This window comes from Miniopterus schreibersii (assembly GCF_964146895.1).
Source record: "Miniopterus schreibersii genome assembly, chromosome: 6".
Taxonomy (NCBI): Eukaryota; Metazoa; Chordata; class Mammalia; order Chiroptera; family Miniopteridae; genus Miniopterus; species Miniopterus schreibersii.
In genome coordinates, this window is record NC_138107.1 from 81,441,076 (window position 1) to 81,511,212 (window position 70,137).

Genomic DNA, 70,137 nt, shown 5'->3' on the forward strand with positions numbered 1-70,137 from the left:
ACACGTATGTGAAAGGAGTGATTCAACTATAGTCCTACTACCAATGTGAGAGAACGCCTGGCCTTCCATTTCCTGCCCATCATTTCTTACAGAGATACTGAAATTCTGTCAGTGTCACAGGTATGTCAGGGTATCCCATTGTTCATGTTCTTAATGATTTGGGTGCATGTTCAATCTTTTTTTTGTAATTCTTTTTTTAAAATATGTCTTTATTGATTTCAGAGAGAGGAAGGGAGAGGGACAGAGAAAGAGAAAACATCAATGATGAGAGTCACTGATCTGCTGCCTTCCACACTCCCCTCAATGGGGATTGAGCCTGCAACCCAGGCATGTGCCCTGACCGGGAATCGAACTGCGATCTTTGGATCATAGGTTAATCCCATGCAAGCTGGGCAATCCTTTTTTTTTTAAATCCTCACCTGAGAACATGCTATTCTTAGAGAGTTGGGGGGGGGGGGGGGCGGAGAGAAAGAGAAACATTGACGTGAGAGAATTGTGGATCAGTTACCTCCTACATGCACTGAACACACAGTTCAACACCCTAGGCGGCCCCCGGGAGTGAACCCACAACCCAGGCATGGTCCCTGACCGGGAATCAAACCCATGACCTCTTGACCCACGGTACGGCGCCACATCAACGAGGGCACGTACAATCTTCTCACAGGCTTATTCTACCATCTGCAAACGGCGCAAAGCACTTGCCCAAATTTAGGTAAATGAGACTTACCCTGATTCTTTGCAGGAGTCATTATATACTCTGAATACTGATCTTTTGTCCGTGGGGACATACAACAACTTTGAGAAGTAGACACGTTTCTGCTGTGAAGACTTACTTCTCACTGAAGGAGGTCAGTCAGGAGGGATCACAGGAAAGTCATTGTGGTGGGTGGGGCAATGTGGAGAAACCAGAAGATTCTCATTGCTTAGATCCCAGAACATTTGTTTGCATCCAGAGCATCGGGATAATGTTTGAGACCAACACAAGAAGCCTGTTAACTTAAGTGCAACCCTTAAATTCTCCGTTTCCACAAGAAATTCTAGCAGAATCACTGGTAATATTTCCTCACAACATGGAGGAACAGTGCAATGCTATGAACACTCTAACAAATCTCCATACCTCAAACTATTAAAAATGGAACTGCCTTATGACCCAGCAATTGCACTTGTGGGAATACATCCAAAGAAACCTGAAACACTGATTAGAAAGAATATATGCACCCCCATGTTCACTGCAGTGCTACTTACAATAGCCAAGATTTGGAAGCAGCCCAAGTGCCCATTAGTAGATGAGTAGATAAAAATGTTGTACATTCACACAATGGAATACTACTTGGCCATAAAGAAGAAGGAAAATTTGCACTGGCCAGTGTGGCTCAGTGGTAGAGTGTGTCAGCCTATGCACCAAAGAGTCATGGGTTTGATTCCTGGTCAAGGGCCCATACCTGGATTGCAGGTTGGTTCCCCAGCCCTGGTCAGGGGCTTGTGCAGGAGTCAATCAATCGATGTGTCTCTCTCACATCCATGTTTCTCTCTCTCTCTCTCTCTCTCCCTCCCTCTCTCTCTCTCCTCCCATGGGCCTCTCCCCCTCCCCCCTTTCCAGTCTCTCTAAAAATCTATAGAAAATATATCCTTGGGTAAGGATCAACAACAAAAGAAGGTAATCTTCCCTTTGGTGAAGCATGGAGGGACCTGGAGAGTATATGCTGAGTGAAATAAGCCAGGCAGATAAAGACAAGTACTACATGATCTCACTCATATGTGGAATCTAATGAACAAAATAAACTAACAAAGTGAAGACAGATTCATGGATACAGAAAATAGACTCACAGCTGTCAGAGGGAAGGGTGTTGTGGGGCAGGGTGAAAAAGGTGACAGGATTAAGCAAAAAAACACAAACAAAAACCTCATAGACAGAAAAAAACTTGTTATTCTCGGGAGCATTTCAGATCTTACTGTTGGTTTATGTCATGTTTGGCTCAAATAAACTGAAAAACTATCTAAAAAAAAAGAATGAAATAAAACTCCAAAGCAATTAAGTTTTTTAGAATACTGAGTTATTTAAATATCATTATAAGCCAATACTGCAAACAGTGATAAATATACTTTTCTTTTCAAATACATGATTGTTGCCGGGCCGGGCATGGCTCAGCGGATGAGCACTGACCTAGGATCCAGGAGATCGCGGTTCGATTCCCAGTCAGGGCACTTGCCCGGATTGTGGGCTCAGTCCCCAGTTGGGGGCCTGCAGGAAGCAGCAGATCAATGACTCTCTCATCATTGATGTTTCTATCTCTCTCTCCCTCTCCCTTCCTCTCTCTAAGACCAATAAAGATATATTTAAATAAATAAACTACATGATTGCTTTTAAGGACACAGAACAAAGCCCTGAGGTTTGGTACTTTTTGGCAGTAATGTTTGCATGTAACAAGTCATGGTGCAGAGATGTATCTGATCTTTTACAAAGAAGACAGAAGATGTTCTCCTTGTTGAGATTTCTTACTGAAGCTATTCAAGTTTAAACACAGGAATTACATCTTTAGCACCAGAGAGAGTGACATGATATGTTAAAAAAGCACCAAAGATGATGACCAGCACATGCGACAACGGACATGAGGTGCTGCCTCTGCTGCTTCATCCTGACCTAGGGCAGTCTCTGGACTTAGAAGGTTTGAGGTCCAGGTGATCGGAAAATGAACAGCCCCTCCCTTCCCATTCAATCCTGCCCTCAGTACCTGTTATCGTAAGGCCCTACCTGGGATGCCAACTAGGATGAAGAAGCTGAGGATCACAGGGAGGATCAAAATGATGTGAGTGTTGGTTGTGGCCTCAGATGGGGTTGGGGCTGTGGCTGTGGCTGGTGCAGCTGTAATGGAAACACAAGAGTGACACTCTGTGCAGAACCCAAATCTGAGGAGACACCTCACCACCTGCTGCCCCAGGTAATTCTACGATGCAAGCAGTTCCTACCCCTCTAAGTGTGGCAGGCACTGTGACAGGTCCTGGGGTTGGAACAAAGAGAGGAGATGGGCCCTGTCCCCTTGGGGTTCGTACAGCTAATGGGGGAAGCAAGGGCTACAATATACCCAGTCACTCCTGCTGCGACAGAAGAGGAGACATGAGTAAGGAGGCTGAGCAGTCCTCTCAGGAGCTGGCTTGAGGTGGACTTGAAGCATTTCCAGAAAAAGACCAGGTGAGACGAAAAGAAAAATGATGCTGAGAAGAGAGAACAGCACAAGGAACAGGTCTGAAAACAGAGAGATGCCCTCATGTTTGGGCAGGAGGAAATCCACAGAGCGTGGCCCAAGTTATTTGCAGTGGGACCTGAGGAAGTGAGAAGCAATAGGAGGGATTTCAGAACATACCCATAGCCGTTGTTCTCAAACAACAAAAAAACAACAAAACCCACCCCACTGTGGATGGATCACTTTCCCAAACCACCCACAACACACTCTCAGTGTCACACTCAGTGTCAATGTTATTTTCTAGGGCCCTATGACTTCATTACCCCTGCAGAGTTACCTTTTGTGCTCAGAAGTTCATCCTGGGGACACGAAACTTGTTGAAGCCACTTCCCACAGTCTCCAACTGAGGTCCGAACAAGGAGATCGGTCATGGGTCTGACACTTGCCAATGTCTTGTTTAAGAGTCTGCCTTCACCATGCAACACTGTCCAGCTTCTCCTCTTGGAGTCCAAGTGGAGAGATATCTGAGGAGACACCTCACCACCTGCTGCCCCAGGTAATTCTACGAAGTCAAACTCCCAGGAAGCGCTGGTGCCTCCACTGGATTCCTGCTTACACATCATGCTGCCCTGTAGGGAGAGAGGGCCTGTCCCCACCCACCACGGGAATAAGTTCAGCCTTGGGTCTTGACAGCTCCTTTGTCCCCACCTGGCATCCAGGCCTCTGCTCCCCTCCTATCTCCTGGTCCTGCTCTGTCCTCTGTGCCCTACGCTGGCTGCTGGGCTTCTTGGGTAGGACCAACTTCCAGTATTTACATAATCACATAGCTCCCTGACCCTACGACACTGTTCTACTTCTACCCTGGGTCTTGCAAACTTACCACTGGTATTAATATTCCATTTAATGTAATGCAGTATCATTCTGAGGTCTTCCATCACATCTTTCAGAGTGTCTCTCTGTTGATTCCAGGCCTGTGTTTCATTCACCTCCATCCCCTGACCACCCATGAATTTAATCTCCTGGTGGTTACAGGTATAATTAAAAAAGTTCTTTCCATTGACCTGGCCTTGAATTACACACCATGGTTGTCCGCTAAGAGTGATGGTGAATTTATAACCAAGAGAGCTAGCACCTGTGAAGGACAAATGCAGGGAAGGTTGGGGTTTGAAGTGCCCATAAGCACCTCTCCCCCATCTCTGTGACAGCACGTTAATCCCCCTGGTGGCTGGGCTGGCAGAGCAAGGACTGACTCTGGCAGGCCCCTCTCATCACCAGGTGAAGGCGAGAGCCCCCCTCCCTTGTTTGAGGGGGACTAGGAGGCCTCTGCCTGGCAGGAAACTAATACCCAGCATCAGTCAGTCCATAACCAGCCCAGGGTTGTGCCAGGCTGGCTAGGGGAAAAAGGTCTTGATGCCAGAGGACTGTCAGCAACCAGCCCTGTGCCCTGTGGGGAGATAGTAGAGTGGGTAGGGGGCCACTCCTGAGGAAGTTGGATGATGGTGAGGGTGGGGTGAGAAGGGAACCCAGTGTTGGAGAAAGACGAGTTGACAACTGTAGGTCAGCAGTTGAGCATCGACCTATGGTCCAGGAGATCGAGGTTTGATTCCCAGTCAGGGCACATGCCCCTGGGTTTGCAGGATCGATGCCCAGCAGGGCATGTGCAGGAGGCAGCCGATCAATGACTCTCATCATGGATGTTTCTCTCTCTCTCTACCTCTCCCTTCCACTCTCTGAAATCAATAATATATATGTGTGTGAGTGTGTGTGTGTGTGTGTATATATATATATTGTGGTACGTATATACAATGAAATATTACTGGCCCATAAAAAAGTATCCAAAATCTTACCATTTGTGACAGCATGCATGGACCAAGAGGGTATTATGCTAAGTGAAATGAGTCAGTCAGAGAAAGACAAATACCATGTGATTTCACTTACATTTGGAATCTAAAGAAAAATATAAACGAACAAACAAAACAGAAACAGGCTCATAGATACAGGGAACAAACTGATGGTTGCCAGGCGGGAGGCAGTTGGGGGACTGGGTGGAAAAGGTGAAGGGACTGAGAAGTACAGATTGATAGTTATAAAACAATCACAGGGATGTAAAGCACAGCATAGCAAATAGAGTCAACAATATTATAATAACCATGTATGGTTCCAGGTGGGTACTTGAAATACTGGGGGGAACACTTTGTAAAGTATGTGATTGCCTAACCACTATGCTGTACACCTAAAAAGTAGTTCAAAATACTGAATGTAAACCTTAATAAAACAAAATGAAAACCACCACCAAAGAAACACAATTACAATGAATGCCTGTATAACTCAATATAAAATGAAGATTTTCAAATATAAAAAAAAAAGAAACGAAAAAAGTTTGCGGGCTCCTGCCTACATGCATGAGCTTTATCTACTGTTGCCTTCGCAGTCGGTGGAAAGTGTGGGTTTGGGACCAGGGGCTACTCTGCTCTAGGATGTGTGCGCCCGGGGCAGAGGCTTCTGCTGGGAGGCGCCACCAGGCAAGGGCGGTAAAGTAACCCTGGTGGAGAAATTAGGGTCACTTTAAAACGGGAAGGTGTTGGAGGCACTGGTGCTCTTAGGATGCCAAAGAATTGCGTCAAAAAAGGGCGTGAGCTGGGCCTGGGAGCAGTGACTCATGGGCACAGGTGAGCGATGTAGCTAGTGCCTGGAGCTCCTCCTTAGGGCCCAGGCGCCTGAGGGCGCCGTGAAGTTCAAGGGAGGAAGCGAGGCCTTTGCAGGATGGAAGGTTCGCGAGGGGAAGTCATGGTGAGCAGAGCAGGGACGCGCAGCCGTCCCCGGGTGGCTACCCTGAGGGAGGCCCCTTGTTCCGCCCACGTCCGGACGCCAGGGGCTCAGGCTCTCAGGTTCCCGCTTCCCAGGAAGCCTCCAGAGCGGCGGGTGGGGAGGGGGAGGGGCGGCGGGGAGGGGAGGGAAGGGGGAGGGGCGGGGGTAGGGGAGGGAAGGGAGAGGGGTGGCGGGGAGGGGAGGGGGAGGGGCGGGGGGAGGGGAGGGAAGGGGGAGGGGCGGGGGTAGGGGAGGGAAGGGAGAGGGGTGGCGGGTAGAGGAGGGAAGGGAGAGGGGTGGCGGGTAGGGTGGGGGAGGGGCGGGGATAGGGGAGGGAAGGGAGAGGGGCGGCGGGTAGGGTGGGGGAGGGGCGGGGATAGGGGAGGGAAGGGAGAGGGGCGGCGGGTAGGGTGGGGGAGGGGCGGGGGTAGGGGAGGGAAGGGAGAGGGGCGGCGGGTAGGGTGGGGGAGGGGCGGGGGTAGGGGAGGGAAGGGAGAGGGGCGGCGGGTAGAGGGGGGGCGGCGGGTAGGGTGGGGGAAGGGCGGCGGGAGCGGCGCGGGGCGAGGCCGGGTGGGGGCTTCCTCGGTAACCCCCGCGCGTCCCCGTCTCTCCTGGCCCCTTCCCCCTCCGTCCATTTGGCCAAGTGCCCGGCTCGTTTCAGCCCCTCTGTCCTGGAAAGGGGCAAGCAGCTCTGCGGACGGAAGAGACGCCTGCCGCAGGGTCGGCGGGGCCTGAGCCGCACCCGGAGGGAAGGGTCCCGAACCCCAGCGCCCGCGCCCCTCGGGTTACCCCCCACCCCCCGCGCACTCACAGCCCGACGCAGCAGGTTTCGGGAGCAGAAGTAAGAGCAAGAAGACCGGCATGAGTCTCCCAGGCAGCTCCATCGCGACGCACCGGGACACCCGCGGAGGATCCGGAGAGGGCTGGGGACTGGCGCCCGAGGGAACCCTGCAGGAAGCGGGGGAGTAACCTCGGATTCCGACGGCTGCCGAGGTTTTAAGCACCCCGGCGCCCGGGGTGTGGGCGGGCGTGGCCGTCATTACGTAGGTCTCTTCCTTTCACTCGCCCCGGGTGGTGCGCTCCCGGGAAGGAAGTTTCCGCGAGCCCGTCTGGAGAGAACTGAGCTGCTGACCTTGTCGCTGCCCGGGAGAGGCCGGGCTGGCCACCCCCTTCCGCTGCTTGGAGTGTTTTTGTAAAACTCATTTCAGAGAGAGGAAGGTCTTCAGCGGGGGAGAGAGAGAGAAACATCAATGATGAGAGAGAGTCATTGATCCGCTGCGTCCTGCACGCCCCCGACTGGGATCGAGCCCGCTACCAGGGCACGTATCCTGACCGCGATCTCCTGGACCTCCTGATCGCGGAGCCACGCTCTGCAGGGCACATAGCTTGGAGCCTAGACTGGGCAATCCCCGTCCTGGCGACCCCTCTCTGCCTCGAGGGCCACAGCGCCCAAGGATGCAGTTGTGCTAAGTTTAGGGCTTTGTTGAGACAGTCTGCGCATCGCGCCTCACGCCCGCGCTCCGACTGCCGCTTGCCATGCCCAGGACCCCCGGCTCCCAGTTCACTGTAGTCCTGACTGTCTCTGGGTGCACGGAGGTGAGAGCAGGATGCAACCTTCAGTGGGCTGCAGGGAGGGGACGGGCTTGGGCACGTTAAGCAGCCACGCGGGACGGAGGACCCAAGGCAGTTCCAGAACTTTCTACCGGTAGCACCGCGCCCTCCCCCACGGGCCGTCCTCGCCGATCCCCACCGCCGGCATTTTCCGTTTTGGCGTCCGTGACAGGTTTCGGCGTCCTGGCAAGAAGGATCACGAGAGGTGCTAGAAGTGACAGGGCCAGCTCGCCTGCGGAAGCGACCAGGGAGGGAGAGGGCGCGGCGAGAACCTGCTGCCACGGGCGCGTGACATCCCCAGGCCGCCCTCCTGCCCCGGGTGCAAGTCCTGCTTCTGCGGAACTGGGAGCCCCTGTCCCAGGGCCCGGGCGTCTCCTCAGGGTCGCCACCCACAGGCAGACACCCGTGCGCCCCTCCCCTTCTCACAGGACGTTCCCCAGCAAGCCCCCGTCTGCACCGCCCGCCCCCTTTCAACCCCGCGCTGCGGGCAGGTCGTGGCACCTGCGGCCGGCTGAGCTGACTGCACCGGCGCCTCCCCTAATGAGCCGCTGCTCTCCAGCCCTGACCTTCCCAGCCGCTCTGCCAGCAGCCAAGCCCAGTCCCATTCAGTACTACTCTTCCACCGCAGCCGCTGCTCCCCTCCCCGGCTCACCCCGTTTTGCTACCCAATTCTTTGGGGTCCCAGGACCACCAGTACCTCCAGTACCTTCTCATCTGTGAAGTGGCCCTAATCATTTCCTCTACCAGGTGGCATATCTGTGCCCTGGCCTGAGGGCACACCCTGCAAAAGCCTGTGCACCTGGCCCAGGGAACCTAGGGCAGGAGGGACAGGCATGACCTGGGAATGACGGTGAGGAAGGGCACCCTCTCTCACCCTTTCATCCCAAACCCACATTTTCCACCCACGGAGGAGGCAGCATCATATGAAGGCCGTAGATTAAGGCAGAAGTGCGCAGACTTTTTCTATAAAGGGCAAGTAGTAAATATTTTTATCTTTGCAGACCTCTTGGTATCTCTGTATGCACTAGGCACCTCCACGTTTGTGGTGCCAAAGCAGCCAAAGGCAAGATGCAAACAATTGGGGGGCCAGATGTGGCCACTCTGCTAGTTTCCTGACCCCAGATTTAGGGTATACAGGGAGTCCCCTATATGGGTGACCCCGCCCCTAGGGAATCATCTCCCAGGGTGCCTCTGCTGAGTGTTGAAGAACCTGTGGCTTCTGGGTGGAGTGAATGTGAGAGGATGTGGGTCCCACAGACAGGGGTCAGTGCTCCCCTCCTCTCTGTAGACTGGATTCCTTGGTGGACGGGGGCCATTAGAGACACTCCATGAAGCCACAGGTGTGAGCATAGGGTGGTGCTGGTACATTTTGGTGTCAAGATTGGGGCCTCTGCTTCTGTATCTCATTTGTTGCCTGTGACCCTGCTCATTTCAGTGCCAGAAAAGTCACAGTGTCTCATGAGCACTCGGCCTGCCTTAGCTAATGACGCTCATGATGGGCGACTGTGATATCCCATAGCCAGGGGCCTCATCTCTACCAGACCTCTTTAAATGCTGTGGAATTCCCTGTTGCAAGGGGTATGGCCTTTCGTCAGCCCTATGGATCTGCAATATGATTCTCCCATTAGGATGCCTTCAAGTCCAGATAGCAACTTTCCCTCGCACTGATGCCTCCAGTATCCCAGATTCTGTGGATCTTAGGGCCCGAGGGGCAGGTCCAGCCACACTCAATGATTCATGTATTGTCTGTGGCTTCTTTCCTGCTACAACAGCAGAGGTGAGTAGTGGCAAAGAGACCTGTGGTCTGCACAGGCTAAACTCTTTGGCAGCTAGATAATTAGAGAAAGTCTCCAGACCAGATTGTTACTAAATGGCTGTAGGATAGGGATCATGTCCTGCATCCTTAAGGGTTTAAGGTTGGTCCTCCTCTCATTCATATTATCCAGGATAAAATACTGGTTTAGCATTCTATTCAGAGCAAAGGGAAGACAGTTTGCCAATATTGTACTTAAATTTCCCTGCTTGGCAGTAGCCCTGAGCCCACAAGTAATTCAATAACTACAAAGATTTTCTATTCCTATTACACATCTGGGAAATATGATAAGGACCACAGTGTGGATATGGACCAATAACACGCCTGGGAGCAGGACCTGGGACAGGTTTGTGTTCATTCCCTGGCCCCATGCATCACTTTAGATCCCTGTGGATGATGTCAACTCATACACGGGATCAAATATGAGAGCGTAAGTCGTTTCTGCTACCCAGTGCACACTAACCTGAGTCAATGGCCACATGGGTCTTTGGGGAAGGCCTGTGGGACTTCTGCGCTTGGTGCGGTGTTGAGAGGCCCCTCCTCATTGCAGCCTTGCCCCTCCTTCTGGTAGTGAGTTCTGAGCCTGAGAAGTGGCTCAGTTCTGGGAACTGGGCAAAGGATTCAGTCTTCTGCTGGGAGGCTGCTTTCAGCCTCCTGATCACCCATCCTTGTGTTTGTCTCTGTTTGTTTTAATTATTTAAATCCAGCAGTAAGTACCCAGGTTGAATGTCCATCCATTTTGCCTCTAGGATCCCCCTGTTCTGTGAGCCATAGTCATAGCTCTCTGTGGTTGAGGCCCTGGCTGCATTTGCCACCTTCCTAGTCATTGTGATGCTCATAACTCCTTTGCTCCTGACACAAGCACCTGTACCTGTGACTTATCATTTCAACGTGTTCCATCCCCATTACTACTGGCAGACTTTTTGGGGAACACCAACTCCCACCACCATTCCTGACCTTGAGCAAAGTCATCAGCGAGCTTTTGGAGAGTTCTGGTGCTCTTCTCCTCCATGCTTTCCCCATTGGCTTGATCAACCCGAGTCTAGCTTCAGGCTTCCCCATGGAGCATGGTTGACTGGACACTTTCTGCCTTTGCATGTTATGTCCCCCCTGGCATATCCACTTCTCTGAGCCCTCTGATCCCTTCCTCTTCCACCTGCCTCAGAAGTTCCGGCTTTTCTGTGCCATGCACTGTAGCCATGCCTTCCTCCAAGCTTGCAAGGTCCATCCTAGCAGCAGGTTAGCACCATCTCCCAGGGCTGTGCTACTTCATGACCCACAGTTGCAAACTGTTCCTTTAACCTGGAGATCTGTCTACATACCCCACCCTACTGTCACGGCTTCCTCAGGAGCGGCCCCTACATGCTCTCCATGTTCTTGCAGGCACTGGTCTCGTTTCTGATAGTCCTTTGGCATCGAGACCTTTCCTCCATAGCCACTTGGCATGTCCCTGCATTGGTTATGGGCTGATGATGGGTATTGATTGTCCTAGTGAACAGAGGGGACATATCTGGAGATGTGTGGTTTCTTGCCAGGCAGAGGCTTGCTGGTCCTCCTCAAGCAATGGAGGGGCACTAGCCTTCACCTGGTGAAGGGAGAAGCCTGGCAGGGTCAGTCCTTGCTCTGCCAGCCCAGCCATCGGGGGCAGGGGCTGAGGTGTTGCTGTCACAGAGATGGGGGAGGTAGTGCCTTGGGTCCTCTTCTGCCAACCCCAGCTGTCACCTGCATTTTTTCTTTCCAGATGATCACCGTCTTCACTATGATTTCAGCATTGCTTTCAATACACAGCCACGGTGTATGGTTCACGGCCTGCTGGATGGAAAGAATTATCTCTTCTATGACTGTGAAAATGATAAGGTCATATCTATGGATTTCCTGAGGGAGGAGGTAATGGGCACACATGCCTGGAAAGATCAGACTAAGACGCTGAGGGACATGGGGGACTTGATCAGACAGCACCTGTCTGACATAGAACCGGAGAAATATGCAGACGGAGGTAAGTTAGAAAATGCAGCTGCAGAAGTGAGTAGATTGTGGGGTTAGCTATATTGGTTGTAGTCACGTGAAAAATAAAATTGGATGTTGGGCCTTCTCGGGTGGCCCAGCAGAAAGGTCGGGGAGAACAGGGCAGGAGTGGAAGGGTTCAGGGGGGTGGACCCCAGGTGGGGACAAAGGACTTGTCAAGAGCAGAGGTTGACGTCTCTCTTGCGGGGCAGCTCCCTTCGCCCTGCAGGTCAGTCTGATTTGTCAGTGCACAGCCGGTGGACGCACCAAGGGATCCTGGGAGTTTTTCTCGGACGGACAGAGGCTCCTTGTCTTTGACGCTGAGAGGGGAGAGTATAGAGCCAATAATTCCCGAGGTGAACAGATGAAAGACGAGTGGGAGAGGGACGATGATTTGACCAAGGCCTTCAATATCTACTCAACGAGAGACTGCCAGGGCTGGCTGCAGTTCCTGGTGCCCCGGAAGAAAGAGCTGGAGACAACAGGTAAGGGGACACAGGGACGGAGGGGCCATTCTCTCGAGGACAGACTGACCTGCCGCAGTGGGTGTGTGCATGAGTGTATGAGTGTGTGTGTGTGTGCATGAGTGTATGAGTGTGTGTGATTGTGTGTGTGTGCATGAGTGTATGTGAGTTTGTGTCTGTGAGCATGTATGAGTGTGCGTGTGTCTGTGAGAGTGTCTGAGTGTGAACATGTGTGTGTGTGAGCATGTCTGTGTGTTTCTGAGTGTGAGCATGTGTGTCAGTGTCTGTGTGAGAGTGTGTGTGTGTGAATGTGTGTGTGTTTGAAAGTGTGACTCGTCCGTGGTCAGTTCTTGGGGAATAACGGCCGTGGGTGTGTTCAACAAGCCCCCTTTCCCTCCTCACGTCTCTCCCTCACTGCAAATAACTTGGGCCACGCTCTGTGGATTTCCTCCTGCCCAAACATGAGGGCATCTCTCTGTTTTCAGACCTGTTCCTTGTGCTGTTCTGTCTTCTCAGCATCACTTTCCTTTGCGTCTCACCTGGTCTTTTTCTGGAAATGCTTCAAGTCCACCTCAAGCCAGCTCCTGAGAGGACTGCGCAGCCTCCTTACTCATGTCTCCTCTTCTGTCGCAGCAGGAGTGACTGGGTATATTGCAGCCCTTGCTTCCCCCATTAATGTATGAACCCCAAGGGGACAGGGCCCATCTCCTCTCTTTGTTCCGCCCCAGGGTCTGTCACAGTGCCTGCCACACTTAGAGGGGTAGGAACTGTGTGCATTGTGGGATTACCGGGGGCAGCAGGCGAGAGGAGGCATCTTCTGAGATTTGGGTTCTGCACAGAGTGTCATTCTTTTGTTTCCATTTCAGCTGCACCAACTACAGCCACCGCCACAGCCACAGCCCCAGCCCCAGCCCCATCCAAAGCCACAACCAACACTCACATCACCTTGATTGTCTCTGTGATCCTCACCTGCTTGGTCATAGTTGGCTGGTAACAGGTACTAAGAGCAGAATGAAGTGGGAAGTGAGGGGCGGATGGCCTGAGTGAGGACAGGGAAAGGTGAATTCCCAGCCTGTCCCCTGCCCTCTCACTGAAATTTCTCCTCCTGGAAATGAGACCAGGAGAGTAACACATATTGCTTGGTAGCAATAACTTGGACAAGTTCAGCCCTGAGATCTGCTGTCTCCTTACTGTTAATGCCAGTGGGAAAAAGAGGGGCCCACGCCAAGGCTTAAGGCCTATTGATGCTAAAGGGGTTTAGTGATTGCAGTCCTGGCTCACGTTCTGTTTGGGAGAGTGTATTTGGGCCCAGTGTGGGTGGTGTGGGGACAGCAGGCACACAGGACGTGGGCAATACTCACATTCAGGTGAGAGCAGCATGGTGGCTCCATGTGATGTGTCCAGGGGAAGGGAGTGTCCAGGAAGCTAAGAGGAGAGGGGCCTGGGTGTAATCCCAGGAAGAGGGGTGGAAGGCCTTGCAGACCCAACTCGAAAGGCTGGAGCTCATGGCTGAGTTCCCAGAAAACGTTGCTTCAAGCACGTCAGGTAAGGCAGCAGGCTAACCTTAGGGACTGTGCAGGACAAGGTTAGAAGGAGGTGAGATCTCAGTGAACCCCTGGGATTCCTGGCTGAGCCCTGGTGCAGTCCCCTGGCAGCCAGCCTCCCCCACACTCCAGATTCTGAGGCAAAGAGGGGCCCCAGCCTTGAGCAGAGGTGACTCGGGAGCTAAGTGTGGCTGAGTTGTTAGTGGAGTTGGATGCTGACGCTGACAAGCAAGGATGGATGGGCAGGGCAGGGCCAGTCACTCCCAGAGTCCTGTGCTGGTACTAGGGCGAGGAGAGAGGAGGGGAATGACGGATGTTTGTCTGCAACCCTCCCCAGTGCTAGAGGAACCAGGATGCAGGCCCCTCTGTTTGGACAGGGCGCCCATGGGTGCTTTAGAATCAGGACTTTAGTAGAGGGAGCAGAGCAATTCATTTGCACCTTAAGTCCTGAGCCCCACCTGTCATTAACAGGACTTGGGTCTGACTGTCATGTGGTAAAGGAGGGCAGGACCCAGGCTGGTGGTGAGAATTGAGGGGAAATACATGCATCTCAGTGAGGGTGGGGCTGTGAGATGGAAGCGAATGGGGTCGGTAGCCCAGGGGAACTGACCCAGGATTTCCAGAGCTGGTGGGACAAACACGTGTTTCTTTTCTGATGACAGAAGATGCTGCTGCTCAGAAGCTCCTGAGGGTGTGATCTAGTTCAACATCTGTCCCTTCTGGTTGGCTGCCTTTCCAGCTCCAGCTCTTTACGTGTTGACCTCCAGGAGCTGCAGTCCTCGCAGCAAATGCAGAGACCTCCAGAGGATTGTGAGGATGCAGCAGATGCAATATCCCTGTCCTCTATTCAACGGGGGATATGTCAACTCTGCACTTTTTCCCACATTTGGTTCCATTTTTTCTTGGTGGAATTGTTGGGCTCTTGCACTTAGTCTTCTCACTGCTTGCACAAGAAGTCTCACCAAAGAGATGATTTTCCGTGTTCCCTTTGGTTGTGGAAAGTGGGTGGATCTGCATCGGGACCTTGTTCTTGCAAATGGTGCTGATAGTGAAACACCCGTGAAAACTCAGAACCTCAGGGATTCTTTGTATGTCCTGGTCGAACCTCACCAGGTTTTACAAGGAAAAATGATATTTATGATAGTTACTTTTAGGAACTTTCCCCTATGTAATGCTATTTAACTGTATATCTCTCTATAAAATATTACTATAAAATATACTTACTTAGGAATTGTGTTTGATACACACAGAATTTTAGGTGATTATTGTTTCTTTGTCTACGCCATAGAGTAAATAAAACCAGGGATTCTGCTAGATTGGTATGGAACCAGAATTTACCATCTGAGTCTCATCATGAGAAGTGGAATAAAATCCTCATATGGACCTTAAGAAATGAGGATTTTTCTGATTTATCCCAGCACACTCCACCCAGGCAGTGACTTCCCTGTGATCGCCATCCCTCCACTCCCCTCCTTCAGTGAGAAGTAAGTCCTTATGGCTGAAACATCTCTACTTCTCAAAGTTGTTTAATCCCCTTATGACAAAGGATCAGTGTCCAGGATATGTAAGGAGCTCCTAGAAGTAAATTGGATCCTGTAAATTCTCCAAAGATGTAGGAGCAAGGTTTGAGGAGTTCATGGATGGAAAATACACTTTGAAATGATTGAAAATCTCACAAAGAATCAAGGTAACACAAATGAAAAGTCCAATAGATACCCTTACACACCCACAAAATCGTCAAATAATTTCAAATTTGCCAACCCTAACCACTGGATGGGAAATAGAACAGCAGGAGTTACCTTGCATGGTCGTATGGGTATGGATGGGATGAATCAGCTCTGAAATACCATCTGACAGTGTCTAGGGCAGTGGACAGTATGCGCATCCCCCCTGGGACTCTGAGAGTCAGTTCCAGTCTTACAAACATGGGCCAAAATGTATGTAGATATTTGCTGCTGCTGTTGTTGCAGCATTTTTTTGTCATAGCAAAAAATTAGCAACACATTAAATACCCAGCAAAAGGAAAATCTATGGAAAATGTTGGTAAAACATTTCTATTTCTTTCTACCTGGATGACTAAATAATCTAAACCACTGTCAAACAGGAAACAACCAAATTGCTGGATGAAAACTTTTAGATCTGGGAGATGTATTAATGTTGATTTCTCATTGTCCCGTAAGAACAGTGGCCATCTGAATACAAATCTCTCCAGATATTTTAAAAAGTATACAAAGCACAGAAGGGGCAAATAAAACACTCCTAAACCACAACTTTGGCATGAGAAGGAGATGGGAAATGTCTCAATCCATCAGAGCCTTTTGCTGGACGTCATGGCGAATAGAGGACACTCCTGGTGAACCTGGGTGGGACTAGGGATGTGATGGCCCCAGCGTACTGACGTGAAATCTATGTGATGATTGTATTGGGGGTGGTATAAGTGCCCAGGTTTCTAGGAAATGCGCTGTGTACAGTGTAGCAGTGATGGGATATTAGCAGCTCACTGCCCATAGCTGAGGAATAGACTTTCTCTAGCTGCACCTGTAAGATTTTTCTTGTTTGAAAAAATTTGGAAAAGTTTTTAAAAGTGAGAATTTAGGAAACACTCAATTTTCAGGATTTGAAGTATGAAGGGAAATACCTCAATAAATGCAATTCAGATGTGGAAAACTTGGGTCTCCCCTGTTTCCACCTCAGACCCTGCTCTTGCATAAAGACAGGCCTTGCCCCTTTGTTTCCTACTGACCCTTCTGTGCTCCAGAGGAACCGGCTTCTCCCTCCTGCACCTCAGCAGCATGGTCAGCCAGGCCTGCAATGGGAGGTGTGCAAATGCACTTTTACAGGCCTGACCCCTCGCTGTGATGCAGGGGCCTCCATGCAACCCGGTCAGAGAGAAGGGCTTTGCAGCTCTTCTGAGATGGATCAACCCTCTAAGCGGTGTGCGTGTGTGTGTATTACTGGTATATTTTGCTTCTGGAACTCATGATTTCTGTTGGGGTTTCCCACACCTCCACCCTGTCCCATGCCCCCACCTGTCATCTCCTGTTCTCCTCTGCCCTGTGGTATGGCCGCCTTGGCCTACCCGCTGGTCCCAGCATCATGCCTCCAAGCTTCTGTTCTGGCTCCTACCTCTGGCTGGCACGTCCTGTCCCATCACCAAGAGTTGGTTCTGCTTTAAAGCTGAAAGTCTTCCTGAACCTCCTCAGGCTAAATTATCTCCTCCTGTGCTTCCTAACACCCGAGTCCACAGTGAGACTGTTGCACTTGGTGAGGGTGTTTGTGTATTGTGTGCTCCACACTGCATGGGGTCACTGGGGGTACAAAGTGTCCCTTTATCACTTTTATCCTGCAAGATGTAATTCCTTCTGCTGCTCCATCCTCTGTGATCACTTGAATTCCCCTGGGGAGCAGGAGAATAGGGAGGGTTCTTCTGAAGTTTGGGGTTGGTTCCCCACAGATGGTTATATGCATAGTGAGACCCACACATGAGGAGAACCGCCCTCAGCTCCTGTTCCCCAAGGTAATTCAATTTAGCACAGAATGACTGAGCGTCAGCATGCATTGCCGTCTGTTTCACAAAAGGGACACATTGTGTTTCCAATGACCACGTGAAGTATGCAGCGCAAAATATAGATGCCCCTCCTGCAGCTGTGATGTTCTGCCTGTGGACTAGGGTGCTAGGACACAGGGAGGGGAGAGGAGATGCTAATTTAGCCTGCAGACGTGTAAGAAGTTGGTGGACTTTGAGTTCAGGGGTTGCCCTCCACATGTTGGTGGGCCTTGAGAAATCAGTTGAAGGCCTGAGCAGAGCAGTAAACTGACCACCGCCCCCTCCCAGGAAGAGGGACTTCTCCAGGCGACTGACTTCAGTCTTCATGTGCCCCACGGGCTCACCCGGCTCCAGACTGCCGGGCTACCCTACAGGTGTTGGACGTGGCAGCCACCATAATCACACGACCTATACTCTATTATTTATCTGTCTCTCTGTCTATCTTTCTGTCTGTTTGTCTGTCTATCTATCCATATCACTGTAGTCTGCTTCTCTGGAGAATCCAGACTGAAACAGGAGGGAAATGCAGAATTAACGGGGGGTGATATTTGTGCCCAGCTTTGAAGGTACAGCCCAGTGGGAAGCAGAATACCTCTGCTCCCGACTTATCCTCAGGTCCTGCTGTGTCCTCTGTGCCCTGTCCCCACTGCTGGTCTGCTCATTGGGACCAACTTCTGATATTTACATAAATGCAGAGCTTCCTAGGCCCACAAGGTCTGTTCCATTTTGGTCCTGGGCTTTGCAGTCATTCCTGTGGCTTGAAAGGCTGTGGTTTAATATCAAGAAATTTGTTTTTAAGCTTTTCCTTTAGGTCTTTCACAGTTTCCTTCTGCCTTTTCCAGGCCTTTCTGGCATGCACCTTCATTCCCAGAGGTCTGACGGATTTGACCTTCCCGCTACTACTGGTATAATTAAGAAATGTGTTTCCATGCCCTGGCCTTGAACCTCACACTATGGTTGTCCATTGGTAGGAATGTTGAAGTTTCAGCAACGAGAGGGATCATCAGTAAAGGAAAACTCCAAGTAACAGTTGGGGTTGAAGGAAAGGGAGCCATAGGTACCTTTGCTCCATCTCTGAGACAGCAAGAGAACCCCTCTGACGGCCAGGCTGGCAGAGGAAGAACTAACCCTTCTGTTGGGAGCCGATGACGGGTCTGGACATGGTCCATGTCACCTGAGGGTCTGGAGTCAAGGACTCGACCCTCCCCACAAGTTCCCATGAGGAGCCAAAATAAAGAAATGACCAAGGTCTGGGCCCACGTGTGCAGGAGGCAGGGTGTTTACTCTGAAGGTGGATTCATGCGGCCTTGAGGGAACTACTTTGGATCACCCTCACCGCATTACCAGTTGTTTGTTACTCACTGTGTCATGAAGGCGTTGAAGCCATTTGGGGTGCTCATTGGAGGGCAGGCCTCCGGATCCCACAACTTTGTCTCTCTCATTCCCACCGCTCGAGCTCAGGTTTGTTCGTCTCTCAGGCTGGTTCCTGACAAGTGGCGCCCGAACAGGGACCCGAGTGCTCGAGATGCAGCTTAAGGGAGTGTGGGGCACTCCTCTCTCTGTGAGCTGTGAGCCAGAAAAGGAATTGGGGTAAGAGCAGCATTTGGATTTATAGTCAGGAGTAAAATAAGATGGGGCAGTCCAGTTCAACACAGAGGCCTTTTGCTCAAATGTTACCTTTATGTTAAGAACAAGAGGGGCGGTGTCCCTGACGCCAGCGATCACGCACTGCGCTCGGACTTTTGTCCAGCATGGACAAACACGACTAAACACGGAGAAAATAATTCGAGGGCAAGGTTACATGAGCCTCTTTCAGAAACTAGATTTAAGCAAATAGCTGCTGCAGGTGTATTTCTTAATAATGCCAAGTTTACTCATGTGTTCTCCAGTGATCTCATTCGGACAAAGCAGACCATGTGTGGGAATCTGGAGAAGAGAAATGTTGCCAAAACATGACAGTGAAGTAGGATTCAAGACTTCGAGAAAGAAAATACAGGGTTGCAGAAGGCAAGGGCCTGAGGGAGCTCAAGGCAACGGCCAAAGCAGCTGGGGAAGAATGCCCCGGGTGCACACCGCCCGGAGACCTTGGACCAGGTGAAGATGCGTGCAATAGACTTTTCTGAATTTCTTTGTCAACTCATCCTAAAGGAAGCAGGTCAAAACGAACCGTGTTCCTCAGGAGCTCCAAGCAGCTGTCTGGAAACTTCTTTGACAGAGAGATTCCCTTTGGAAAAAAACTGTGCCTCCAAATTTAATTCAGACAGCGGTGCTCCAGACTTAGCAGCCGGTGTCTTAGTTGTGAGTCATGGTGCTTACATGAAAGGGCTGTTCAATTATTTCCTGAGTGACCTCGAGGTTTTCTTACCAGCAACCCTGAGCAAATCCGAATTTGTATCAGTCAGTCCCAATACCGGGATTAGTCTCTTTATCATAAACTTTGAGAACGGAAGAGAAGTTAAACCAGCAGTTCAGTGTGTTTGTGGAACCTGCAGGATCATCTAAATGGAGTGACCGAAACTTGCGGAATTTAAATCTACATCAGAATCTAACAATTTTGAGCCTCTGAGGGAGGGAGTACCTTTGATTTTATTCCATCTTCTGCTATCACTGAATTGGAAACGGTTAAGAAGCTGTCTTTTACAGCAGATTTTAAAGCTCAAATGGAATCAAAGCCACATAAAACACTAATGGGAAACCATTTAGAATCGACTTTCGTCTGAGTACACTTAGCATTTTCCAGAGCATTTTACCACCCTGCTTAGTTATGTCTCTGGCTTGTAAATGGATGAAGGAACTCAGTATTGCAAATTGGGGGATTATTAACCTGGTTACTCTGTCCCCTCCCCCCTCTTTAATGTTAATATTTTTCTTTAATGTCTGAGAAATCTAGCTTGTTTTATTGACTCTTGGCAAGATACTGTATGTTTTGTACTGTCTCCATCCAGTACTTGGAAGAAGGAATTATTTATCATTCCCACTGCATATTTATAGTGCCAATGTTACATTTTAAAAGTCCTTTAAACAAAAAGGCTTACCATCGTAAGTTTGTATAAAGCAAAGGGACACTAATTTTTAACACAGAAATCAACAGTTGGACTCGTATCCTCTAGAAGCTTTGAAAAGTGGATGGATGCAGATTAGGATTGGTGAGGAGGCAGGTAAAGCATCCCTTGCTTTAAGAACATTAAGGTATCTGAGCAAGAGAAGATAAAGTTCTTCTCTCATCTGTAGGCTGAAGAGTTTGGTTTGAGGAAGGCTCTGCAGAGAGTAAATGGTTGCTAGCGTGCTGCACAGTAACCTCAGAGTAAAAGTGGGTGCTTTGTTGGAAAAAAAAAAAGGTACTGGGGTAACTGCAACTGTGCCGTTTTTGTGGATGGTACAGTGAGTTACATGTCCACCTCATTAGATGGCACTGCAGGACAGGGAGACTCTGTTGGTTCACTTAATTTTGTGTGTATGGATTGGACTCTCAAAAACCCTTCTCTGCCCCAGCCTTCAGATGTTGGGTGGAGCCGGACAAAATGGGGTTCCCCTGTATTACTATCAACAATAAAATTAAGTAAACAACAACAACAACAAAGAACAAGAGGAGCAAAGGTTTCTGAAGAACAGATTTTAAAGTTTTTAAAATTCATAGGGATAGCCTGTCCTTGGTTTCCTGAAGAAGGTACAGTTAATATAAAAATGTGGGGAAAGATAGGGGGAAAAGTAGGAGACTGGTATGATGCACATGGGCCAGAAGGGGTGCCCGTGGGTACATTCTCTCTCTGGGGTCTCGTCCGTGATTCCCTTGATCCTACTCATGAGTTTGAACATAAAACCGAGTATAGAACAAAAAGAGGAGGCTCCTATATTAGAGGAAAAATTAGCAGGAGGAGAGAATGTACGAAGGGAGGGGGTGAGGGTTCCGAATGGGATGCCCAGGAGCTCCGCCCTGGAGGAGCAGGCCGAACTAGACGATGCGGCTGCTCCTTCCAACCCTGATGATCGTCTCTAGCCAGCTATGACTAATACAGCTAAGAGACTGTCAGGCAGTTGGCTCGGTTGGTGCAATCTTTACAAACTTCTGAACAAAAACCAACTTTCCCTTCTGCTCCACCTGCCTCTCCATGGAAAAGAGATGATCAGGATAATTCTAAATTGAACAATTGTAACAGGGAAAGTAATCTAAATTATCCACGTGTAGAAAAAGAGATCAAGGATACCCTATCTCCACTGCAAAGAACGCTCTTGAAAGCGCACGAGAGTGGAGAGGAGGTGTGGAATTCTGGGCTTGCCGTCTTTCCAGTCTCTGAGCAGGCAAACCCTGATAATCGTAATCAGGTGCAAAGATGTTACACCCCTTTGTCATTCAAAATGTTAAAGGAGCTAAAACAGGCTACAGCTCAATATGGGCCCACTGCTCTGTATACTTTGACCATCCTAGAAAACATTGCTACTGACGCTTTAACTCCTAATGATTGGGGATCTATAGCTAAAGCATGTTTAACAGGAGGAGAATATTTATTATGGAAATGCTTGCAAGATGTAAAATTTAATTTGTACACAGGTTCTAAATACATTGTATCTGCCATTCAAGGTTTGGAGACGGCTACCCTGACTGGCAGTGATCCCGCTTCAGTAATAACCACTCTCTTGTTTGTACAGCAACTGATTCAGCAACGAACCTCACCCTGTTTTGTGGGACATAGCAGAGCTCACTCAATTCCCCCTGGACCTTTCTCAGAAGGAAATGCACCAGCACATGTGTGGACTCATGGCACTTTCTTAGTTATTTCCTCTGTTGACCAAGCACGAGCCTCACATGCTCTGCAGCATCAAAATGCTTTGGGTTTAAGAAAACAATTTAACATTACTCGTGAAGCCATCTGACAAATAGTAAAGGAGTGTCAAAAACTGTCCTGAGCATGTGCCCCTTGTACTGCAATATGGTGTGAATCCACGGGGATTGCTCCCAGGACATATTTGGCAAATGGATGTTACGCCTATAGCTGAATTTGGTCACCAATCATTTGTGCGTGTCACAGTGGACACTTATTCTGGATTTTTAGTGGCATCCTCACACACTGGGGAAAATACAAAACAGGTTATTTATCATGTATTATCATGTTTTGCCATTTTGGGCATTCCAAAAATTATAAAAACTGATAATGGGCCTGCATATGCTAGCAAAACTTTTACAGAGTTTTGTGCAACTTTCCAAATTACTCACATCACAGGCAATCCTTATAATCCTCAGGGCCAGGGAATAACCGAGCGGCGAGCTCACAGGACCTTAAAGGCTCAAATTGCAAAAGTAAAGAAGGGGGAATATACCTGCCATTCTCCTAGTAATATACTTAATCTCTCTTTACACATTGTTTGCGGGTAGTTTTTATCGCGCTCTACTATCAGTCAACGTAAAACGTATAAATACGTTTCCCTCATACAATGTGTTTATTTACCCTTAATTTTAAAAATTCGGATGCAGAAGGTTTCTCAGCAGCTGAGCGGCATTGGAGACCCCCCAGTGGAAAATAGGCTGAGGTTAAGTGGAGAGATCCGATCACCAACGCCTGGAGCAGACCGGATCCCGTGCTTGCCTGGGGGCGGGGTCATGTTTGTGTGTTTCCCAGGAATCAGAACCGACCTAGATGGTTACCGGAGCGGCTGGTAAAACATCACGGAGCCGATCGATCTCACTGGCAGAATGAAGAAGCTGACCATTCACGACCCTCGCCCGCACCCCCGGAGAAGACCCCGGAGAACAAGAGGGACTCAAGAGGCAGCTGTGCCGACATGGGGCCAGACTAAGAAACCATATAATCTCTCTGAATGGGGGTGGGATAGGATTAAAAACCATCTTATGGGGATATGGCATCAAAATAATGTATCTATTGATGTTGCCACTTACATGCTGATATAAATGCTATGGAATCTGCTCCTCCTCTGGATACCTCACCCGCAGGTTTAGCAAAAGACCCGTTGGACAAGTTTTCTAATATTCTCTCTGGGCATAGTTTATCTTCATTATTCTACTCTGGTATTATGTTGTTGGCTGTAGTGTTAATATTCCTATGTTTATTCCCAGTCTGTGTCCAAGCAGGAATGCAGAGCAGCTCAGAGCTGCATACAGGACTCCACTGGCTCAAATTAAAAAGTAAAGAAAGGGGAGATGTTCGGAGCCGATGACGTGTCTGGACATGATCCACGTCACCTGAGGGTCTGGAGTCAAAGACTCGACCCTCCCCACAAGTTCCCATGAGGAGCCAAAATAAAGAAATGACCAAGGTCTGGGCCCACGTGTGCAGGAGGCAGGGTGTTTACTCTGAAGGTGGGTTCATGCGGCCTTGAGGGAACTACTTTGGATCACCCTCACCGCATTACCAGTTGTTTGCTACTCACTGTGTCATGAAGGCGTTGAAGCCATTTGGGGTGCTCATTGGAGGGCAGGCCTCCTGATCCCACAACTTTGTCTGTCTGTTTCATTCCCACTGCTCGAGCTCAGGTTTGTTCGTCTCTCAGGCTGGTTCCTGACACCCTTCCCAACTCCTTCCTCCAGCAGGTGAAGGCGAGTGCCCCTGTCTTGTTTGAGGAGGACCATGCAGCCTCTGCTTGGCAGGAACCCGCACGTCTCCAGATATGTCCTGTCTGTGTCCTTCAGCTCAACACCCAGCATCAGAAAGTGCATAACAGATACGGGGGTGTGCCAGGCCGGCTGGGGGAAGAAAAAGGCCTCGATGCCAGAGGATTGTCAGAAGCTACCCTGTGCCCCGTGGGGGGCTGTTGCCGAATAGGCGGGATGGTGGTGGTGGCGGAGAGAGGCGAGAAGCCAGTGTTGGAGAAGGGTAGAGGTGGCAGCTATGTGTCAAGGGGTTTAGCACAGCCCTGGGGGATGGAGCCTGTCTGCTACTAGGACAGGTCTTGGGAGCTTTGTAAAAGGAATGGCTACACTGCATGGAACAGAATATGAGGAACTTCAAAGGTAGATAGTGTAGGATGGGCTCAAAAGGCTCCAAGAAATCCACATGTCAGAATGGATACAGCATGAAAAGCCAGAACAACCAGAAAATGTCTGCCGACTGTGCTCCATGGGAGGTCTGAAGGACTTTGTTTATCAAACTAATAAAGAATGCATAGTGATGGTGGGGTTCTAGGTAAGCCACCCCCAAATGTGTCACTTTGGCAATTGATCACTTTGAATGAAAGTTACTTAAGGACAGCTGGTGCAAGGACACTCTGACCCTGCTTTGTCCTAAAAGCAGGAGGGAGAGACATCCTTAGCACCACACATAGAGCAATTAGAGCCAAGAAGGCTGAGCAAGCAAACCTCCTTACTTCAGTACTACTTTACTACTCCAGGTCCAAACTCCTTTGTCTTGTCAATTCTTCATGAATTTATTGTTTTTGTTTTGGCTTGTTTTGTGAAAAGGTATAAAAGTTGCCTACTTTGGTCACCTCAGAGTCCTATTTCTCTGACCTCCCCTATGTACAAAGATAAAATTTGCTTTTCTCATTGGATCTGTTTCATGTTAATTTCATTATTAGACCAGTCAGAGGAACCTAGAAGGGTAGAGAAAGATTCTTCTTCCCCGACGGTGGGATGGGCACCGCCACTGCCACGAAGCTCAGTGATGGCTGTCTGTGATGGCTGGTCTTCACAGGTGGAGGTGGTGTTCAGGGGGAGGTGGTTTTCCAGAAATGGGCTCCCTGTCGTAATGGGGCTAAAAAAATATCCTGAAATAATACATTTGAGATATAGGTGCTCAGCTGTCACAAGCAGGCAGAGTGCCAGTATTGAAGTGATCAGAAAGGTTAGAATGCCAACCAAGGGCCTGGCCCAGGAATGCTGTCCCTTTGGCTCATAGAACACAGTGATCCTGGGGGCAAAGTGGACGTACAGCCAACCCAGAGAGTGCTGGATTTAAGTAATAAAACCAAAGACAAAACAAGGATAAATAATTAGGAGGCTAAAAGCACCCTCTCTAGACAGAGGCTTTATCCCTTGCCAATTTAGAGAAAGGAGCCACTTCTGAGACCTGTAACCCATTACCAGCAGGAGAGGCCAGATTCCAATGAGAAAGGATCCTTCGGGTTGACAGCAAGTGCCATATGGCCATTGACTCAGGTAAGTTACACTGGGAAGCACAAACTACCCAGACACCCACATTGCACCTAGTGTGTGAGTTGGCATCATCCCCGGAGACGAGAGGTATCATCATGCGCCCTGTTATGAAAGTGGTGCATGGGGGTGGGGCCCAGGTAATGAACAGACAGCTGTCCCTGGCCCTGCTCTCAGTGGTGTCATTTGGTTCAGCAACCACACAGTGGTCATTTCACATTCCCCGGATTTGTAACAGGAATAGAAAACCTTTTTGATAGCCAGTTACTTGTGGTTTCAGGGCTACACAGTAGTGAAATTCAGTTACAACCTTCTTATGTTTTCTCCTCTTTCCTCCAAGTAGGTGGTTGAAACAGTATCTTACTCTCTATGAAATAACAGAGGAGTGTCCACCGTTAAACCCTCTCTAAGGATGCGGGGGTGTGATCCTTTTCCTAGCTCTATCCCTTTGCCAGCCTGGAGAAGACTTTCTATAGATGGGTATGTATTAAATAGTTTAGGCTTTGAAGACAGAAGCCTGCTGCAACTACTCAGGCTTGCTGCAGGGAGACCCACACCAGTTGAAGAGGCTCCTGGTAAAATACTAGGACCTGGTAGAGATGAGGCCTCTGGATGTGGGCTATCAGAGTTGCCCATCATGACTGACATGAGGTCAGATAGGCCCAGCAGTCATAAGAGAGAAGTAATTCTTTGGGCTTTGAAAGGAGCAGGGTCACAGGGAACATACAAGATGTAGAGACAAGTGTCCCTGATCTCAACGCCAGAAATGTTGCATGGGCACTACCCTTGGGCTGCCCCTGTGACTGCCTGCAGTGTCTCAAAGACCCTCTTGGACCAAGGAATCCAGCCTAGGGAACAAAGTGGAGCAGTGTCCTGTTCCTGTGGGACCCACATCCTCTCACAACGACTACCCAGTAGCCACAGGCAGGATGGTGACAACTTCTGGCTCTTCAGCACACAGCCATCTGGTTGGTCAGGACCCCCAAACCTGGGACACCCTATATACTCTAAATGTTGGGTCAGCAAAGTAGTACAGGGGCCATATGTGGTCCCCCGTTTCTTTGCATGTCGTCTTGGGGTGCTATTGCACCATAAAGGTGGAGATGTGTAGTGTGTATAGAGACAGAGAGTTAAGTGGCCTGCAAAGACCAGAACATTCGCCATCTGTCCTTTAGATAGAAAGTTGGCAGACTCTCGCCTAAATCAACGACTATATGTTGTGGGTCCTCGGTGAGTGGAAAAGGGGGTTTGGGATGAAAGGATCCAGAGAGAGTGCCCTTCCTCAGCATCATTCCCAGGATCATACTTTGAAAAAATGTGCTTTCCTGTTCTTCCTGCTCTAGGTTCCCGGGGTCAGGCGCAGAGGTTTTTGCTGTGTGTGTCCTCAGGCCAGGGGATAAGGTGTCCCTTGGGGGAAGAAGCGGTTAGGGTCACTTCACAGACGAGAAGGTATTGGAAGCACCTGTGTTCTTGGGACCCCCAAAGAACTGGGTCATAAAACGGGGCGAGCTGGAAGGGGAGCAGTAGTTGGTGAGGGAAAGCGTCTGAAATGAGCGCCTGGGGCTGCAGGTCCTGGAGCCCTCTGGCTGAGCCGCTGGGAGGGTCCAGGGTGAAGGCTTCAAGGGGGGGGGCTTTGTGGTTTGCGGTCAAGTTGTGAGCAGGGTAGGGGCGTGTCTGCTGGTCGCCGGGGCTGGCGATCCCTGGAGAACACCCGGGTCCCGCCCACCGCCGGGACGCCCACCGCTGGGGGGCCCTGGTTCCTGCAGCCCGGGACGCGCGCAGGCGCAGGGACGGGGAGCTCGGGCTGGCGGTGATTTTGAAGTTAGGGCTCGGTGTCCGCGGCACGCTCGGCGCAGTCGGGGCCCGCGGCCGGGGGCGGGAGATCCTGACTTGAGAGCCGAGCCAATCGCCGGCCGCTCTTTCCGCCTCGGAGTTTACGGCGAAACTCTGAGCTCTCGGCCCGCCTCTGAAGCCAGGAGCCCCGGTTCTGCGACTCCAGGTGGAGCTCCGTCCGCTGAAACAGGTGGCGGCCGGGCGTGGAGAGGGCGGGGCGCGCCGAGTTTAGGACGCCCGGCTTTCCCGGCGCATTCTCCCGCGGCACTTCCGCCCCCGCCGCTATCTCTGCGGCTCGAAGGGCACATCCCGGCAGATCGCGCTGTGCGGAGGCTTGCCGGGCTTTCCCTACGCCGCCCGCGCGTCACGGCCCCCGCCGCGCGCCCACCGCCGCTCGCCATGCCCAGGACCCCCGGCTCCGAGTTCATTGTCGTCCTCGCGGCTCTGGCTGTGCTGCCCGACTGTCCGTGGGCAGCTGACTGTCTCTGGGCGCACGGAGGTGAGTTCAGGGTGCAGCCTTCAGTGGGCTGGGGGCGGGGAGGGGAGGAAGCGGAGGGGGACCGGCCTGGGCCCTTTAAGCTCCCGCTCGGGACGGAGCCCCCAAGGCGGTTCCAGCACTTTTCGCCGGTAGCACCGCGCCCCCCGCCGCCCCGCGCGCGCCGCCCCCTCCCCCACGGGCCATCCCCGCGATTCCGGCGGATTCCCCTCCCCCCCCCCATCCGCTCTTTTCCGTTTTGGCGTCCGGGGCAGGTTTCGGCGTCCAGGCAACAAGGACCACCAGAGGTGCTAGAAGTGACAGGGCCAGCTCGCCGGAGGGAAGCGAGCAGGGAGGGGGAGGGCGCGGCGAGAACCTGCTGCCACGGGCGCGTGACATCCCCAGGCCGCCCTCCTGCCCCGGGTGCAAGTCCTGCTTCTGGGGAACTGGGAGCCCCTGTCCCAGGGCCCGGGCGTCTCCTCAGGGTCGCCACCCACAGGCAGACACCCGTGCGCCCCTCCCCTTCTCACAGGACGTTCCCCAGCAAGCCCCCGTCTGCACCGCCCGCCCCCTTTCAACCCCGCGCTGCGGGCAGGTCGTGGCACCTGCGGCCGGCTGAGCTGACTGCACCGGCGCCTCCCCTAATGAGCCGCTGCTCTCCAGCCCTGACCTTCCCAGCCGCTCTGCCAGCAGCCAAGCCCAGTCCCATTCAGTACTACTCTTCCACCGCAGCCGCTGCTCCCCTCCCCGGCTCACCCCGTTTTGCTACCCAATTCTTTGGGGTCCCAGGACCACCAGTACCTCCAGTACCTTCTCATCTGTGAAGTGGCCCTAATCATTTCCTCTACCAGGTGGCATATCTGTGCCCTGACCTGAGGGCACACCCTGCAAAAGCCTGTGCACCTGGCCCAGGGAACCTAGGGCAGGAGGGACAGGCATGACCTGGGAATGACGGTGAGGAAGGGCACCCTCTCTCACCCTTTCATCCCAAACCCACATTTTCCACCCACGGAGGAGGCAGCATCATATGAAGGCCGTAGATTAAGGCAGAAGTGCGCAGACTTTTTCTATAAAGGGCAAGTAGTAAATATTTTTATCTTTGCAGACCTCTTGGTATCTCTGTATGCACTAGGCACCTCCACGTTTGTGGTGCCAAAGCAGCCAAAGGCAAGATGCAAACAATTGGGGGGCCAGATGTGGCCACTCTGCTAGTTTCCTGACCCCAGATTTAGGGTATACAGGGAGTCCCCTATATGGGTGACCCCGCCCCTAGGGAATCATCTCCCAGGGTGCCTCTGCTGAGTGTTGAAGAACCTGTGGCTTCTGGGTGGAGTGAATGTGAGAGGATGTGGGTCCCACAGACAGGGGTCAGTGCTCCCCTCCTCTCTGTAGACTGGATTCATTGGTGGACGGGGGCCATTAGAGACACTCCATGAAGCCACAGGTGTGAGCATAGGGTGGTGCTGGTACATTTTGGTGTCAAGATTGGGGCCTCTGCTTCTGTATCTCATTTGTTGCCTGTGACCCTGCTCATTTCAGTGCCAGAAAAGTCACAGTGTCTCATGAGCACTCGGCCTGCCTTAGCTAATGACGCTCATGATGGGCGACTGTGATATCCCATAGCCAGGGGCCTCATCTCTACCAGACCTCTTTAAATGCTGTGGAATTCCCTGTTGGAAGGGGTATGGCCTTCGTCAGCCCCTATGGATCTGCAATATGATTCTCCCATTAGGATGCCTTCAAGTCCAGATAGCAACTTTCCCTCGCACTGATGCCTCCAGTATCCCAGATTCTGTGGATCTTAGGGCCCGAGGGGCAGGTCCAGCCACACTCAATGATTCATGTATTGTCTGTGGCTTCTTTCCTGCTACAACAGCAGAGGTGAGTAGTGGCAAAGAGACCTGTGGTCTGCACAGGCTAAACTCTTTGGCAGCTAGATAATTAGAGAAAGTCTCCAGACCAGATTGTTACTAAATGGCTGTAGGATAGGGATCATGTCCTGCATCCTTAAGGGTTTAAGGTTGGTCCTCCTCTCATTCATATTATCCAGGATAAAATACTGGTTTAGCATTCTATTTAGAGCAAAGGGAAGACAGTTTGCCCATATTGTACTTAAATTTCCCTGCCTTGGTAGTAGCCCTGAGCCCACAAGTAATTCAATAACTACAAAGATTTTCTATTCCTATTACACATCTGGGAAATATGATAAGGACCACAGTGTGGATATGGACCAATAACACGCCTGGGAGCAGGACCTGGGACAGGTGTGTGTCCATTCCCTGGCCCCATGCATCACTTTAGATCCCTGTGGATGATGTCAACTCATACACGGGATCAAATATGAGAGCGTAAGTCGTTTCTGCTACCCAGTGCACACTAACCTGAGTCAATGGCCACATGGGTCTTTGGGGAAGGCCTGTGGGACTTCTGCGCTTGGTGCGGTGTTGAGAGGCCCCTCCTCATTGCAGCCTTGCCCCTCCTTCTGGTAGTGAGTTCTGGGCCTGAGAAGTGGCTCAGTTCTGGGAACTGGGCAAAGGATTCAGTCTTTTGCTGGGAGGCTGCTTTCAGCCTCCTGATCACCAATCCTTGTGTTTGTCTCTGTTTGTTTTAATTATTTAAATCCAGCAGTAAGTACCCAGGTTGAATGTCCATCCATTTTGCCTCTAGGATCCCCCTGTTCTGTGAGCCATGGTCATAGCTCTCTGTGGTTGAGGCCCTGGCTGCATTTGCCACCTTCCCAGTCATTGTGATGCTCATAACTCCTTTGCTCCTGACAAAGCACCTGTACCTGTGACTTATCATTTCAATGTGTTCCATCCCCATTACTACTGGCAGCCTTTTTGGGGAACACCAACTCCTACCACCATTCCTGACCTTGAGCAAAGTCATCAGCGAGCTTTTGGAGAGTTCTGGTGCTCTTCTCCTCCATGCTTTCCCCATCGGCTTGATCAACCCGAGTCTAGCTTCAGGCTTCCCCATGGAGCATGGTTGACTGGACACTTTCTGCCTTTGCATGTTATGTCCCCCCTGGCATATCCACTTCTCTGAGCCCTCTGATCCCTTCCTCTTCCACCTGCCTCAGAAGTTCCGGCTTTTCTGTGCCATGCACTGTAGCCATGCCTTCCTCCAAGCTTGCAAGGTCCATCCTAGCAGCAGGTTAGCACCATCTCCCAGGGCTGTGCTACTTCATGACCCACAGTTGCAAACTGTTCCTTTAACCTGGAGATCTGTCTACATCCCCCATCCCACTGTCACAGCTTCCTCAGGAGCGGCCCCTACATGCTCTCCATGTTCTTGCAGGCACTGGTCTCGTTTCTGATAGTCCTTTGGCATCGAGACCTTTCCTCCATAGCCACTTGGCATGTCCCTGCATTGGTTATGGGCTGATGATGGGTATTGATTGTCCTAGTGAACAGAGTGGACATATCTGGAGATGTGTGGTTTCTTGCCAGGCAGAGGCTTGCTGGTCCTCCTCAAGCAATGGAGGGGCACTAGCCTTCACCTGGTGAAGGGAGAAGCCTGGCAGGGTCAGTCCTTGCTCTGCCAGCCCAGCCATCGGGGGCAGGGGCTGAGGTGTTGCTGTCACAGAGATGGGGGAGGTAGTGCCTTGGGTCCTCTTCTGCCAACCCAACTTTCACCTGCATTTTTTCTTTCCAGATGATCACCGTCTTCACTATGATTTCAGCATTGCTTTCAATAAACAGCCACGGTGTATGGTTCAAGGCCAGCTGGATGGAAAGAATTATCTCTTCTATGACTGTGAAAATGATAAGGTCATATCTATGGATTTCCTGAGGGAGGAGGTAATGGGCACAGATGCCTGGAAAGATCAGACTAAGACGCTGAGGGACATGGGGGACTTGATCAGGCAGCACCTGTCTGACATAGAACCGGAGAAATATGCAGACGGAGGTAAGTTAGAAAATGCAGCTGCAGAAGTGAGTAGATTGTGGGGTTAGCTATATTGGTTGTAGTCACGTGAAAAATAAAATTGGATGTTGGGCCTTCTCGGGTGGCCCAGCAGAAAGGTTGGGGAGAACAGGGCAGGAGTGGAAGGGTTCAGGAGGGTGGACCCCAGGTGGGGACAAAGGACTTGTCAAGAGCAGAGGTTGACGTCTCTCTTGCGGGGCAGCTCCTTTGGCCTTGCAGGTCAGTCTGATTTGTCAGTGCACAGCCGGTGGACGCACCAAGGGATCCTGGGAGTTTTTCTCGGACGGACAGAGGCTCCTTGTCTTTGACGCTGAGAGCGGAGAGTATAGAGCCAATAATTCCCGAGGTGAACAGATGAAAGACGAGTGGGAGAGGGACGATGATTTGACCAAGGCCTTCAATTTCTACTCAACGAGAGACTGCCAGGGCTGGCTGCAGTTCCTGGTGCCCCGGAAGAAAGAGCTGGAGACAACAGGTAAGGGGACACAGGGACGGAGGGGCCATTCTCTCGAGGACAGACTGAACTGCCGCAGTGGGTGTGTGCATGAGTGTATGAGTGTGTATGATTGTGTGTGTGTGCATGAGTGTCTGAGTGAGTGTGAGCATGTGTGTGTGTCAGCATGTGTGTGAGTGTATGTGAGTGTGTGTGCATGAGTGTCTGAGTGAGTGTGAGCATGTGTGTGTGTGAGTGTGTCTGGGTGTGAGCATGTGTGTCAGTGTCTGTGTGAGAGTGTGTGTGTGTGAATGTGTGTGTGTTTGAAAGTGTGACTCCTCCGTGGTCAGTTCTTGGGGAATAACGGCCGTGGGTGTGTTCCACAAGCCCCCTTTCCCTCCTCACGTCTCTCCCCCACTGCAAATAACTTGGGCCACGCTCTGTGGATTTCCTCCTGCCCAAACATGAGGGCGTCTCTCTGTTTTCAGACCTGTTCCTTGTGCTGTTCTGTCTTCTCAGCATCACTTTCCTTTGCGTCTCACCTGGTCTTTTTCTGGAAATGCTTCAAGTCCACCTCAAGCCAGCTCCTGAGAGGACTGCGCAGCCTCCTTACTCATGTCTCCTCTTCTGTCGCAGCAGGAGTGACTGGGTATATTGTAGCCCTTGCTTCCCCCATTAATGTATGAACCCCAAGGGGACAGGGCCCATCTCCTCTCTTTGTTCCGCCCCAGGGTCTGTCACAGTGCCTGCCACACTTAGAGGGGTAGGAACTGTGTGCATTGTGGGATTACCGGGGGCAGCAGGCGAGAGGAGGCATCTTCTGAGATTTGCGTTCTGCACAGAGTGTCATTCTTTTGTTTCCATTTCAGCTGCACCAACTACAGCCACCGCCACAGCCACAGCCCCAGCCCCAGCCCCATCCAAAGCCACAACCAACACTCACATCACCTTGATTGTCTCTGTGATCCTCACCTGCTTGGTCATAGTTGGCTGGTAACAGGTACTAAGAACAGAATGAAGTGGGAAGTGAGGGGCGGATGGCCTGAGTGAGGACAGGGAAAGGTGAATTCCCAGCCTGTCCCCTGCCCTCTCACTGAAATTTCTCCTCCTGGAAATGAGACCAGGAGAGTAACACATATTGCTTGGTAGCAATAACTTGGACAAGTTCAGCCCTGAGATCTGCTGTCTCCTTACTGTTAATGCCAGTGGGAAAAAGAGGGGCCCACGCCAAGGCTTAAGGCCTATTGATGCTAAAGGGGTTTAGTGATTGCAGTCCTGGCTCACGTTCTGTTTGGGAGAGTGTATTTGGGCCCAGTGTGGGTGGTGTGGGGACAGCAGGCACACAGGACGTGGGCAATACTCACATTCAGGTGAGAGCAGCATGGTGGCTCCATGTGATGTGTCCAGGGGAAGGGAGTGTCCAGGAAGCTAAGAGGAGAGGGGCCTGGGTGTAATCCCAGGAAGAGGGGTGGAAGGCCTTGCAGACCCAACTCGAAAGGCTGGAGCTCATGGCTGAGTTCCCAGAAAACGTTGCTTCAAGCACGTCAGGTAAGGCAGCAGGCTAACCTTAGGGACTGTGCAGGACAAGGTTAGAAGGAGGTGAGATCTCAGTGAACCCCTGGGATTCCTGGCTGAGCCCTGGTGCAGTCCCCTGGCAGCCAGCCTCCCCCACACTCCAGATTCTGAGGCAAAGAGGGGCCCCAGCCTTGAGCAGAGGTGACTCGGGAGCTAAGTGTGGCTGAGTTGTTAGTGGAGTTGGATGCTGACGCTGACAAGCAAGGATGGATGGGCAGGGCAGGGCCAGTCACTCCCAGAGTCCTGTGCTGGTACTAGGGCGAGGAGAGAGGAGGGGAATGACGGATGTTTGTCTGCAACCCTCCCCAGTGCTAGAGGAACCAGGATGCAGGCCCCTCTGTTTGGACAGGGCGCCCATGGGTGCTTTAGAATCAGGACTTTAGTAGAGGGAGCAGAGCAATTCATTTGCACCTTAAGTCCTGAGCCCCACCTGTCATTAACAGGACTTGGGTCTGACTGTCATGTGGTAAAGGAGGGCAGGACCCAGGCTGGTGGTGAGAATTGAGGGGAAATACATGCATCTCAGTGAGGGTGGGGCTGTGAGATGGAAGTGAATGGGGTCGGTAGCCCAGGGGAACTGACCCAGGATTTCCAGAGCTGGTGGGACAAACACGTGTTTCTTTTCTGATGACAGAAGATGCTGCTGCTCAGAAGCTCCTGAGAGTGTGATCTAGTTCAACATCTGTCCCTTCTGGTTGGCTGCCTTTCCAGCTCCAGCTGTTTACGTGTTGACCTCCAGGAGCTGCAGTCCTCGCAGCAAATGCAGAGACCTCCAGAGGATTGTGAGGATGCAGCAGATGCAATATCCCTGTCCTGTATTCAATGGGGGATATGTCAACTCTGCACTTTTTCCCACATTTGGTTCCATTTTTTCTTGGTGGAATTGTTGGGCTCTTGCACTTAGTCTTCTCACTGCTTGCACAAGAAGTCTCACCAAAGAGATGATTTTCCGTGTTCCCTTTGGTTGTGGAAAGTGGGTGGATCTGCATCGGGACCTTGTTCTTGCAAATGGTGCTGATAGTGAAACACCCGTGAAAACTCAGAACCTCAGGGATTCTTTGTATGTCCTGGTCGAACCTCACCAGGTTTTACAAGGAAAAATGATATTTATGATAGTTACTTTTAGGAACTTTCCCCTATGTAATGCTTTTTAACTGTATATCTCTCTATAAAATATTACTATAAAATATACTTACTTAGGAATTGTGTTTGATACACACAGAATTTTAGATGATCATTGTTTGTCTACGCCATAGAGTAAATAAAACCAGGGATTCTGCTAGATTGGTATGGAAGCAGAATTTACCATCTGAGTCTCATCATGAGATGTGGACAAAATCCTCATATGGACCTTAAGGAATGAGGATTTTTCTGATTTATCCCAGCACACTCCACCCAGGCAGTGACTTCCCTGTGATCGCCATCCCTCCACTCCCCTCCTTCAGTGAGAAGTAAGTCCTTATGGCTGAAACATCTCTACTTCTCAAAGTTGTTTAATCCCCTTATGACAAAGGATCAGTGTCCAGGATATGTAAGGAGCTCCTAGAAATAAATTGGATCCTGTAAATTCTCCAAAGATGTAGGAGCAAGGTTTGAGGAGTTCATGGATGGAAAATACACTTTGAAACGATTGAAAATCTCACAAAGAATCAAGGTAACACAAATGAAAAGTCCAATAGATACCCTTACACACCCACAAAATTGTGAAATAATTTTAAATTTGCCAACCCTAACCACTGGATGGGAAATAGAACAGCAGGAGTTACCTTGCATGGTCGCATGGGTATGGATGGGATGAATCAGCTCTGAAATACCATCTGACAGTGTCTAGGGCAGTGGACAGTATGCGCATTCCCCCAGGGACTCCGAGAGTCAGTTCCAGTCTTACAAACATGGGCCAAAATGTATGTAGATATTTGCTGCTGCTGTTGTTGCAGCATTTTTTTGTCATAGCAAAAAATTAGCAACACATTAAATACCCAGCAAAAGGAAAATCTATGGAAAATGTTGGTAAAACATTTCTATTTCTTTCTACCTGGATGACTAAATAATCTAAACCACTGTCAAACAGGAAACAACCAAATTGCTGGATGAAAACTTTTAGATCTGGGAGATATATTAATGTTGATTTCTGGTTGTCCCATAAGAACAGTGGCCGTCTAAATACAAATCTCTCCAGATATTTTAAAAAGTATACAAAGCACAGAAGGGGCAAATAAAACACTCCTAAACCACAACTTTGGCATGAGAAGGAGATGGGAAATGTCTCAATCCATCAGAGCCTTTTGCTGGACGTCATGGCGAATAGAGGACACTCCTGGTGAACCTGGGTGGGACTAGGGATGTGATGGCCCCAGCGTACTGACGTGAAATCTATGTGATGATTGTATTGGGGGTGGTATAAGTGCCCAGGTTTCTAGGAAATGCACTCTGTAGAGTGTAGCAGTGATGGGATAATAGCAGCTCACTGCCCATAGCTGAGGAATAGACTTTCTCTAGCTGCACCTGTAAGATTTTTCTTGTTTGAAAAAATTTGGAAAAGTTTTTAAAAGTGAGAATTTAGGAAACACTCAATTTTCAGGATTTGAAGTATGAAGGGAAATACCTCAATAAATGCAATTCAGATGTGGAAAACTTGGGTCTCCCCTGTTTCCACCTCAGACCCTGTTCTTGCATAAAGACAGGCCTTGCCCCTTTGTTTCCTACTGACCCTTCTGTGCTCCAGAGGGACAAGGTTCTCCCTCGTCCACCTCAGCAGCATGGTCAGCCAGGCCTGCAATGGGAGGTGTGCAAATGCACTGTTACAGACCTGACCCCTCGCTGTGATGCAGGGGCCTCCATGCAACCCGGTCAGAGAGAAGGGCTTTGCAGCTCTTCTGAGATGGATCAACCCTCTAAGCGGTGCGCGTGTGTGTGTGTATTACTGGTATATTTTGCTTCTGGAACTCATGATTTCTGTTGGGGTTTCCCACACCTCCACCCTGTCCCATGCCCCCACCTGTCATCTCCTGTTCTCCTCTGCCCTGTGGTATGGCCGCCTTGGCCTACCCGCTGGTCCCGGCATCATGCCTCCAAGCTTCTGTTCTGGCTCCTACCTCTGGCTGGCACGTCCTGTCTCATCACCAAGAGCTGGTTCTGCTTTAAAGCTGAACAGAAGTATCACCTCCCATTATGTCTTCCTGAACCACCTCAGGCTAAATTATCTCCTCCTGTGCTTCCTAACACCTGAGTCCACAGTGAGACTGTTGCACTTGGTGAGGGTGTTTGTGTATTGTGTGCTCCACACTGCATGGGGTCACTGGGGGTACAAAGTGTCCCTTTATCACTTTTATCCTGCAGGATGTAATTCCTTCTGCTGCTCCATCCTCTGTGATCACTTGAATTCCCCTGGGGAGCAGGAGAATAGGGAGGGTTCTTCTGAAGTTTGGGGTTGGTTCCCCACAGATGGTTATATGCATAGTGAGACCCACACATGAGGAGAACCGCCCTCCGCTCCTGTTCCCCAAGGTAATTCAATTTAGCACAGAATGACTGAGCGTCAGCATGCATTGCCGTCTGTTTCACAAAAGGGACACATTGTGTTTCCAATGACCACGTGAAGTATGCAGCGCAAAATATAGATGCCCCTCCTGCAGCTGTGATGTTCTGCCTGTGGACTAGGGTGCTAGGACACAGGGAGGGGAGAGGAGATGCTAATTTAGCCTGCAGACGTGTAAGAAGTTGGTGGACTTTGAGTTCAGGGGTTGCCCTCCACATGTTGGTGGGCCTTGAGAAATCAGTTGAAGGCCTGAGCAGAGCAGTAAGCTGACCACCGCCCCCTCCCAGGAAGAGGGACTTCTCCAGGCGACTGACTTCAGTCTTCATGTGCCCCACGGGCTCACCCTGCTCCAGACTGCCGGCCTACCCTACAGGTGTTGGACGTGGCAGCCGCCATAATCACACGACCTATACTCTATTATTTATCTGTCTCTCTGTCTATCTTTCTGTCTGTTTGTCTGTCTATCCACATCACTGTAGTCTGCTTCTCTGGAGAATCCAGACTGAAACAGGAGGGAAATGCAGAATTAACGGGGGGTGATATTTGTGCCCAGCTTTGAAGGTACAGCCCAGTGGGAAGCAGAATACCTCTGCTCCCGACTTATCCTCAGGTCCTGCGGTGTCCTCTGTGCCCTGTCCCCACTGCTGGTCTGCTCATTGGGACCAACTTCTGATATTTACATAAATGCAGAGCTTCCTAGGCCCACAACGTCTGTTCCATTTTGGCGTGGGCTTTTCAGTCGTTCCTGTGGCTTAAAAGGCTCTGGTTAAATACGAAGCAGTTTCCTATTATACTCTTGCACTAGGTCTTCCACAGTTTCCTTCTGCCTTTTCCAGGCCTTTCTGGCATGCACCTTCATTCCCAGAGGACTGACGGATTTGACCTTCTCACTACTACTGGAATAATTAAGAAATGTGGCCTGGCCGGGCGTGGCTCAGTGGTTAAGCATCGACCTAGGATCTAGGCGATCAGGGTTGGATTCCCTGTCAGGGCACATGCCCGGGTTGCGGGCTCGATCAATGACTCTCTCATCATTGATGTTTCTCTCTCTCTCCCTCTCCTTTCCTCTCTGAAATCAATAAAGATATATTTAAAAAAAAGAAAAAAAAAAGAAATGTGTTTCCATGCCCTGGCCTTGAACCTCACACTATGGTTGTCCATTGGTAGGAATGTTGAAGTTTCAGCAACGAGAGGGATCATCAGTAAAGGAAAACTCCAAGTAACAGTTGGGGTTGAAGGAAAGGGAGCCATAGGTATCTTTGCTCCATCTCTGAGACAGCAAGAGAACCCCTCTGACGGCCAGGCTGGCAGAGGGAGAACTAACCCTTCTGTTGAGAGCCGGTGACGGGTCTGGACATGGTCCATGTCACCTGAGGGTCTGAAGTCAAGGACTCGACCCTCCCCACAAGTTCCCATGACGAGCCAAAGTAAAGAAATGACCAAGGTCTGGGCTCAGGCAGGAGGCAGGGTGTTTACTCTGAAGGTGGGTTCATGCGGCCTTGAGGGAACTACTTTGGATCACCCTCACCGCATTACCAGTTGTTTGCTACTCACTGTGTCATGAAGGCGTTGAAGCCATTTGGGGTGCTCATTGGAGGGCAGGCCTCCTGATCCCACAACTTTGTCTGTCTGTTTCATTCCCACCGCTCGAGCTCAGGTTTGTTCGTCTCTCAGGCTGGTTCCTGACACCCTTCCCAACTCCTTCCTCCAGCAGGTGAAGGCGAGTGCCCCTCTCTTGTTTGAGGAGGACCATGCAGCCTCTGCTTGGCAGGAACCCACACGTCTCCAGATATGTCCTGTCTGTGTTCTTCAGCTCAACACCCAGCATCAGAAAGTGCATAACAGATACGGGGGTGTGCCAGGCCGGCTGGGGGAAGAAAAAGGCCTCGATGCCAGAGGATTGTCAGAAGCTACCCTGTGCCCCGTGGGGGGCTGTTGCCGAATAGGCGGGATGGTGGTGGTGGCGGAGAGAGGCGAGAAGCCAGTGTTGGAGAAGGGTAGAGGTGGCAGCTATGTGTCAAGGGGTTTAGCACAGCCCTGGGGGATGGAGCCTGTCTGCTACTAGGACAGGTCTTGGGAGCTTTGTAAAAGGAATGGCTACACTGCATGGAACAGAATATGAGGAACTTCAAAGGTAGATAGTGTAGGATGGGCTTAAAAGGCTCCAAGAAATCCACATGTCAGAATGGATACAGCATGAAAAGCCAGAACAACCAGAAAATGTCTGCCGACTGTGCTCCATGGGAGGTCTGAAGGACTTTGTTTATCAAACTAATAAAGAATGCATAGTGATGGTGGGGTTCTAGGTAAGCCACCCCCAAATGTGTCACTTTGGCAATTGATCACTTTGAATGAAAGTTACTTAAGAACAGCTGGTGCAAGGACACTCTGACCCTGCTTTGTCCTAAAAGCAGGAGGGAGAGACATCCTTAGCACCACACATAGAGCAATTAGAGCCAAGAAGGCTGAGCAAGCAAACCTCCTTACTTCAGTACTACTTTACTACTCCAGGTCCAAACTCCTTTGTCTTGTCAATTCTTCATGAATTTATTGTTTTTGTTTTGGCTTGTTTTGTGAAAAGGTATAAAAGTTGCCTACTTTGGTCACCTCAGAGTCCTATTTCTCTGACCTCCCCTATGTACAAAGTTAAAATTTGCTTTTCTCATTGGATCTGTTTTATGTTAATTTCATTATTAGACCAGTCAGAGGAACCTAGAAGGGTAGAGAAAGATTCTTCTTCCCCGACGGTGGGATGGGCACCGCCACTGCCACGAAGCTCAGTGATGGCTGTCTGTGATGGCTGGTCTTCACAGGTGGAGGTGGTGTTCAGGGGGAGGTGGTATTCCAGAAATGGGCTCCCTGTCGTAATGGGGCTAAAAAAATATCCTGAAATAATACATTTGAGATATAGGTGCTCAGCTGTCACAAGCAGGCAGAGTGCCAGTATTGAAGTGATCAGAAAGGTTAGAATGCCAACCAAGGGCCTGGCCCAGGAACGCTGTCCCTTTGGCTCATAGAACACAGTGATCCTGGGGGCAAAGTGGACATACAGCCAACCCAGAGAGTGCTGGATTTAAGTAATAAAACCAAAGACAAAACACAAGGATAAATAACTAGGAGGCTAAAAGCACCCTCTCTAGACAGAGGCTTTATCCCTTGCCAATTTAGAGAAAGGAGCCACTTCTGAGACCTGTAACCCATTACCAGCAGGAGAGGCCAGATTCCAATGAGAAAGGATCCTTCGGGTTGACAGCAAGTGCCATATGGCCATTGACTCAGGTAAATTACACTGGGAAGCACAAACTACCCAGACATCCACATTGCACCTAGTGTGTGAGTTGGCATCATCCCCGGAGACGAGAGGTATTATCATGGGCCCTGTTATGAAAGTGGTGCATGGGGCTGGGGCCCAGGTAATGAACAGACAGCTGTCCCTGGCCCTGCTCTCAGTGGTGTCATTTGGTTCAGCAACCACACAGTGGTCATTTCACATTCCCCGGATTTGTAACAGGAATAGAAAACCTTTTTGATAGCCAGTTACTTGTGGTTTCAGGGCTACACAGTAGTGAAATTCAGTTACAACCTTCTTACGTTTTCTCCTCTTTCCTCCAAGTAGGTGGTTGAAACAGTATCTTACTCTCTATGAAATAACAGAGGAGTGTCCACGGTTAAACCCTCTCTAAGGATGCGGGGGTGTGATCCTTTTCCTAGCTCTATCCCTTTGCCAGCCTGGAGAAGACTTTCTATAGATGGGTATGTATTAAATAGTTTAGGCTTTGAAGACAGAAGCCTGCTGCAACTACTCGGCTTGCTGCAGGGAGACCCACACCAGTTGAAGAGGCTCCTGGTAAAATACTAGGACCTGGTAGAGATGAGGCCTCTGGATGTGGGCTATCAGAGTTGCCCATCATGACTGACATGAGGTCAGATAGGCCCAGCAGTCATAAGATAGAAAATTCTTTGGGCTTTGAAATGAGCAGGGACACAGGGAACATACAAGATGTAGAGACAAGTGTCCCTGATCTCGACGCCAGAAATGTTGCATGGGCACTACCCTTGGGCTGCCCCTGTGACTGCCTGCAGTGTCTCAAAGACCCTCTTGGACCAAGGAATCCAGCCTAGGGAACAAAGTGGAGCAGTGTCCTGTTCCTGTGGGACCCACATCCTCTCACAACGACTACCCAGTAGCCACAGGCAGGATGGTGACAACTTCTGGCTCTTCAGCACACAGCCGTCTGGTTGGACAGGACCCCCAAACATGTGACACCCTATATACTCTAAATGTTGGGTCAGCAAAGTAGTACAGGGGCCATATGTGGTCCCCCGTTTCTTTGCATGTCGTCTTGGGGTGCTATTGCACCATAAAGGTGGAGATGTGTAGTGTGTATAGAGACAGAGAGTTAAGTGGCCTGCAAAGACCAGAACGTTCGCCATCTGTCCTTTAGACAGAAAGTTGGCAGACTCTCGCCTAAATCAACGACTATATGTTGTGGGTCCTCGGTGAGTGGAAAAGGGGGTTTGGGATGAAAGGATCCAGAGAGAGTGCCCTTCCTCAGCATCATTCCCAGGATCATACTTTGAAAAAATGTGCTTTCCTGTTCTTCCTGCTCTAGGTTCCCGGGGTCAGGCGCAGAGGTTTTTGCTGTGTGTGTCCTCAGGCCAGGGGATAAGGTGTCCCTTGGGGGAAGAAGCGGTTAGGGTCACTTCACAGACGAGAAGGTATTGGAAGCACCTGTGTTCTTGGGACCCCAAAGAACTGGGTCATAAAACGGGGCGAGCTGGAAGGGGAGCAGTAGTTGGTGAGGGAAAGCGTCTGAAATGAGCGCCTGGGGCTGCAGGTCCTGGAGCCCTCTGGCTGAGCCGCTGGGAGGGTCCAGGGTGAAGGCTTCAAGGGGGGGGCTTTGTGGTTTGCGGTCAAGTTGTGAGCAGGGTAGGGGCGTGTTTGCTGGTCGCCGGGGCTGGCGATCCCTGGAGAACACCCGGGTCCCGCCCACCGCCGGGACGCTGGGCCCTGGTTCCTGCAGCGCTACAAGGGAGCGTGTGGTCGCCGCTAGGTGGGGCTAAACTGGGCTTCCTAGGCCCCCCCGCGGGGATAGGAGGCGTGCCTATCCCCCACGCTGCCGGGAGCTGAGCCAATCGCGTCCTCGCTGCGCCCAGTGCGGAGCGTGGGTTTCCTCCGCGGGCCGGGCTGCCTACTGTTTTCTGCTGGTGGCGGTCCGGACTTGGAGACCGTGGGAGGGGTCGACTGGTTTTGGACGCCCGGCTTTCCCTCTTTCTGGCGACCGGCGCATCCTCTGCCAATACTTTCGTCCCGCCGCTATCTCTGCGGCTCGAAGGGCACATCCCGGCAGATCGCGCTGTGCGGAGGCTTGCGGGGCTTTCCCTACGCCGTCCGCGCGTCACCGCCCCCGCCGCGCGCCCACTGCCGCTCGCCATGCCCAGGACCCCCGGCTCCGAGTTCATTGTCGTCCTCGCGGCTCTGGCTGTGCTGCCCGACTGTCCGTGGGCAGCTGACTGTCTCTGGGCGCACGGAGGTGAGTTCAGGGTGCAGCCTTCAGTGGGCTGGGGGCGGGGAGGGGAGGAAGCGGAGGGGGACCGGCCTGGGCCCTTTAAGCTCCCGCTCGGGACGGAGCCCCCAAGGCGGTTCCAGCACTTTTCGCCGGTAGCACCGCGCCCCCCGCCGCCCCGCGCGCGCCGCCCCCTCCCCCACGGGCCATCCCCGCTGATCACCGCGCATCCCCGCCGCCGGCCCTTTTCCGTTTTGGCGTCCGGGGCAGGTTTCGGCGTCCAGGCAACAAGGACCACCAGAGGTGCTAGAAGTGACAGGGCCAGCTCGCCGGAGGGAAGCGAGCAGGGAGGGGGAGGGCGCGGCGAGAACCTGCTGCCACGGGCGCGTGACATCCCCAGGCCGCCCTCCTGCCCCGGGTGCAAGTCCTGCTTCTGGGGAACTGGGAGCCCCTGTCCCAGGGCCCGGGCGTCTCCTCAGGGTCGCCACCCACAGGCAGACACCCGTGCGCCCCTCCCCTTCTCACAGGACGTTCCCCAGCAAGCCCCCGTCTGCACCGCCCGCCCCCTTTCAACCCCGCGCTGCGGGCAGGTCGTGGCACCTGCGGCCGGCTGAGCTGACTGCACCGGCGCCTCCCCTAATGAGCCGCTGCTCTCCAGCCCTGACCTTCCCAGCCGCTCTGCCAGCAGCCAAGCCCAGTCCCATTCAGTACTACTCTTCCACCGCAGCCGCTGCTCCCCTCCCCGGCTCACCCCGTTTTGCTACCCAATTCTTTGGGGTCCCAGGACCACCAGTACCTCCAGTACCTTCTCATCTGTGAAGTGGCCCTAATCATTTCCTCTACCAGGTGGCATATCTGTGCCCTGGCCTGAGGGCACACCCTGCAAAAGCCTGTGCACCTGGCCCAGGGAACCTAGGGCAGGAGGGACAGGCATGACCTGGGAATGACGGTGAGGAAGGGCACCCTCTCTCACCCTTTCATCCCAAACCCACATTTTCCACCCACGGAGGAGGCAGCATCATATGAAGGCCGTAGATTAAGGCAGAAGTGCGCAGACTTTTTCTATAAAGGGCAAGTAGTAAATATTTTTATCTTTGCAGACCTCTTGGTATCTCTGTATGCACTAGGCACCTCCACGTTTGTGGTGCCAAAGCAGCCAAAGGCAAGATGCAAACAATTGGGGGGCCAGATGTGGCCACTCTGCTAGTTTCCTGACCCCAGATTTAGGGTATACAGGGAGTCCCCTATATGGGTGACCCCGCCCCTAGGGAATCATCTCCCAGGGTGCCTCTGCTGAGTGTTGAAGAACCTGTGGCTTCTGGGTGGAGTGAATGTGAGAGGATGTGGGTCCCACAGACAGGGGTCAGTGCTCCCCTCCTCTCTGTAGACTGGATTCATTGGTGGACGGGGGCCATTAGAGACACTCCATGAAGCCACAGGTGTGAGCATAGGGTGGTGCTGGTACATTTTGGTGTCAAGATTGGGGCCTCTGCTTCTGTATCTCATTTGTTGCCTGTGACCCTGCTCATTTCAGTGCCAGAAAAGTCACAGTGTCTCATGAGCACTCGGCCTGCCTTAGCTAATGACGCTCATGATGGGCGACTGTGATATCCCATAGCCAGGGGCCTCATCTCTACCAGACCTCTTTAAATGCTGTGGAATTCCCTGTTGCAAGGGGTATGGCCTTTCGTCAGCCCTATGGATCTGCAATATGATTCTCCCATTAGGATGCCTTCAAGTCCAGATAGCAACTTTCCCTCGCACTGATGCCTCCAGTATCCCAGATTCTGTGGATCTTAGGGCCCGAGGGGCAGGTCCAGCCACACTCAATGATTCATGTATTGTCTGTGGCTTCTTTCCTGCTACAACAGCAGAGGTGAGTAGTGGCAAAGAGACCTGTGGTCTGCACAGGCTAAACTCTTTGGCAGCTAGATAATTAGAGAAAGTCTCCAGACCAGATTGTTACTAAATGGCTGTAGGATAGGGATCATGTCCTGCATCCTTAAGGGTTTAAGGTTGGTCCTCCTCTCATTCATATTATCCAGGATAAAATACTGGTTTAGCATTCTATTCAGAGCAAAGGGAAGACAGTTTGCCAATATTGTACTTAAATTTCCCTGCTTGGCAGTAGCCCTGAGCCCACAAGTAATTCAATAACTACAAAGATTTTCTATTCCTATTACACATCTGGGAAATATGATAAGGACCACAGTGTGGATATGGACCAATAACACGCCTGGGAGCAGGACCTGGGACAGGTTTGTGTTCATTCCCTGGCCCCATGCATCACTTTAGATCCCTGTGGATGATGTCAACTCATACACGGGATCAAATATGAGAGCGTAAGTCGTTTCTGCTACCCAGTGCACACTAACCTGAGTCAATGGCCACATGGGTCTTTGGGGAAGGCCTGTGGGACTTCTGCGCTTGGTGCGGTGTTGAGAGGCCCCTCCTCATTGCAGCCTTGCCCCTCCTTCTGGTAGTGAGTTCTGAGCCTGAGAAGTGGCTCAGTTCTGGGAACTGGGCAAAGGATTCAGTCTTCTGCTGGGAGGCTGCTTTCAGCCTCCTGATCACCCATCCTTGTGTTTGTCTCTGTTTGTTTTAATTATTTAAATCCAGCAGTAAGTACCCAGGTTGAATGTCCATCCATTTTGCCTCTAGGATCCCCCTGTTCTGTGAGCCATAGTCATAGCTCTCTGTGGTTGAGGCCCTGGCTGCATTTGCCACCTTCCTAGTCATTGTGATGCTCATAACTCCTTTGCTCCTGACACAAGCACCTGTACCTGTGACTTATCATTTCAACGTGTTCCATCCCCATTACTACTGGCAGACTTTTTGGGGAACACCAACTCCCACCACCATTCCTGACCTTGAGCAAAGTCATCAGCGAGCTTTTGGAGAGTTCTGGTGCTCTTCTCCTCCATGCTTTCCCCATTGGCTTGATCAACCCGAGTCTAGCTTCAGGCTTCCCCATGGAGCATGGTTGACTGGACACTTTCTGCCTTTGCATGTTATGTCCCCCCTGGCATATCCACTTCTCTGAGCCCTCTGATCCCTTCCTCTTCCACCTGCCTCAGAAGTTCCGGCTTTTCTGTGCCATGCACTGTAGCCATGCCTTCCTCCAAGCTTGCAAGGTCCATCCTAGCAGCAGGTTAGCACCATCTCCCAGGGCTGTGCTACTTCATGACCCACAGTTGCAAACTGTTCCTTTAACCTGGAGATCTGTCTACATCCCCCACCCCACTGTCACGGCTTCCTCAGGAGCGGCCCCTACATGCTCTCCATGTTCTTGCAGGCACTGGTCTCGTTTCTGATAGTCCTTTGGCATCGAGACCTTTCCTCCATAGCCACTTGGCATGTCCCTGCATTGGTTATGGGCTGATGATGGGTATTGATTGTCCTAGTGAACAGAGGGGACATATCTGGAGATGTGTGGTTTCTTGCCAGGCAGAGGCTTGCTGGTCCTCCTCAAGCAATGGAGGGGCACTAGCCTTCACCTGGTGAAGGGAGAAGCCTGGCAGTGTCAGTCCTTGCTCTGCCAGCCCAGCCATCGGGGGCAGGGGCTGAGGTGTTGCTGTCACAGAGATGGGGGAGGTAGTGCCTTGGGTCCTCTTCTGCCAACCCCAGCTGTCACCTGCATTTTTTCTTTCCAGATGATCACCGTCTTCACTATGATTTCAGCATTGCTTTCAATACACAGCCACGGTGTATGGTTCACGGCCTGCTGGATGGAAAGAATTATCTCTTCTATGACTGTGAAAATGATAAGGTCATATCTATGGATTTCCTGAGGGAGGAGGTAATGGGCACACATGCCTGGAAAGATCAGACTAAGACGCTGAGGGACATGGGGGACTTGATCAGGCAGCACCTGTCTGACATAGAACCGGAGAAATATGCAGACGGAGGTAAGTTAGAAAATGCAGCTGCAGAAGTGAGTAGATTGTGGGGTTAGCTATATTGGTTGTAGTCACGTGAAAAATAAAATTGGATGTTGGGCCTTCTCGGGTGGCCCAGCAGAAAGGTCGGGGAGAACAGGGCAGGAGTGGAAGGGTTCAGGGGGGTGGACCCCAGGTGGGGACAAAGGACTTGTCAAGAGCAGAGGTTGACGTCTCTCTTGCGGGGCAGCTCCCTTCGCCCTGCAGGTCAGTCTGATTTGTCAGTGCACAGCCGGTGGACGCACCAGGGGGTCCTGGGAGTTTTTCTCGGACGGACAGAGGCTCCTTGTCTTTGACGCTGAGAGGGGAGAGTATAGAGCCAATAATTCCCGAGGTGAACAGATGAAAGACGAGTGGGAGAGGGATGATGATTTGACCAAGGCCTTCAATTTCTACTCAACGAGAGACTGCCAGGGCTGGCTGCAGTTCCTGGTGCCCCGGAAGAAAGAGCTGGAGACAACAGGTAAGGGGACACAGGGACGGAGGGGCCATTCTCTCGAGGACAGACTGAACTGCCGCAGTGGGTGTGTGCATGAGTGTATGAGTGTGTGTGTGTGTGCATGAGTGTATGAGTGTGTGTGATTGTGTGTGTGTGCATGAGTGTATGTGAGTTTGTGTCTGTGAGCATGTATGAGTGTGCGTGTGTCTGTGAGAGTGTCTGTGTGTGTGTGTGCATGAGTGTCTGAGTGTGAACATGTGTGTGTGTGAGCATGTCTGTGTGTTTCTGAGTGTGAGCATGTGTGTCAGTGTCTGTGTGAGAGTGTGTGTGTGTGAATGTGTGTGTGTTTGAAAGTGTGACTCGTCCGTGGTCAGTTCTTGGGGAATAACGGCCGTGGGTGTGTTCAACAAGCCCCCTTTCCCTCCTCACGTCTCTCCCTCACTGCAAATAACTTGGGCCACGCTCTGTGGATTTCCTCCTGCCCAAACATGAGGGCATCTCTCTGTTTTCAGACCTGTTCCTTGTGCTGTTCTGTCTTCTCAGCATCACTTTCCTTTGCGTCTCACCTGGTCTTTTTCTGGAAATGCTTCAAGTCCACCTCAAGCCAGCTCCTGAGAGGACTGCGCAGCCTCCTTACTCATGTCTCCTCTTCTGTCGCAGCAGGAGTGACTGGGTATATTGTAGCCCTTGCTTCCCCCATTAATGTATGAACCCCAAGGGGACAGGGCCCATCTCCTCTCTTTGTTCCGCCCCAGGGTCTGTCACAGTGCCTGCCACACTTAGAGGGGTAGGAACTGTGTGCATTGTGGGATTACCGGGGGCAGCAGGCGAGAGGAGGCATCTTCTGAGATTTGGGTTCTGCACAGAGTGTCATTCTTTTGTTTCCATTTCAGCTGCACCAACTACAGCCACCGCCACAGCCACAGCCCCGTCCAAAGCCACAACCAACACTCACATCACCTTGATTGTCTCTGTGATCCTCACCTGCTTGGTCATAGTTGGCTGGTAACAGGTACTAAGAGCAGAATGAAGTGGGAAGTGAGGGGCGGATGGCCTGAGTGAGGACAGGGAAAGGTGAATTCCCAGCCTGTCCCCTGCCCTCTCACTGAAATTTCTCCTCCTGGAAATGAGACCAGGAGAGTAACACATATTGCTTGGTAGCAATAACTTGGACAAGTTCAGCCCTGAGATCTGCTGTCTCCTTACTGTTAATGCCAGTGGGAAAAAGAGGGGCCCACGCCAAGGCTTAAGGCCTATTGATGCTAAAGGGGTTTAGTGATTGCAGTCCTGGCTCACGTTCTGTTTGGGAGAGTGTATTTGGGCCCAGTGTGGGTGGTGTGGGGACAGCAGGCACACAGGACGTGGGCAATACTCACATTCAGGTGAGAGCAGCATGGTGGCTCCATGTGATGTGTCCAGGGGAAGGGAGTGTCCAGGAAGCTAAGAGGAGAGGGGCCTGGGTGTAATCCCAGGAAGAGGGGTGGAAGGCCTTGCAGACCCAACTCGAAAGGCTGGAGCTCATGGCTGAGTTCCCAGAAAACGTTGCTTCAAGCACGTCAGGTAAGGCAGCAGGCTAACCTTAGGGACTGTGCAGGACAAGGTTAGAAGGAGGTGAGATCTCAGTGAACCCCTGGGATTCCTGGCTGAGCCCTGGTGCAGTCCCCTGGCAGCCAGCCTCCCCCACACTCCAGATTCTGAGGCAAAGAGGGGCCCCAGCCTTGAGCAGAGGTGACTCGGGAGCTAAGTGTGGCTGAGTTGTTAGTGGAGTTGCATGCTGACGCTGACAAGCAAGGATGGATGGGCAGGGCAGGGCCAGTCACTCCCAGAGTCCTGTGCTGGTACTAGGGCGAGGAGAGAGGAGGGGAATGACGGATGTTTGTCTGCAACCCTCCCCAGTGCTAGAGGAACCAGGATGCAGGCCCCTCTGTTTGGACAGGGCGCCCATGGGTGCTTTAGAATCAGGACTTTAGTAGAGGGAGCAGAGCAATTCATTTGCACCTTAAGTCCTGAGCCCCACCTGTCATTAACAGGACTTGGGTCTGACTGTCATGTGGTAAAGGAGGGCAGGACCCAGGCTGGTGGTGAGAATTGAGGGGAAATACATGCATCTCAGTGAGGGTGGGGCTGTGAGATGGAAGCGAATGGGGTCGGTAGCCCAGGGGAACTGACCCAGGATTTCCAGAGCTGGTGGGACAAACACGTGTTTCTTTTCTGATGACAGAAGATGCTGCTGCTCAGAAGCTCCTGAGGGTGTGATCTAGTTCAACATCTGTCCCTTCTGGTTGGCTGCCTTTCCAGCTCCAGCTGTTTACGTGTTGACCTCCAGGAGCTGCAGTCCTCGCAGCAAATGCAGAGACCTCCAGAGGATTGTGAGGATGCAGCAGATGCAATATCCCTGTCCTCTATTCAACGGGGGATATGTCAACTCTGCACTTTTTCCCACATTTGGTTCCATTTTTTCTTGGTGGAATTGTTGGGCTCTTGCACTTAGTCTTCTCACTGCTTGCACAAGAAGTCTCACCAAAGAGATGATTTTCCGTGTTCCCTTTGGTTGTGGAAAGTGGGTGGATCTGCATCGGGACCTTGTTCTTGCAAATGGTGCTGATAGTGAAACACCCGTGAAAACTCAGAACCTCAGGGATTCTTTGTATGTCCTGGTCGAACCTCACCAGGTTTTACAAGGAAAAATGATATTTATGATAGTTACTTTTAGGAACTTTCCCCTATGTAATGCTATTTAACTGTATATCTCTCTATAAAATATTACTATAAAATATACTTACTTAGGAATTGTGTTTGATACACACAGAATTTTAGGTGATTATTGTTTCTTTGTCTACGCCATAGAGTAAATAAAACCAGGGATTCTGCTAGATTGGTATGGAACCAGAATTTACCATCTGAGTCTCATCATGAGAAGTGGAATAAAATCCTCATATGGACCTTAAGAAATGAGGATTTTTCTGATTTATCCCAGCACACTCCACCCAGGCAGTGACTTCCCTGTGATCGCCATCCCTCCACTCCCCTCCTTCAGTGAGAAGTAAGTCCTTATGGCTGAAACATCTCTACTTCTCAAAGTTGTTTAATCCCCTTATGACAAAGGATCAGTGTCCAGGATATGTAAGGAGCTCCTAGAAGTAAATTGGATCCTGTAAATTCTCCAAAGATGTAGGAGCAAGGTTTGAGGAGTTCATGGATGGAAAATACACTTTGAAATGATTGAAAATCTCACAAAGAATCAAGGTAACACAAATGAAAAGTCCAATAGATACCCTTACACACCCACAAAATCGTCAAATAATTTCAAATTTGCCAACCCTAACCACTGGATGGGAAATAGAACAGCAGGAGTTACCTTGCATGGTCGTATGGGTATGGATGGGATGAATCAGCTCTGAAATACCATCTGACAGTGTCTAGGGCAGTGGACAGTATGCGCATCCCCCCTGGGACTCTGAGAGTCAGTTCCAGTCTTACAAACATGGGCCAAAATGTATGTAGATATTTGCTGCTGCTGTTGTTGTGGCAGCATTGTTTTGTCATAGCAAAAAATTAGCAACACATTAAATACCCAGCAAAAGGAAAATCTATGGAAAATGTTGGTAAAACATTTCTATTTCTTTCTACCTGGATGACTAAATAATCTAAACCACTGTCAAACAGGAAACAACCAAATTGCTGGATGAAAACTTTTAGATCTGGGAGATGTATTAATGTTGATTTCTCATTGTCCCGTAAGAACAGTGGCCATCTGAATACAAATCTCTCCAGATATTTTAAAAAGTATACAAAGCACAGAAGGGGCAAATAAAACACTCCTAAACCACAACTTTGGCATGAGAAGGAGATGGGAAATGTCTCAATCCATCAGAGCCTTTTGCTGGACGTCATGGCGAATAGAGGACACTCCTGGTGAACCTGGGTGGGACTAGGGATGTGATGGCCCCAGCGTACTGACGTGAAATCTATGTGATGATTGTATTGGGGGTGGTATAAGTGCCCAGGTTTCTAGGAAATGCGCTGTGTACAGTGTAGCAGTGATGGGATATTAGCAGCTCACTGCCCATAGCTGAGGAATAGACTTTCTCTAGCTGCACCTGTAATGTTTTTGTAAGATTTTTCTTGTTTGAAAAAATTTGGAAAAGTTTTTAAAAGTGAGAATTTAGGAAACACTCAATTTTCAGGATTTGAAGTATGAAGGGAAATACTTCAATAAATGCAATTCAGATGTGGAAAACTTGGGTCTCCCCTGTTTCCACCTCAGACCCTGCTCTTGCATAAAGACAGGCCTTGCCCCTTTGTTTCCTACTGACCCTTCTGTGCTCCAGAGGAACCGGCTTCTCCCTCCTGCACCTCAGCAGCATGGTCAGCCAGGCCTGCAATGGGAGGTGTGCAAATGCACTTTTACAGGCCTGACCCCTCGCTGTGATGCAGGGGCCTCCATGCAACCCGGTCAGAGAGAAGGGCTTTGCAGCTCTTCTGAGATGGATCAACCCTCTAAGCGGTGTGCGTGTGTGTGTATTACTGGTATATTTTGCTTCTGGAACTCATGATTTCTGTTGGGGTTTCCCACACCTCCACCCTGTCCCATGCCCCCACCTGTCATCTCCTGTTCTCCTCTGCCCTGTGGTATGGCCGCCTTGGCCTACCCGCTGGTCCCAGCATCATGCCTCCAAGCTTCTGTTCTGGCTCCTACCTCTGGCTGGCACGTCCTGTCCCATCACCAAGAGTTGGTTCTGCTTTAAAGCTGAAAGTCTTCCTGAACCTCCTCAGGCTAAATTATCTCCTCCTGTGCTTCCTAACACCCGAGTCCACAGTGAGACTGTTGCACTTGGTGAGGGTGTTTGTGTATTGTGTGCTCCACACTGCATGGGGTCACTGGGGGTACAAAGTGTCCCTTTATCACTTTTATCCTGCAGGATGTAATTCCTTCTGCTGCTCCATCCTCTGTGATCACTTGAATTCCCCTGGGGAGCAGGAGAATAGGGAGGGTTCTTCTGAAGTTTGGGGTTGGTTCCCCACAGATGGTCATATGCATAGTGAGACCCACACATGAGGAGAATCGCCCTCAGCTCCTGTTCCCCAAGGTAATTCAATTTAGCACAGAATGACTGAGCGTCAGCATGCATTGCCGTCTGTTTCACAAAAGGGACACATTGTGTTTCCAATGACCACGTGAAGTATGCAGCGCAAAATATAGATGCCCCTCCTGCAGCTGTGATGTTCTGCCTGTGGACTAGGGTGCTAGGACACAGGGAGGGGAGAGGAGATGCTAATTTAGCCTGCAGACGTGTAAGAAGTTGGTGGACTTTGAGTTCAGGGGTTGCCCTCCACATGTTGGTGGGCCTTGAGAAATCAGTTGAAGGCCTGAGCAGAGCAGTAAGCTGACCACCGCCCCCTCCCAGGAAGAGGGACTTCTCCAGGCGACTGACTTCAGTCTTCATGTGCCCCACGGGCTCACCCGGCTCCAGACTGCCGGCCTACCCTACATGTGTTGGACGTGGCAACCACCATAATCACATGACCTAATACTCTATTATTTATCTGTCTCTCCGTCTATCTTTCTGTCTGTTTGTCTATCTATCCACATCACTGTAGTCTGCTTCTCTGGAGAATCCAGACTGAAACAGGAGGGAAATGCAGAATTAACGGGGGGTGATATTTGTGCCCAGCTTTGAAGGTACAGCCCAGTGGGAAGCAGAATACCTCTGCTCCCGACTTATCCTCAGGTCCTGCTGTGTCCTCTGTGCCCTGTCCCCACTGCTGGTCTGCTCATTGGGACCAACTTCTGATATTTACATAAATGCAGAGCTTCCTAGGCCCACAAGGTCTGTTCCATTTTGGTCCTGGGCTTTGCAGTCATTCCTGTGGCTTGAAAGGCTGTGGTTTAATATCAAGAAATTTGTTTTTAAGCTTTTCCTTTAGGTCTTTCACAGTTTCCTTCTGCCTTTTCCAGGCCTTTCTGGCATGCACCTTCATTCCCAGAGGTCTGACGGATTTGACCTTCCCGCTACTACTGGTATAATTAAGAAATGTGTTTCCATGCCCTGGCCTTGAACCTCACACTATGGTTGTCCATTGGTAGGAATGTTGAAGTTTCAGCAACGAGAGGGATCATCAGTAAAGGAAAACTCCAAGTAACAGTTGGGGTTGAAGGAAAGGGAGCCATAGGTACCTTTGCTCCATCTCTGAGACAGCAAGAGAACCCCTCTGACGGCCAGGCTGGCAGAGGAAGAACTAACCCTTCTGTTGGGAGCCGATGACGGGTCTGGACATGGTCCATGTCACCTGAGGGTCTGGAGTCAAGGACTCGACCCTCCCCACAAGTTCCCATGAGGAGCCAAAATAAAGAAATGACCAAGGTCTGGGCCCACGTGTGCAGGAGGCAGGGTGTTTACTCTGAAGGTGGGTTCATGCGGCCTTGAGGGAACTACTTTGGATCACCCTCACCGCATTACCAGTTGTTTGTTACTCACTGTGTCATGAAGGCGTTGAAGCCATTTGGGGTGCTCATTGGAGGGCAGGCCTCCGGATCCCACAACTTTGTCTCTCTCATTCCCACCGCTCGAGCTCAGGTTTGTTCGTCTCTCAGGCTGGTTCCTGACAAGTGGCGCCCGAACAGGGACCCGAGTGCTCGAGATGCAGCTTAAGGGAGTGTGGGGCACTCCTCTCTCTGTGAGCTGTGAGCCAGAAAAGGAATTGGGGTAAGAGCAGCATTTGGATTTATAGTCAGGAGTAAAATAAGATGGGGCAGTCCAGTTCAACACAGAGGCCTTTTGCTCAAATGTTACCTTTATGTTAAGAACAAGAGGGGCGGTGTCCCTGACGCCAGCGATCACGCACTGCGCTCGGACTTTTGTCCAGCATGGACAAACACGACTAAACACGGAGAAAATAATTCGAGGGCAAGGTTACATGAGCCTCTTTCAGAAACTAGATTTAAGCAAATAGCTGCTGCAGGTGTATTTCTTAATAATGCCAAGTTTACTCATGTGTTCTCCAGTGATCTCATTCGGACAAAGCAGACCATGTGTGGGAATCTGGAGAAGAGAAATGTTGCCAAAACATGACAGTGAAGTAGGATTCAAGACTTCGAGAAAGAAAATACAGGGTTGCAGAAGGCAAGGGCCTGAGGGAGCTCAAGGCAACGGCCAAAGCAGCTGGGGAAGAATGCCCCGGGTGCACACCGCCCGGAGACCTTGGACCAGGTGAAGATGCGTGCAATAGACTTTTCTGAATTTCTTTGTCAACTCATCCTAAAGGAAGCAGGTCAAAACGAACCGTGTTCCTCAGGAGCTCCAAGCAGCTGTCTGGAAACTTCTTTGACAGAGAGATTCCCTTTGGAAAAAAACTGTGCCTCCAAATTTAATTCAGACAGCGGTGCTCCAGACTTAGCAGCCGGTGTCTTAGTTGTGAGTCATGGTGCTTACATGAAAGGGCTGTTCAATTATTTCCTGAGTGACCTCGAGGTTTTCTTACCAGCAACCCTGAGCAAATCCGAATTTGTATCAGTCAGTCCCAATACCGGGATTAGTCTCTTTATCATAAACTTTGAGAACGGAAGAGAAGTTAAACCAGCAGTTCAGTGTGTTTGTGGAACCTGCAGGATCATCTAAATGGAGTGACCGAAACTTGCGGAATTTAAATCTACATCAGAATCTAACAATTTTGAGCCTCTGAGGGAGGGAGTACCTTTGATTTTATTCCATCTTCTGCTATCACTGAATTGGAAACGGTTAAGAAGCTGTCTTTTACAGCAGATTTTAAAGCTCAAATGGAATCAAAGCCACATAAAACACTAATGGGAAACCATTTAGAATCGACTTTCGTCTGAGTACACTTAGCATTTTCCAGAGCATTTTACCACCCTGCTTAGTTATGTCTCTGGCTTGTAAATGGATGAAGGAACTCAGTATTGCAAATTGGGGGATTAATAACCTGGTTACTCTGTCCCCTCCCCCCTCTTTAATGTTAATATTTTTCTTTAATGTCTGAGAAATCTAGCTTGTTTTATTGACTCTTGGCAAGATACTGTATGTTTTGTACTGTCTCCATCCAGTACTTGGAAGAAGGAATTATTTATCATTCCCACTGCATATTTATAGTGCCAATGTTACATTTTAAAAGTCCTTTAAACAAAAAGGCTTACCATCGTAAGTTTGTATAAAGCAAAGGGACACTAATTTTTAACACAGAAATCAACAGTTGGACTCGTATCCTCTAGAAGCTTTGAAAAGTGGATGGATGCAGATTAGGATTGGTGAGGAGGCAGGTAAAGCATCCCTTGCTTTAAGAACATTAAGGTATCTGAGCAAGAGAAGATAAAGTTCTTCTCTCATCTGTAGGCTGAAGAGTTTGGTTTGAGGAAGGCTCTGCAGAGAGTAAATGGTTGCTAGCGTGCTGCACAGTAACCTCAGAGTAAAAGTGGGTGCTTTGTTGGAAAAAAAAAAAGGTACTGGGGTAACTGCAACTGTGCCGTTTTTGTGGATGGTACAGTGAGTTACATGTCCACCTCATTAGATGGCACTGCAGGACAGGGAGACTCTGTTGGTTCACTTAATTTTGTGTGTATGGATTGGACTCTCAAAAACCCTTCTCTGCCCCAGCCTTCAGATGTTGGGTGGAGCCGGACAAAATGGGGTTCCCCTGTATTACTATCAACAATAAAATTAAGTAAACAACAACAACAACAAAGAACAAGAGGAGCAAAGGTTTCTGAAGAACAGATTTTAAAGTTTTTAAAATTCATAGGGATAGCCTGTCCTTGGTTTCCTGAAGAAGGTACAGTTAATATAAAAATGTGGGGAAAGATAGGGGGAAAAGTAGGAGACTGGTATGATGCACATGGGCCAGAAGGGGTGCCCGTGGGTACATTCTCTCTCTGGGGTCTCGTCCGTGATTCCCTTGATCCTACTCATGAGTTTGAACATAAAACCGAGTATAGAACAAAAAGAGGAGGCTCCTATATTAGAGGAAAAATTAGCAGGAGGAGAGAATGTACGAAGGGAGGGGGTGAGGGTTCCGAATGGGATGCCCAGGAGCTCCGCCCTGGAGGAGCAGGCCGAACTAGACGATGCGGCTGCTCCTTCCAACCCTGATGATCGTCTCTAGCCAGCTATGACTAATACAGCTAAGAGACTGTCAGGCAGTTGGCTCGGTTGGTGCAATCTTTACAAACTTCTGAACAAAAACCAACTTTCCCTTCTGCTCCACCTGCCTCTCCATGGAAAAGAGATGATCAGGATAATTCTAAATTGAACAATTGTAACAGGGAAAGTAATCTAAATTATCCACGTGTAGAAAAAGAGATCAAGGATACCCTATCTCCACTGCAAAGAACGCTCTTGAAAGCGCACGAGAGTGGAGAGGAGGTGTGGAATTCTGGGCTTGCCGTCTTTCCAGTCTCTGAGCAGGCAAACCCTGATAATCGTAATCAGGTGCAAAGATGTTACACCCCTTTGTCATTCAAAATGTTAAAGGAGCTAAAACAGGCTACAGCTCAATATGGGCCCACTGCTCTGTATACTTTGACCATCCTAGAAAACATTGCTACTGACGCTTTAACTCCTAATGATTGGGGATCTATAGCTAAAGCATGTTTAACAGGAGGAGAATATTTATTATGGAAATGCTTGCAAGATGTAAAATTTAATTTGTACACAGGTTCTAAATACATTGTATCTGCCATTCAAGGTTTGGAGACGGCTACCCTGACTGGCAGTGATCCCGCTTCAGTAATAACCACTCTCTTGTTTGTACAGCAACTGATTCAGCAACGAACCTCACCCTGTTTTGTGGGACATAGCAGAGCTCACTCAATTCCCCCTGGACCTTTCTCAGAAGGAAATGCACCAGCACATGTGTGGACTCATGGCACTTTCTTAGTTATTTCCTCTGTTGACCAAGCACGAGCCTCACATGCTCTGCAGCATCAAAATGCTTTGGGTTTAAGAAAACAATTTAACATTACTCGTGAAGCCATCTGACAAATAGTAAAGGAGTGTCAAAAACTGTCCTGAGCATGTGCCCCTTGTACTGCAATATGGTGTGAATCCACGGGGATTGCTCCCAGGACATATTTGGCAAATGGATGTTACGCCTATAGCTGAATTTGGTCACCAATCATTTGTGCGTGTCACAGTGGACACTTATTCTGGATTTTTAGTGGCATCCTCACACACTGGGGAAAATACAAAACAGGTTATTTATCATGTATTATCATGTTTTGCCATTTTGGGCATTCCAAAAATTATAAAAACTGATAATGGGCCTGCATATGCTAGCAAAACTTTTACAGAGTTTTGTGCAACTTTCCAAATTACTCACATCACAGGCAATCCTTATAATCCTCAGGGCCAGGGAATAACCGAGCGGCGAGCTCACAGGACCTTAAAGGCTCAAATTGCAAAAGTAAAGAAGGGGGAATATACCTGCCATTCTCCTAGTAATATACTTAATCTCTCTTTACACATTGTTTGCGGGTAGTTTTTATCGCGCTCTACTATCAGTCAACGTAAAACGTATAAATACGTTTCCCTCATACAATGTGTTTATTTACCCTTAATTTTAAAAATTCGGATGCAGAAGGTTTCTCAGCAGCTGAGCGGCATTGGAGACCCCCCAGTGGAAAATAGGCTGAGGTTAAGTGGAGAGATCCGATCACCAACGCCTGGAGCAGACCGGATCCCGTGCTTGCCTGGGGGCGGGGTCATGTTTGTGTGTTTCCCAGGAATCAGAACCGACCTAGATGGTTACCGGAGCGGCTGGTAAAACATCACGGAGCCGATCGATCTCACTGGCAGAATGAAGAAGCTGACCATTCACGACCCTCGCCCGCACCCCCGGAGAAGACCCCGGAGAGCAAGAGGGACTCAAGAGGCAGCTGTGCCGACATGGGGCCAGACTAAGAAACCATATAATCTCTCTGAATGGGGGTGGGATAGGATTAAAAACCATCTTATGGGGATATGGCATCAAAATAATGTATCTATTGATGTTGCCACTTACATGCTGATATAAATGCTATGGAATCTGCTCCTCCTCTGGATACCTCACCCGCAGGTTTAGCAAAAGACCCGTTGGACAAGTTTTCTAATATTCTCTCTGGGCATAGTTTATCTTCATTATTCTACTCTGGTATTATGTTGTTGGCTGTAGTGTTAATATTCCTATGTTTATTCCCAGTCTGTGTCCAAGCAGGAATGCAGAGCAGCTCAGAGCTGCATACAGGACTCCACTGGCTCAAATTAAAAAGTAAAGAAAGGGGAGATGTTCGGAGCCGATGACGTGTCTGGACATGATCCACGTCACCTGAGGGTCTGGAGTCAAAGACTCGACCCTCCCCACAAGTTCCCATGAGGAGCCAAAATAAAGAAATGACCAAGGTCTGGGCCCACGTGTGCAGGAGGCAGGGTGTTTACTCTGAAGGTGGGTTCATGCGGCCTTGAGGGAACTACTTTGGATCACCCTCACCGCATTACCAGTTGTTTGCTACTCACTGTGTCATGAAGGCGTTGAAGCCATTTGGGGTGCTCATTGGAGGGCAGGCCTCCTGATCCCACAACTTTGTCTGTCTGTTTCATTCCCACTGCTCGAGCTCAGGTTTGTTCGTCTCTCAGGCTGGTTCCTGACACCCTTCCCAACTCCTTCCTCCAGCAGGTGAAGGCGAGTGCCCCTGTCTTGTTTGAGGAGGACCATGCAGCCTCTGCTTGGCAGGAACCCGCACGTCTCCAGATATGTCCTGTCTGTGTCCTTCAGCTCAACACCCAGCATCAGAAAGTGCATAACAGATACGGGGGTGTGCCAGGCCGGCTGGGGGAAGAAAAAGGCCTCGATGCCAGAGGATTGTCAGAAGCTACCCTGTGCCCCGTGGGGGGCTGTTGCCGAATAGGCGGGATGGTGGTGGTGGCGGAGAGAGGCGAGAAGCCAGTGTTGGAGAAGGGTAGAGGTGGCAGCTATGTGTCAAGGGGTTTAGCACAGCCCTGGGGGATGGAGCCTGTCTGCTACTAGGACAGGTCTTGGGAGCTTTGTAAAAGGAATGGCTACACTGCATGGAACAGAATATGAGGAACTTCAAAGGTAGATAGTGTAGGATGGGCTCAAAAGGCTCCAAGAAATCCACATGTCAGAATGGATACAGCATGAAAAGCCAGAACAACCAGAAAATGTCTGCCGACTGTGCTCCATGGGAGGTCTGAAGGACTTTGTTTATCAAACTAATAAAGAATGCATAGTGATGGTGGGGTTCTAGGTAAGCCACCCCCAAATGTGTCACTTTGGCAATTGATCACTTTGAATGAAAGTTACTTAAGGACAGCTGGTGCAAGGACACTCTGACCCTGCTTTGTCCTAAAAGCAGGAGGGAGAGACATCCTTAGCACCACACATAGAGCAATTAGAGCCAAGAAGGCTGAGCAAGCAAACCTCCTTACTTCAGTACTACTTTACTACTCCAGGTCCAAACTCCTTTGTCTTGTCAATTCTTCATGAATTTATTGTTTTTGTTTTGGCTTGTTTTGTGAAAAGGTATAAAAGTTGCCTACTTTGGTCACCTCAGAGTCCTATTTCTCTGACCTCCCCTATGTACAAAGATAAAATTTGCTTTTCTCATTGGATCTGTTTCATGTTAATTTCATTATTAGACCAGTCAGAGGAACCTAGAAGGGTAGAGAAAGATTCTTCTTCCCCGACGGTGGGATGGGCACCGCCACTGCCACGAAGCTCAGTGATGGCTGTCTGTGATGGCTGGTCTTCACAGGTGGAGGTGGTGTTCAGGGGGAGGTGGTTTTCCAGAAATGGGCTCCCTGTCGTAATGGGGCTAAAAAAATATCCTGAAATAATACATTTGAGATATAGGTGCTCAGCTGTCACAAGCAGGCAGAGTGCCAGTATTGAAGTGATCAGAAAGGTTAGAATGCCAACCAAGGGCCTGGCCCAGGAATGCTGTCCCTTTGGCTCATAGAACACAGTGATCCTGGGGGCAAAGTGGACGTACAGCCAACCCAGAGAGTGCTGGATTTAAGTAATAAAACCAAAGACAAAACAAGGATAAATAATTAGGAGGCTAAAAGCACCCTCTCTAGACAGAGGCTTTATCCCTTGCCAATTTAGAGAAAGGAGCCACTTCTGAGACCTGTAACCCATTACCAGCAGGAGAGGCCAGATTCCAATGAGAAAGGATCCTTCGGGTTGACAGCAAGTGCCATATGGCCATTGACTCAGGTAAGTTACACTGGGAAGCACAAACTACCCAGACACCCACATTGCACCTAGTGTGTGAGTTGGCATCATCCCCGGAGACGAGAGGTATCATCATGCGCCCTGTTATGAAAGTGGTGCATGGGGGTGGGGCCCAGGTAATGAACAGACAGCTGTCCCTGGCCCTGCTCTCAGTGGTGTCATTTGGTTCAGCAACCACACAGTGGTCATTTCACATTCCCCGGATTTGTAACAGGAATAGAAAACCTTTTTGATAGCCAGTTACTTGTGGTTTCAGGGCTACACAGTAGTGAAATTCAGTTACAACCTTCTTATGTTTTCTCCTCTTTCCTCCAAGTAGGTGGTTGAAACAGTATCTTACTCTCTATGAAATAACAGAGGAGTGTCCACCGTTAAACCCTCTCTAAGGATGCGGGGGTGTGATCCTTTTCCTAGCTCTATCCCTTTGCCAGCCTGGAGAAGACTTTCTATAGATGGGTATGTATTAAATAGTTTAGGCTTTGAAGACAGAAGCCTGCTGCAACTACTCAGGCTTGCTGCAGGGAGACCCACACCAGTTGAAGAGGCTCCTGGTAAAATACTAGGACCTGGTAGAGATGAGGCCTCTGGATGTGGGCTATCAGAGTTGCCCATCATGACTGACATGAGGTCAGATAGGCCCAGCAGTCATAAGAGAGAAGTAATTCTTTGGGCTTTGAAAGGAGCAGGGTCACAGGGAACATACAAGATGTAGAGACAAGTGTCCCTGATCTCAACGCCAGAAATGTTGCATGGGCACTACCCTTGGGCTGCCCCTGTGACTGCCTGCAGTGTCTCAAAGACCCTCTTGGACCAAGGAATCCAGCCTAGGGAACAAAGTGGAGCAGTGTCCTGTTCCTGTGGGACCCACATCCTCTCACAACGACTACCCAGTAGCCACAGGCAGGATGGTGACAACTTCTGGCTCTTCAGCACACAGCCATCTGGTTGGTCAGGACCCCCAAACCTGGGACACCCTATATACTCTAAATGTTGGGTCAGCAAAGTAGTACAGGGGCCATATGTGGTCCCCCGTTTCTTTGCATGTCGTCTTGGGGTGCTATTGCACCATAAAGGTGGAGATGTGTAGTGTGTATAGAGACAGAGAGTTAAGTGGCCTGCAAAGACCAGAACATTCGCCATCTGTCCTTTAGATAGAAAGTTGGCAGACTCTCGCCTAAATCAACGACTATATGTTGTGGGTCCTCGGTGAGTGGAAAAGGGGGTTTGGGATGAAAGGATCCAGAGAGAGTGCCCTTCCTCAGCATCATTCCCAGGATCATACTTTGAAAAAATGTGCTTTCCTGTTCTTCCTGCTCTAGGTTCCCGGGGTCAGGCGCAGAGGTTTTTGCTGTGTGTGTCCTCAGGCCAGGGGATAAGGTGTCCCTTGGGGGAAGAAGCGGTTAGGGTCACTTCACAGACGAGAAGGTATTGGAAGCACCTGTGTTCTTGGGACCCCCAAAGAACTGGGTCATAAAACGGGGCGAGCTGGAAGGGGAGCAGTAGTTGGTGAGGGAAAGCGTCTGAAATGAGCGCCTGGGGCTGCAGGTCCTGGAGCCCTCTGGCTGAGCCGCTGGGAGGGTCCAGGGTGAAGGCTTCAAGGGGGGGGGCTTTGTGGTTTGCGGTCAAGTTGTGAGCAGGGTAGGGGCGTGTTTGCTGGTCGCCGGGGCTGGCGATCCCTGGAGAACACCCGGGTCCCGCCCACCGCTGGGGGGCCCTGGTTCCTGCAGCCCGGGACGCGCGCAGGCGCAGGGACGGGGAGCTCGGGCTGGCGGTGATTTTGAAGTTAGGGCTCGGTGTCCGCGGCACGCTCGGCGCAGTCGGGGCCCGCGGCCGGGGGCGGGAGATCCTGACTTGAGAGCCGAGCCAATCGCCGGCCGCTCTTTCCGCCTCGGAGTTTACGGCGAAACTCTGAGCTCTCGGCCCGCCTCTGAAGCCAGGAGCCCCGGTTCTGCGACTCCAGGTGGAGCTCCGTCCGCTGAAACAGGTGGCGGCCGGGCGTGGAGAGGGCGGGGCGCGCCGAGTTTAGGACGCCCGGCTTTCCCGGCGCATTCTCCCGCGGCACTTCCGCCCCCGCCGCTATCTCTGCGGCTCGAAGGGCACATCCCGGCAGATCGCGCTGTGCGGAGGCTTGCCGGGCTTTCCCTACGCCGCCCGCGCGTCACGGCCCCCGCCGCGCGCCCACCGCCGCTCGCCATGCCCAGGACCCCCGGCTCCGAGTTCATTGTCGTCCTCGCGGCTCTGGCTGTGCTGCCCGACTGTCCGTGGGCAGCTGACTGTCTCTGGGCGCACGGAGGTGAGTTCAGGGTGCAGCCTTCAGTGGGCTGGGGGCGGGGAGGGGAGGAAGCGGAGGGGGACCGGCCTGGGCCCTTTAAGCTCCCGCTCGGGACGGAGCCCCCAAGGCGGTTCCAGCACTTTTCGCCGGTAGCACCGCGCCCCCCGCCGCCCCGCGCGCGCCGCCCCCTCCCCCACGGGCCATCCCCGCGATTCCGGCGGATTCCCCTCCCCCCCCCCATCCGCTCTTTTCCGTTTTGGCGTCCGGGGCAGGTTTCGGCGTCCAGGCAACAAGGACCACCAGAGGTGCTAGAAGTGACAGGGCCAGCTCGCCGGAGGGAAGCGAGCAGGGAGGGGGAGGGCGCGGCGAGAACCTGCTGCCACGGGCGCGTGACATCCCCAGGCCGCCCTCCTGCCCCGGGTGCAAGTCCTGCTTCTGGGGAACTGGGAGCCCCTGTCCCAGGGCCCGGGCGTCTCCTCAGGGTCGCCACCCACAGGCAGACACCCGTGCGCCCCTCCCCTTCTCACAGGACGTTCCCCAGCAAGCCCCCGTCTGCACCGCCCGCCCCCTTTCAACCCCGCGCTGCGGGCAGGTCGTGGCACCTGCGGCCGGCTGAGCTGACTGCACCGGCGCCTCCCCTAATGAGCCGCTGCTCTCCAGCCCTGACCTTCCCAGCCGCTCTGCCAGCAGCCAAGCCCAGTCCCATTCAGTACTACTCTTCCACCGCAGCCGCTGCTCCCCTCCCCGGCTCACCCCGTTTTGCTACCCAATTCTTTGGGGTCCCAGGACCACCAGTACCTCCAGTACCTTCTCATCTGTGAAGTGGCCCTAATCATTTCCTCTACCAGGTGGCATATCTGTGCCCTGGCCTGAGGGCACACCCTGCAAAAGCCTGTGCACCTGGCCCAGGGAACCTAGGGCAGGAGGGACAGGCATGACCTGGGAATGACGGTGAGGAAGGGCACCCTCTCTCACCCTTTCATCCCAAACCCACATTTTCCACCCACGGAGGAGGCAGCATCATATGAAGGCCGTAGATTAAGGCAGAAGTGCGCAGACTTTTTCTATAAAGGGCAAGTAGTAAATATTTTTATCTTTGCAGACCTCTTGGTATCTCTGTATGCACTAGGCACCTCCACGTTTGTGGTGCCAAAGCAGCCAAAGGCAAGATGCAAACAATTGGGGGGCCAGATGTGGCCACTCTGCTAGTTTCCTGACCCCAGATTTAGGGTATACAGGGAGTCCCCTATATGGGTGACCCCGCCCCTAGGGAATCATCTCCCAGGGTGCCTCTGCTGAGTGTTGAAGAACCTGTGGCTTCTGGGTGGAGTGAATGTGAGAGGATGTGGGTCCCACAGACAGGGGTCAGTGCTCCCCTCCTCTCTGTAGACTGGATTCATTGGTGGACGGGGGCCATTAGAGACACTCCATGAAGCCACAGGTGTGAGCATAGGGTGGTGCTGGTACATTTTGGTGTCAAGATTGGGGCCTCTGCTTCTGTATCTCATTTGTTGCCTGTGACCCTGCTCATTTCAGTGCCAGAAAAGTCACAGTGTCTCATGAGCACTCGGCCTGCCTTAGCTAATGACGCTCATGATGGGCGACTGTGATATCCCATAGCCAGGGGCCTCATCTCTACCAGACCTCTTTAAATGCTGTGGAATTCCCTGTTGGAAGGGGTATGGCCTTCGTCAGCCCCTATGGATCTGCAATATGATTCTCCCATTAGGATGCCTTCAAGTCCAGATAGCAACTTTCCCTCGCACTGATGCCTCCAGTATCCCAGATTCTGTGGATCTTAGGGCCCGAGGGGCAGGTCCAGCCACACTCAATGATTCATGTATTGTCTGTGGCTTCTTTCCTGCTACAACAGCAGAGGTGAGTAGTGGCAAAGAGACCTGTGGTCTGCACAGGCTAAACTCTTTGGCAGCTAGATAATTAGAGAAAGTCTCCAGACCAGATTGTTACTAAATGGCTGTAGGATAGGGATCATGTCCTGCATCCTTAAGGGTTTAAGGTTGGTCCTCCTCTCATTCATATTATCCAGGATAAAATACTGGTTTAGCATTCTATTTAGAGCAAAGGGAAGACAGTTTGCCCATATTGTACTTAAATTTCCCTGCCTTGGTAGTAGCCCTGAGCCCACAAGTAATTCAATAACTACAAAGATTTTCTATTCCTATTACACATCTGGGAAATATGATAAGGACCACAGTGTGGATATGGACCAATAACACGCCTGGGAGCAGGACCTGGGACAGGTGTGTGTCCATTCCCTGGCCCCATGCATCACTTTAGATCCCTGTGGATGATGTCAACTCATACACGGGATCAAATATGAGAGCGTAAGTCGTTTCTGCTACCCAGTGCACACTAACCTGAGTCAATGGCCACATGGGTCTTTGGGGAAGGCCTGTGGGACTTCTGCGCTTGGTGCGGTGTTGAGAGGCCCCTCCTCATTGCAGCCTTGCCCCTCCTTCTGGTAGTGAGTTCTGGGCCTGAGAAGTGGCTCAGTTCTGGGAACTGGGCAAAGGATTCAGTCTTTTGCTGGGAGGCTGCTTTCAGCCTCCTGATCACCAATCCTTGTGTTTGTCTCTGTTTGTTTTAATTATTTAAATCCAGCAGTAAGTACCCAGGTTGAATGTCCATCCATTTTGCCTCTAGGATCCCCCTGTTCTGTGAGCCATGGTCATAGCTCTCTGTGGTTGAGGCCCTGGCTGCATTTGCCACCTTCCCAGTCATTGTGATGCTCATAACTCCTTTGCTCCTGACAAAGCACCTGTACCTGTGACTTATCATTTCAATGTGTTCCATCCCCATTACTACTGGCAGCCTTTTTGGGGAACACCAACTCCTACCACCATTCCTGACCTTGAGCAAAGTCATCAGCGAGCTTTTGGAGAGTTCTGGTGCTCTTCTCCTCCATGCTTTCCCCATCGGCTTGATCAACCCGAGTCTAGCTTCAGGCTTCCCCATGGAGCATGGTTGACTGGACACTTTCTGCCTTTGCATGTTATGTCCCCCCTGGCATATCCACTTCTCTGAGCCCTCTGATCCCTTCCTCTTCCACCTGCCTCAGAAGTTCCGGCTTTTCTGTGCCATGCACTGTAGCCATGCCTTCCTCCAAGCTTGCAAGGTCCATCCTAGCAGCAGGTTAGCACCATCTCCCAGGGCTGTGCTACTTCATGACCCACAGTTGCAAACTGTTCCTTTAACCTGGAGATCTGTCTACATCCCCCATCCCACTGTCACAGCTTCCTCAGGAGCGGCCCCTACATGCTCTCCATGTTCTTGCAGGCACTGGTCTCGTTTCTGATAGTCCTTTGGCATCGAGACCTTTCCTCCATAGCCACTTGGCATGTCCCTGCATTGGTTATGGGCTGATGATGGGTATTGATTGTCCTAGTGAACAGAGTGGACATATCTGGAGATGTGTGGTTTCTTGCCAGGCAGAGGCTTGCTGGTCCTCCTCAAGCAATGGAGGGGCACTAGCCTTCACCTGGTGAAGGGAGAAGCCTGGCAGGGTCAGTCCTTGCTCTGCCAGCCCAGCCATCGGGGGCAGGGGCTGAGGTGTTGCTGTCACAGAGATGGGGGAGGTAGTGCCTTGGGTCCTCTTCTGCCAACCCAACTTTCACCTGCATTTTTTCTTTCCAGATGATCACCGTCTTCACTATGATTTCAGCATTGCTTTCAATAAACAGCCACGGTGTATGGTTCAAGGCCAGCTGGATGGAAAGAATTATCTCTTCTATGACTGTGAAAATGATAAGGTCATATCTATGGATTTCCTGAGGGAGGAGGTAATGGGCACAGATGCCTGGAAAGATCAGACTAAGACGCTGAGGGACATGGGGGACTTGATCAGGCAGCACCTGTCTGACATAGAACCGGAGAAATATGCAGACGGAGGTAAGTTAGAAAATGCAGCTGCAGAAGTGAGTAGATTGTGGGGTTAGCTATATTGGTTGTAGTCACGTGAAAAATAAAATTGGATGTTGGGCCTTCTCGGGTGGCCCAGCAGAAAGGTTGGGGAGAACAGGGCAGGAGTGGAAGGGTTCAGGAGGGTGGACCCCAGGTGGGGACAAAGGACTTGTCAAGAGCAGAGGTTGACGTCTCTCTTGCGGGGCAGCTCCTTTGGCCTTGCAGGTCAGTCTGATTTGTCAGTGCACAGCCGGTGGACGCACCAAGGGATCCTGGGAGTTTTTCTCGGACGGACAGAGGCTCCTTGTCTTTGACGCTGAGAGCGGAGAGTATAGAGCCAATAATTCCCGAGGTGAACAGATGAAAGACGAGTGGGAGAGGGACGATGATTTGACCAAGGCCTTCAATTTCTACTCAACGAGAGACTGCCAGGGCTGGCTGCAGTTCCTGGTGCCCCGGAAGAAAGAGCTGGAGACAACAGGTAAGGGGACACAGGGACGGAGGGGCCATTCTCTCGAGGACAGACTGAACTGCCGCAGTGGGTGTGTGCATGAGTGTATGAGTGTGTATGATTGTGTGTGTGTGCATGAGTGTCTGAGTGAGTGTGAGCATGTGTGTGTGTCAGCATGTGTGTGAGTGTATGTGAGTGTGTGTGCATGAGTGTCTGAGTGAGTGTGAGCATGTGTGTGTGTGAGTGTGTCTGGGTGTGAGCATGTGTGTCAGTGTCTGTGTGAGAGTGTGTGTGTGTGAATGTGTGTGTGTTTGAAAGTGTGACTCCTCCGTGGTCAGTTCTTGGGGAATAACGGCCGTGGGTGTGTTCCACAAGCCCCCTTTCCCTCCTCACGTCTCTCCCCCACTGCAAATAACTTGGGCCACGCTCTGTGGATTTCCTCCTGCCCAAACATGAGGGCGTCTCTCTGTTTTCAGACCTGTTCCTTGTGCTGTTCTGTCTTCTCAGCATCACTTTCCTTTGCGTCTCACCTGGTCTTTTTCTGGAAATGCTTCAAGTCCACCTCAAGCCAGCTCCTGAGAGGACTGCGCAGCCTCCTTACTCATGTCTCCTCTTCTGTCGCAGCAGGAGTGACTGGGTATATTGTAGCCCTTGCTTCCCCCATTAATGTATGAACCCCAAGGGGACAGGGCCCATCTCCTCTCTTTGTTCCGCCCCAGGGTCTGTCACAGTGCCTGCCACACTTAGAGGGGTAGGAACTGTGTGCATTGTGGGATTACCGGGGGCAGCAGGCGAGAGGAGGCATCTTCTGAGATTTGCGTTCTGCACAGAGTGTCATTCTTTTGTTTCCATTTCAGCTGCACCAACTACAGCCACCGCCACAGCCACAGCCCCAGCCCCAGCCCCATCCAAAGCCACAACCAACACTCACATCACCTTGATTGTCTCTGTGATCCTCACCTGCTTGGTCATAGTTGGCTGGTAACAGGTACTAAGAACAGAATGAAGTGGGAAGTGAGGGGCGGATGGCCTGAGTGAGGACAGGGAAAGGTGAATTCCCAGCCTGTCCCCTGCCCTCTCACTGAAATTTCTCCTCCTGGAAATGAGACCAGGAGAGTAACACATATTGCTTGGTAGCAATAACTTGGACAAGTTCAGCCCTGAGATCTGCTGTCTCCTTACTGTTAATGCCAGTGGGAAAAAGAGGGGCCCACGCCAAGGCTTAAGGCCTATTGATGCTAAAGGGGTTTAGTGATTGCAGTCCTGGCTCACGTTCTGTTTGGGAGAGTGTATTTGGGCCCAGTGTGGGTGGTGTGGGGACAGCAGGCACACAGGACGTGGGCAATACTCACATTCAGGTGAGAGCAGCATGGTGGCTCCATGTGATGTGTCCAGGGGAAGGGAGTGTCCAGGAAGCTAAGAGGAGAGGGGCCTGGGTGTAATCCCAGGAAGAGGGGTGGAAGGCCTTGCAGACCCAACTCGAAAGGCTGGAGCTCATGGCTGAGTTCCCAGAAAACGTTGCTTCAAGCACGTCAGGTAAGGCAGCAGGCTAACCTTAGGGACTGTGCAGGACAAGGTTAGAAGGAGGTGAGATCTCAGTGAACCCCTGGGATTCCTGGCTGAGCCCTGGTGCAGTCCCCTGGCAGCCAGCCTCCCCCACACTCCAGATTCTGAGGCAAAGAGGGGCCCCAGCCTTGAGCAGAGGTGACTCGGGAGCTAAGTGTGGCTGAGTTGTTAGTGGAGTTGGATGCTGACGCTGACAAGCAAGGATGGATGGGCAGGGCAGGGCCAGTCACTCCCAGAGTCCTGTGCTGGTACTAGGGCGAGGAGAGAGGAGGGGAATGACGGATGTTTGTCTGCAACCCTCCCCAGTGCTAGAGGAACCAGGATGCAGGCCCCTCTGTTTGGACAGGGCGCCCATGGGTGCTTTAGAATCAGGACTTTAGTAGAGGGAGCAGAGCAATTCATTTGCACCTTAAGTCCTGAGCCCCACCTGTCATTAACAGGACTTGGGTCTGACTGTCATGTGGTAAAGGAGGGCAGGACCCAGGCTGGTGGTGAGAATTGAGGGGAAATACATGCATCTCAGTGAGGGTGGGGCTGTGAGATGGAAGTGAATGGGGTCGGTAGCCCAGGGGAACTGACCCAGGATTTCCAGAGCTGGTGGGACAAACACGTGTTTCTTTTCTGATGACAGAAGATGCTGCTGCTCAGAAGCTCCTGAGAGTGTGATCTAGTTCAACATCTGTCCCTTCTGGTTGGCTGCCTTTCCGGCTCCAGCTGTTTACGTGTTGACCTCCAGGAGCTGCAGTCCTCGCAGCAAATGCAGAGACCTCCAGAGGATTGTGAGGATGCAGCAGATGCAATATCCCTGTCCTGTATTCAATGGGGGATATGTCAACTCTGCACTTTTTCCCACATTTGGTTCCATTTTTTCTTGGTGGAATTGTTGGGCTCTTGCACTTAGTCTTCTCACTGCTTGCACAAGAAGTCTCACCAAAGAGATGATTTTCCGTGTTCCCTTTGGTTGTGGAAAGTGGGTGGATCTGCATCGGGACCTTGTTCTTGCAAATGGTGCTGATAGTGAAACACCCGTGAAAACTCAGAACCTCAGGGATTCTTTGTATGTCCTGGTCGAACCTCACCAGGTTTTACAAGGAAAAATGATATTTATGATAGTTACTTTTAGGAACTTTCCCCTATGTAATGCTTTTTAACTGTATATCTCTCTATAAAATATTACTATAAAATATACTTACTTAGGAATTGTGTTTGATACACACAGAATTTTAGATGATCATTGTTTGTCTACGCCATAGAGTAAATAAAACCAGGGATTCTGCTAGATTGGTATGGAAGCAGAATTTACCATCTGAGTCTCATCATGAGATGTGGACAAAATCCTCATATGGACCTTAAGGAATGAGGATTTTTCTGATTTATCCCAGCACACTCCACCCAGGCAGTGACTTCCCTGTGATCGCCATCCCTCCACTCCCCTCCTTCAGTGAGAAGTAAGTCCTTATGGCTGAAACATCTCTACTTCTCAAAGTTGTTTAATCCCCTTATGACAAAGGATCAGTGTCCAGGATATGTAAGGAGCTCCTAGAAATAAATTGGATCCTGTAAATTCTCCAAAGATGTAGGAGCAAGGTTTGAGGAGTTCATGGATGGAAAATACACTTTGAAACGATTGAAAATCTCACAAAGAATCAAGGTAACACAAATGAAAAGTCCAATAGATACCCTTACACACCCACAAAATTGTGAAATAATTTTAAATTTGCCAACCCTAACCACTGGATGGGAAATAGAACAGCAGGAGTTACCTTGCATGGTCGCATGGGTATGGATGGGATGAATCAGCTCTGAAATACCATCTGACAGTGTCTAGGGCAGTGGACAGTATGCGCATTCCCCCAGGGACTCCGAGAGTCAGTTCCAGTCTTACAAACATGGGCCAAAATGTATGTAGATATTTGCTGCTGCTGTTGTTGCAGCATTTTTTT

General features: G+C 50.8%; 2 protein-coding genes and 2 pseudogenes across 4 annotated transcripts; all 4 read left to right on the forward strand.

Annotated features, from left to right (window-relative positions):
• The first annotated feature begins 18,654 nt into the window (after nt 1–18,654).
• Nucleotides 18,655–19,504, forward strand: LOC308559148 (fructose-2,6-bisphosphatase TIGAR pseudogene; annotated as a pseudogene). Its single transcript has one exon. The product of its transcript is annotated as a fructose-2,6-bisphosphatase TIGAR pseudogene (transcript).
• Nucleotides 19,505–27,376: 7,872 nt separating this feature from the next.
• Nucleotides 27,377–34,542, forward strand: LOC308558847 (UL16-binding protein 3-like). The gene is made up of 6 exons (XM_081140821.1): nt 27,377–27,406; nt 31,040–31,294; nt 31,515–31,787; nt 32,265–32,394; nt 32,615–32,745; nt 33,955–34,542. Exons 2-6 carry the CDS (start codon nt 31,096–31,098, stop codon nt 33,987–33,989), a joined length of 768 nt encoding a protein of 255 aa, XP_080996947.1. The 5' UTR covers nt 27,377–27,406; nt 31,040–31,095; the 3' UTR covers nt 33,990–34,542.
• A 7,369-nt stretch (nt 34,543–41,911) lies between these two features.
• LOC308559010 (UL16-binding protein 3-like) lies at nt 41,912–50,978 on the forward strand. The gene is made up of 6 exons (XM_081141149.1): nt 41,912–42,392; nt 46,019–46,273; nt 46,494–46,766; nt 47,286–47,415; nt 47,636–47,754; nt 48,964–50,978. The coding sequence occupies exons 1-6, from the start codon at nt 42,293–42,295 to the stop codon at nt 48,996–48,998; spliced, it is 912 nt and encodes a 303-aa protein (XP_080997275.1). The 5' UTR covers nt 41,912–42,292; the 3' UTR covers nt 48,999–50,978.
• A 2,562-nt stretch (nt 50,979–53,540) lies between these two features.
• LOC308559149 (fructose-2,6-bisphosphatase TIGAR pseudogene) lies at nt 53,541–54,390 on the forward strand (annotated as a pseudogene). The gene has a single exon. The product of its transcript is annotated as a fructose-2,6-bisphosphatase TIGAR pseudogene (transcript).
• Nucleotides 54,391–70,137: the final 15,747 nt, after the last annotated feature.

Bases quoted from the DNA above. Each gene is read 5' to 3' on its own strand.
- LOC308558847 (XM_081140821.1), top strand. From the start codon at position 31,096: ATGGTTCAAGGCCAGCTGGATGGAAAGAATTATCTCTTCTATGACTGT. The intron at 31,295-31,514 runs GTAAGTTAGAAA...CTTGCGGGGCAG, and splicing joins GGAGAAATATGCAGACGGAG to CTCCTTTGGCCTTGCAGGTC. The intron at 32,395-32,614 runs GTATATTGTAGC...TTTCCATTTCAG, and splicing joins GTCGCAGCAGGAGTGACTGG to CTGCACCAACTACAGCCACC.
- LOC308559010 (XM_081141149.1), top strand. From the start codon at position 42,293: ATGCCCAGGACCCCCGGCTCCGAGTTCATTGTCGTCCTCGCGGCTCTG. The intron at 46,767-47,285 runs GTAAGGGGACAC...CTGTCTTCTCAG, and splicing joins GAAAGAGCTGGAGACAACAG to CATCACTTTCCTTTGCGTCT. The intron at 47,755-48,963 runs GTACTAAGAGCA...TTCTGATGACAG, and splicing joins TCATAGTTGGCTGGTAACAG to AAGATGCTGCTGCTCAGAAG.